Here is a 72,089-nt window from a genome sequence, read left to right on the forward strand (position 1 = left end):
GTAGAAGCAGTATTTACCTACCAAAGTGGAGGCAATATACATACATATTTTCAAAGTCTGGCTAAAGCGATAAGAGTATATGATTACGATACTCGACATCATATTCATATATACTGAAAGAATGCAAGAGAGCACAAGTTTTTTTTCTCTCAACGCATGCAAACCGTTACCAGCGACAATATTTGCTGCCTCTATCATTGGGCAATTCTAGCAAATATACCATCTGACCATAGCAATCTGGTTGCACTGGTGGTCGCAGAGAGAACAACAAAGCTGTTCTCTCACTTAAGCCACGTGGGAGAAAAAAGTAACGAAATTGTCTTTAAAATCTGCAAACATGACGGAATTTTTATCATATCCGATTTAAACCATTTAATTCGACTTCGAGCAACGATTTTTACGACCTTTTACGAGCGTTAGTTGGAATTACAATTAGCAGTAAAGTTTTTAATGACTTGAGTTATCATTTTTAATGCAATGTAATGATTGCTGGGTGTCCCGTATGAGTGAAAAACGAATTGTTTTCTTTAATTATTTTTTTTTTATTTCGACCCAATAAACAGAAAGAATTTCTATCAAAATATGTTTAAAAAATCATTGATTTAAATTAACAATATTGATTGATTATTAAAATGTTGAAATTGCACCCTTTTAAATCATGTTTACTAAAATATAAGAATATAGAAACGATTTAAAGTATGTTGACTTAAATACATGAATGTAGAAAAAAAATGAAGAATTTGCAAAAAATTAATGAATTTCAATTTAAAAAAAATAAAATAAAAAAATAGTTGTAATCGGCATCTCTAAAGTTCAATTAAAAAAAAATAGATTTCTAGCGCAACGATTGTTATTTTGGCAACACTAGTAAAAAAAAAACAAACAAAGTCAGTCAGTTCTTGTGGGTGATAGACGTGTCCGAATGAATCTCTGAGTTGACATTCAAAGGAATTGAACAATCACGAAAATGATTTGGTCTTCCGATGAACAAAAAAAAAAAAAAACAGATTCGTTAAGAAAGCAAAGATTTTAAGGCTACTCTTGCTGATTGTTTATTTTTAATTTGGCCTTCTGGTTGGGAAGGCTGTTACTAAAAAAAAAAAACTTTCGGATTATTCCGGCTCTAGTAAATAGAGACAGAGCGACAGAAAAGCACAGCTGGGGAAGGCTTTTCATAAGAATATTTCCGGATTGGACGAAGAATATGCAGAAAATAAATGAGATTTTAAGATTTGAAAAGCCTTTGCTGAGCATAGAAAGTAGTTAAAAAGTCAGATTCTATTGAGAACAGCGGTGAGAAGGAATGTAGAGATGAGGTGAAGGATATGAAAATTATAAATTATATTGAATAAAAAAAAATAGTTTTATTCGGCAACACTGAGGATAATTAAATAAAAAAGATTCCTAAAGCTCAGTTCACACTAGGAGACGGTTCGTCTCGAGACGGTCTCCTATTTTATTCGGGAGACACTGAGACCGTCTCCGGTTTCCAACAACAACAACAGACAACAAAGTTCGTCTCACAAAAAAAATCGCAGTTCAGGTTGCCTTGTGTGGACTAGGCTTAAGGCAACGTTAGTTTTTTTTTAAACACTAGGCAAAAAAAACAAACAAAATCGGTCATGAACTGGCTGACCTCACTTATTTTGACAGTTCGTAGTTCCTGTTTTGATTTCTTATTTTCTAATTCTACACGCTGAGAAAAAAAAAGCAAACATTTGGGTCCTCATTTAGTTTTCACTCACACATTTTTAGCAATAGTTTTCAGCTCAATTTTGGGATTTAATATTTATCGAAAAGAAAATATGTTGCTCAATAATAAGAGGTTTTAGTGTCAAATAATGATAAATCAATCATTTTGTTTGTTCATCCAGCTTGAAACAGAAATATTGGAATAAATGTTTTTAAACTTGAGAGTTTAACTGTCCTAAGTTCTTCGAAAATATCATTTCGTTAAAATTTTAAATATTTAAGCTTTTTCGTTCAGCACGTTTACCAGTGGTAAATTACCACAGAATTTTCCAATATTCGACTTCTATAGAAGCTTTTTTAATTGAACAATCGATGGGATTTGCACTGCCCAATAAGGCCGGAACAAATTTTAAATTTTTCTTTTGGCACTCGGAGTTGGAACATCACGAGGGGAGGGTAATAAAAAATAATGCGAAAAACAAATATATTGAAATAAATTGCACAAAAGCAACAAAATTGCATACTATATCATTGCACAGGACCTATAAATCAAGTTTATATCGAAAAATTCAATCAATTAAAGAATATAAAAGGTTTAATAACTCTATATTCCAATATTTGTTTTAAAGCATTGAAATCTTTCGGTTATTTGAATGTTTCTCGAAATTTAAATAAAATACTTTGGGTTTTTTGGAAATTTTGAAGGGGGGAGGGGGTAACAAAAGAAGAAATTGATGTTTGTTGCAGCCTAATATTCAATGCAAAGTGGGTTGGTCTAGAAGATATATGTTGACAAAAGTGTTTTAAAAACATTATGAAACATTTCAATAAACAAACCTTCTTTTCTAACTCTTAAAGAATTTTCCCGGAGAGATTTCCGTCAAGGAACCTTAAAATGCTCAAAATTTAGTTCACAAATTGGGACTTGGTTTTTGCTATCTTTAAACTGAGTTTTGAATTAAATTTCTTGACAGTACAGCTACATGAAAAATTTCGCCGCACCCCATTTCTCGTTCGTAAAATTTTGTAAGCAGGACCTGCGTTCTGTCGCAACAAAAGGGAATTACCTACGTTGTCGTGAACGGACCCATTGATCTATTCTTGAAAGTTATTGACGTGTCTGAGTGAATCCCTGAATTCATTTTGTGAAATTCATAAGAATTGTAAAATTGTGTACATTTAAAAATCATTTTCTTGACAGTCATTCAGAATTCACATGCATTTACAAATGAGCATATTTCAAGCCATCGTCACTTACATTTTAGGTGAAAAATATTTTCAGAGTTAAAATGGTGCAATTGAGAAAAAAATCAAAAAACATATAGAAAAGGTTTCTTACTATACTATACTATTTGACGAGTTTCTAGAAAATTGACGTTGAATTTACGTAACACGTTCGTGATATTGCATGACGAAATTTTTTTTGCTTATTGTTTCAAACTTACTTGAAGAACTAAATTTTTTACTATAGAATAAGAAATGTATGTATGTATGTATGTATGTTGGTAATCCACCATGGGTGCACGGATTCACCGCAGTTTCTGCCAAAGTATGGGTTCAGATACATTCCTTAGATTATTAGGTTCGACAAATCTCCAATGCAGCGCGCCACCATACCCGGACCCCATGGCTTCGTATGAACTGTTATGTGGTGAATGTATTGCGTGTGTTGATGTAGGTATATTTTGGAAGAACGAATCAATCAGGTGGGCTAGTTTACTTACAGGTATTCCGGCATCCATTTATATACCTGGCCAGCTGGCAACTGATTGAACATTCCAATTATATAGTCAGTTATATAATGAAACACATCTTACCTGTCGGCCCGCTTATGGGATTCGAACCCAAAAGTTTTTCTTGCCGATACCGGGAATCGAACCCAGTACGCCTGGCGTACCAATACCAGACTCGCACCAGCCTATCCACTAGACCACATCGGCGCTTAATTTTTTACTATAGAATAAGAAATGATACGAGAAAAAGTCCGCTTAAAGAGACCGTTTATTTTGAATTAAAGAGGATACAATTTATTTGTTCTTCTGTCTTGTTCAAAAACATTAAGTGTTTTGGGAGCTTGTTCATTTCAAAGAATGAAATTAAAATTTTGCAGATAGTTTATTAAGTTAACAAGTTTACAAGAAACTATTATCATTTTAGTAACAAAATGAGGCCGTCCAATTTACTAAGATCTAGATTTACTAAATTATGGTTCATATATTTCATCCATTCGAGAATAATGGCATTTGATATTTTACACAGGTTTCTAGAATTTGAGCTTGTGTTTTCAATGTTTCAGGGTGACAGCGATTAAAAACTTTAAAATAGAGTGAATTGAAAGCTTTTGCATTACATTGACAATTCTTTCTATTCTGTCTGATAACTTTACTTTGCATCATAAACTTGATTTTCTTGAGTTCATATAAAAGTTAATAGGTTTTTCTTCATAAAAAAAATGCGGGCTTTTGTAAAAAAGAGAAATTACCCATATTGCTCATTAGGTTCGTAAAGTTGAGATCCTACTCCCTTTTTCTTTCCGTTGTCCTTGATCAAATTTAAGATTTTTTTTGCATGCTCAATAACTTTTTATTTGCAGGTGTAAAATATATGTTAATTCAGTTAAACATTGCCGGGACAGATTCTTGGTTCACATTTCTGATTTTAAAGATTTGCACAGGTGCCCACTTTCGTAGCGTGCTCCTTCGCCTTTTCATCATTATAGGTCCACATCTCCAATATTGGTTTCGAATAATCCAGCGTTCGGCTGTCACGATAGATTAGGGCTTTCTCGTAGTGAATTGCAATTTCCTTGTTGCTTACCAAACATTCATGCAGATAACTTGGTCGCCAGATTTCATCCACATCCTTTGGTTCATCATTCAAACATTTCTGCAGTGCAGCCGTAAGAACGTCACCCTGTTGTCCGATAGCTTCGTAATCACGCGCCAATTCCTCAGGCTATTAAAGTTTAGATTGAAATTTAACTTAAAAAACTAAAGTATAATACTCGAGCATACCCTGACAATCCAATATTTGTTTTGATAGCGGAAAAGTGTGTAAATACAGTCAATCAAACGAGCAAAATCAAAATTGTTTTTGTGCTCATCATTCTCCTCACAAATATCAGCTACCGTAACATTAGGGTAATATCTGTGTGCACAATATTCGATAACCGATTGCCCTACTTGTTTTATTGCACCACCCTAAAAAGACGACATTTGTATGATAGACTCTTTTAAATTTGAAAGAAAAATTACCAGGTGCTGATAAACTGCTACACGATTTTCCTTTTTATCTTCGCCACCCCACAAAGTACCAATGATAGTATTTTTGCTTTTCTCATCTAGGGTCTTAAGTTTTTCTGTAACAGAAACGCAGTTGTCTTCTTGAGGTACACCCAGTTGTTGTAAGGCTGCATAAGCCTCATTAGCATCATTTTCCGTGACTCCCAAATTGTATTTCTTATACCGGTTGTATTGTTTTAAGATTCTGTTTTCCTGAAATCAAACATAATTTTCTTTAATTATATATTAAATTGGAAAAAAAACATGTTCAAATGAAGTACTATAATGAACATGTTCAAGAAAAATCTTAAATATTTAACTTACATTATGAGGGTTGCTACTCTTTGAGTAGATTCCAGTTCTATTGAGCACACACGCGATGTAGCAGCCTTGAGTGTGCTCATTCTTGGACAATTCAGAGTATTTAGTGGATCGTGCTTCTGTACTATCAAGATCTTTCAGCTCGTTCTCACGGCATCTTGATTTGATGAAAGCTGTAAACTCTATATTTTTTGGTCTCCAGCATGATATCTGAAAAGATTGAAAATGTTTTATGTAACATTAAAAAAAATAATTCATCTGATCTGAAATTATACTTCATGTATCATGGCACATCCAAGAATGATAAGCGTTCCCCAAAACATTGTAACGGTCAAATGTTTACTCCAGTAGGCAGTCACAAGATTTCAGACCGTTGTCACTTAACGCTCTGAATTAGTGAAGAGTACGAGCTTCTCGTGATTTAAATACCTATTTTTATTTGGATCTAGCTGAGCTGGCTAGCTCTCATTTGTCATCGGCAGCTCAACGTTCACCTTAATTGATTAGGTGCAAAGCTGCCCCCTAGTCAAACTGATTGCGTAGTATTGTGTTGATTCTTGGTGCACAGTAGATGTTTGATCAATTGATACAGCAGCTATTGCTTAACAGCAAATTCATTACACGTGCCATAATTTTACAACATCGTGTAATTGTTCAGCATAAACAAATCAGTTTTGCAATACGAATTTATGATGAACTCTGTTAAGTATTTTGAAAAAAACTGTGGATTATTTTGGAACATTGTATATTATAAAGTAGTAGAGATGTACCACCGTTCATATTTTTGGGTCCATTATTTTCAACCAGATGATGTATTACAAGATCTGTTTCAAGTAGGGTTCTCTCTGATTTAAAAATTTCACCAATAACTGAAAGGACATCAGATGACATCCCAAGTAACCAAAAGTTACATAAAACAGGCTCTAAAAAGCTTATTCAGCTTTGTTCAACGAATAAATAGCATTCTACTCAGCCTAAAATTCTCATCAATACTTCCAAAGTTCATAGTTGAAGCTGAGAAGGCTATTCAGCCTCCACATGAGACCTCGGAAAAAAGATTGATGTAAAATGAATCACAGTTTCTCTTGCTTTGGATTTTTATACTCATTTATTTTTACTTAATGTTGTTTTAACTGTGAATGAGTTTTATACTTTCTTCAAAAATTTGCATGCATGAAGATTTGAACCTGAACCAACGAGGTTAAAACTTAACATGCTACCTCTGTACCATGATCAATGCTTAGGTTGCTGTTATTTTAAACCTCTATATGAAATGAACTTAGAATTATCGTGTTTCCAAAGCGGGCTATATAATAAAATTTAAACAGTCACTTACCTATTCACCAGAGGATGTATCAACTTTTTCCAAAACAAACTACGAGGAATTGAAATTAAACGTGAGTGATTTTATGCTTAAAGTGGTTTTTTGTGGTTCATTTTTTTTTTACTATTTTTTCCAATTTTAGCTTCAAAAAAGCAGTGCGTTTCCAAGTGGATTCTACTATAGAAAAAGGGATCTGCAGGGAACTAAAAAATTTGTAACAAGTTCGTAACGAAGCACGATGGGTCAAATTGAATCCTGGATTTATTAAGGCACTTGAAACGCACAAAAATGTTCTATGCTACTTGTTTAGACATTTTGTGTTCGTTCAGAAGTCTAAATAAAGCACTTATTTTCATTTCACTCGAATACCTTTTATTCAGCCTAAATAATGTGAACTTTTAATGCACAACATTAAGTATCTATGCGACTTTCGATTACTTGGGATGTCGCTTCGAGGGCGTTTATCATCAAAATAATAGGTTCCTCTGAAATCTAAGAAAAAACATGTCGATTCAGGTACCAAAATATTTTAAATTTCGCATTTGATATCGAATTAGATGAAAGTCGAATTTGAGCAAGATACCTTAAAAATTGTTGTTAAAATGTACGAAGATTTCCAACAGTCTGTGCTTTAGCCCAAAGCACGCCATACCTTGGAAAATTCAGGGCAATATTTGAAGAAAAAAAAAGTGTAAAAAAGGACAAATCTGAACAAAACTAAGACCAAAAACATACAATAGGAAAGTGGAAGAGAATATCTTGAAATTCAATGTTTTCATTGAATCACAGTATTAAAATCGTATCTAAGGATTAATCAAACATTTAAGTACATTTAGGAATCGCTTTAAAATTGTTTTTGAACACATAATCTTGAAATTTTCGCAGCGAAATGAGAGTATTTTATTTGATTTAGCATATTATTTGAATAAAGCCGGGCAGAATCCGGGAATTTTCGAACAATATCTGAGCATTCCAGCCAGATTTGACTTATCACGAATTTGTTTTTGGATTTATGGGCAGGCCTGGATATTCCAAAAATATCTGGAATAAACGGTGATCAAAGTATAAAGCGATAACTGAACCATAAGTTTTTGATGATTGTGTGGCTTTTTCAATACAGCTTTTGGATATTTTAAAAATGATCCAAAATCATTTGAAAATTTTGTAAAGTCTGTAATCTTTAAAATAAAAAAACGTTCGGCCTATTCGTCCGAATACTTAGCTCAACTATTCGGTGAGCCGAATATTTAGCTTAATGGTTTTGGGGTAGTATTCGGCACCGAATATTCGGCGCCGAATATTCGGAAAACCAAATTTTCGGAACATCTTTATAAGGTAACATAGCTTCATGCATATTTTAACAAAGAAATCGAGAAACAATAAAATATTAATATGAAAACTTTAGAAAAGCTTTTTTTCTTAAATTATTCGTGAACACATTTTTCTAACACTCTCAGGTGCACCTTTAACTGTTTTTAATCAAATCTGATGCGTGTCTTTCAAGTCAACTATTGGTTCTGCTCAAAACTATGAGATTTTTCCCGCACCACTTAAAGTTTAAGTTTAAGTTTAAAAGTTGTTTGTTACTGTTTTGTCATTATGTTTAACTAATGATTCAAAAATTTATTTTAGAAAAGTCATGTGCTCAAACAACGAATGTTTTTATTAGCTATATGCTATAGTATCGCAAATTTTAACGTTGTTCTCAGTCAATTTATTGAATAAATGAATCACGAAGAAGCCTTGTTAAAAATGAGTACTAAATATGGAATTGAAAGAACTTTTATGACTTTAGGGGATATTCTTATTATTGAAAATATGATTAATTTTTAAGACTTCTAACATTTTTATGTTTTGAGATAGTTATTTAGTTAGAGTTAATTTTTCTGTAAATACAATAAAATCATATTGCAAAGCTTCATAACTCTGTTAATATTTAAAAAGAAATCATATAATTGCTTATCAAAAAACAATGTAACGTTATTAGCATTTCATATAAAATATTTCAAAATAAGTATCGAACTGAAACATGAAATTGTACTTATAAAGTTACTTATCAAACCAAGTATAAATCACTTATTTTGCGTGCTTTGTGGAGTGTTTGCAGCAAAACTGACTTCAAGTTTCAAGCAATATTCTAAGTATCATTAAAGAAATATTGCTTCTACAGCCTGGTCATGTTCAGAGTACCTTAACTTTTGGATCAAAGATCATTGTAAAGCATTGTCAATGCCAATAATAGAAGCTTTCAGTCCCTGTGTTTAGGAGCACAAAAAAGAGGGGGGAAAAAATATAAACATGTTTCATACAACTCTTATAACAGGAGTTAGGCGCTGGACTCTAAAATCCTTACAAATAGATCAAAATCATATGAGAAATTGGAAGTCGTGTTGTTGAAATAATTGTTAAATTATCTAATCGCTGCGATAAGTTGTTTGTTTTTACTATCGACTTTTTTTCGGCGAATAAATAAATATCGCCCCTAATTTTAATGTGGAACATTTCTGCACAAATTCTTGTAGCAAAACTTGTTAAAGAGAAAACGTAAAAAATGGACAACAGTGTAAGTGAGGAAAAAATCGAACAAGCCAAAAACTTTATAACAATACCGTATTACGTAGGTCTAGGGGAAAAACTAGCTCGATATTTTAAGCAATTTGACATCAACGTTGCCTTTAAGTTCTTAGACGAAGTTAAAAACACAATTTGAAAATGTGGATAATGAAAAATATCTTATATTGGCGAAACAAGTCAGTTTTTGCATAAAAGATAAGAGCAACACAAAAACGATGTTAAGAACAAAAAGCTCCGAAATTCTTGACATCAAGAAAAAATTGAAATTTGGTTTACCTTCTAGTAAATTATTTTCATGTCTGCTTTTCAAATTATTTTATGGATACAAATTTACTCTCTGCTGCTTTCAAATGATAAATAGATCTGAGATTCAGGTTTCAATTGGTTTTACTGATTTGAAATGCTTAAAGCATGTATGAATTTTCGAAAGTGATTGAAAGTATTAGAAAAACATAAGTTATCATATGAAAAAAAACATAAACCGTAAATATCATGAATTTTTGCTGTTGATTTTCCAGAAAAACCGAATATCAAAACCAATTTTTATTTATTTTATTTGCTGACTCAAAACCTAATATAAAAATTCATAATAATAACACATTTCGTTCTTGTTCGTTGCAATGTAATTGGTTTCGAAAAAATCATCTGCTGCCATATTTTCCGCGACATCAGCCACAAAATTGAATATCGATGTCTACTTGAAGGCGTTTTTCCTATAAGGATATAATGAAGTGTATTCAAAAAAACGAAGTTTTCGATAAATTTAATAATCACAAAGAGATTTTTGCCAAAGTACGGTTAGATTATAAAAATATGATGAACATGTTACTATTCAAACATGTTCATCATGCTTAACTAATGCGATCTGTACAGCTTTAATAAATTACTCATTTTAGAAAGCTTGTAGCTTTTTGCAGTATTCAATAAGCAAACAACTGTATCTTGCCAACTGCTGATCCGTACTTCAAAAACTTGGTTTTCCTCCAAAATCAAAGAATTTTAAACTTTATACCCAAATGTAGTGGTAACTCTATTTGGAAAACTTACCACAACCTCATCCATGTTTTTCAATTATTTAACTCATAGGTGAAAATGGGTAAAAATACAAAATATGCCATAAGTTTGCCGCAGACCGTGGCCTAGAGGATAGCGTTTCAGTCTTCTAAGCCAGAGGTCATGAGATCGAATCTCGGTCACGGCATACATAGAACTCTTTCTGTGGGCTGGTGGTGTTAGCATTAGTAAGATGCTAGCCATTATATCCTTGAAAGATGTACGCTTTAGTCTTAAGTAGAAAATAGATCTCTTCAGAGAAACATGAAGTTTTACTGAGATCCTATATGTGTGTGTTTGTTTTTTAAGTTTTCAACTTTTCGATTGTGTCATGAATTTTGGATTTTCAATAGAAGATACATAGATTAAAAAAAGTCATGCAAACAGAGTAAACTTGAATACAATAAATCTTATCTTTTTTTATGTTCTTAAACTTAATTTTTTTGCAGAATTAAAACATGATAAAACAAAACTTTAAAATGGCTATCTAGAAGAATATCAGAATAAGAGCTGAACCCAATTAAAAGAGCTGAATTACTTAAAATTTAAACAACCATATTTGAAAACATGAATCAGATTCTGCAGAAAACAAAAGATTGTTCTAAGCCTTAATATAGTACTAAGCCATGAACTTTATTTTCTCAAAGCTTGTTTATACATTTTTATTGGATTTTTTTTTTGAACGAAAATTTAGCATAAAAATGGAAATCGACAAAGAATCTTCAAAACCAAACAATTTCAATAATAAAACACTTAGAGAAGAGTCGGAAAATGTTCTATTTTGCAAAACTCATCGTTTGGAACTTCCGCTTCGCAAACTGTTGAAAATAATCGGCAAAGAAATGACACTTAGTGGAACAAATGAATATTAATATTTATGAAAATTTACGAGGTTTGGTGTGTACCTCACATGAAATCTACTATACCGACATCTATCGAAAATGAAAAACCTTTTTTTAATTATTTCATTTTTTTTTGCAGCAAGAAGCAGTCTATAGGGGAGAGTGATACTTGATCCCCTTTTTTTATTTTCACCATATCTTTTTGGAAAAATTTAGCAACTCGCCGTCTTTGACATTTTTTGACAGCTTGTAACTTCAAGTTTCTATGCTCCAAAAATTAGAACGATACTTAAACCCGTTGATGAACTAGAAGCATTTTTGTGGGAGTAAAAAAATTGCGATTTTTCTGAAGTTAGGGGAGACTTGATCTTTTATTCAGGAAGCCCTAATCCTTGTATACAAATCAAACAAAACCCAAAGATAGAATGTTAACTGACTATTTTGGTCATGTTTGTTCTCATTTCACAATTTATAGCAGACATAAAAAGAAAATTCCATAACTTTGTCTCAACGCTAATAACATTGCATACTTAAAGGCGCTATTTTTTAAAATTAAGAGAAAATTTATTATTTTTGCTCTTTTTTTCAGACAACTGTTTGATAAATATTAGTTTTTGGATAAATATTAGTAATTTCGTAATCAGCAAACATAACGATCAATTCAGAAGAAGAATATGCCGTTTGGAAGGGGGATCAATTGTACCCAACTCTAGGGGATCAATTCTACCCATAATCAACATTTTAGAAAACTTTTTCTGAAAAAAGTTGAGAGTTTTCCATTGCTTTGAAAATATGGCATTTTGAAGTTCATTTTACGCTCGAACGATTGATACATCGGAACAAATATTTTTTTTCATAATTTTCCCATGTAAGGAACATTTTAAAGTGATGGAAAAAGATCTTCAAGTTACATATTGTGAAATTTTTCAAACAAAGTTCAATAACTCAAACAATTATTTTGTTAAAATTTTTTAAACTACAAGTATTGTTATTTTGCTCATTTTGGCACATTTTTCTAGAACATTTGATCTTTGTAAGACATTCTAGTTTCGAGATATAGCTAAGGAATCAAGTATCCCCAGGGATCAAGTATCCTCATTCTCCCCTACTGTCTGTTGAAGTATTAATGCAATTTGTTTTCTAAATCATATTCCATTCTATTTCTTAGTACCTACACTGAATAATAATGATGCATTTGCATGATTTTGATCCTTTTTTGTTTAAACCATCTACTGTTAGAATTAAAACAGATGTTGAAAAAAAAGAAAAATGGTGAAAATAATTATTTTTCAATACTCATAACTTTTTAAACAATATTTAAATAGTAACATTTTTTTGAATATTTGTTTTTGTTTTTGACAGTTTGTCTTATTGACCTTTTTTGGGCATAAAAAATAGTTTAAAATACCATATGAGGTCCTCAGAGCCAAAGGGGTATAAGTGCCAAAATGGACGATTTTGAGTTAATGATGCCAAACGATTCTTCGTATTTCAAACTAAACTTGGTGATTTTTTCAGATTTTTAGAATTCTATTTACATTCAGGAGCAAAATACAAATTTTCGAAAAATATATGAAAAATGGCCTAACACAAAAACTTTAAAGCGTGTTCTCTCGAAATAACATTTCATGCACTTATATTCCTTTGGCTCCAAGGGCCTCATATGGATATTTTGTTTAAATTTTTTCCGGGATCACGGGATTTCTCAGAAAAACGATTTCCAGATATCCTGATTCCCGGAAACGTTTAAATGGCTGAAAAATGGACAGTCTTCTCAGAATAATATTCATCATTCGAAATTCATATAACACGTTCGTCGCCACGTCGCCGTCAAAAAGCGTGTGACGCTCTCTTACTTGAGTTTACCGCTCAGCTTCGCCACACGTTTCAAATATGGGAGTTCTCCCTCTTAGCTTTCTCTCTCTCTGAAAATTTCTTTGGACCGGCTAGTAAAACTACTAAAATGAGCGTGGCGATGAACGTGTTAAAATCAGATTCAAATTCAGGTTCGTTGAAAAATTAATAATTAAATAATGAATTCAGATTGAAAACCAGAACATCGAAATAAAAATACCAATTGTTGGTCCATATTGAAATATGGATCTGAAGCCTAGATTGAAAAGTCGTTTTTATTTATACATTTTAGAAATTGTATTTAAACTAGGAAATAGATCCAAATTATAGATTGTCATTATTAGAAATGATCATAATTTTGACTCATTTATGAGCTTTTTCTGAATAATGAGTGATGAATTTTGCCCGGTTGTTTTGAACTTTTTTAGAACGATTTCTATTTTTTTTTTGCACGTACACAACAATCGTTTAAAATAAGAATCCGGTGTATTTGATCTCTGATCCCAAATTCATACTACAATTTAAACTTCAATTAAAACCTTGAATTTGAACTATTTCCGAATTTAAAACGTATTCTAAAGACCAAATATTTTCTACAAATTTTGATTGTACGCTCAATTGAGACCGGCAAAACAAAGTGAGAATAATCAAACTCTCAGAATAGAAGTTTGGAATGATTCATAAAAACTGATTCAACCACTAGTTAAGCTTCCTATCATTTTGTGAAACTAAAAATCGAGCTACTAAATCAATTTTATTACTTTTTTTAAGTGAGGAACACTACAATGCTAAATAATTAAATCAAAACATTCTCAACTCAGTTCAAAACTGAGATCTGCCTGCAAGAGGAATAATCAGTGCGAATTGACCTTCATAACACTTTAAGAAAATTTTAAGCAGTGTTGCCATTGTTATTATAGAAATTTTTCTTTAATTCTTTAATCATTTTGCCTAAGTGTTTTTTAAAAAAACATTTAATAAAAATGTTTGACGTTAATTTTAACTTTAAATGGAATCAAAAACCATCTAACAATTTTTTCATTATCTTTAAGGCTATCTTTTTGGCTGGTAAACGGTGGATAATGTGCAACACGAGACCCCATAGTGGTCATATCACCTCTTATTCACAACTCCTATCTCTACCTCCCCGCGGTGCCGGCTGGGGTGCGAGTAACCTAAGCGGAGATCGGGTACCCAACCCCGGTGGATGCTTTGGTCGCATGCAGACTGAGAAGGTGGCCGCACGCGTCTGTTCCCCAGGTCAGGGGCGGCGTGCAACAACAACCGAGCGTCTGTTCTCCAGGTCAGGGGCGGCTCAAACAGCGTCTGTCTTGCAGCAAGCGGCTGAATTTATGAAATGCAGCTCCCGCCAGCTAAGTCCAAGATGGCAGCCCCATCGCGGGATAGGGACTTTAGGCTAACAACCTACTGCTCCTGATACCTTATATTGTTACAGAAACTGAGAGAAGAAATAACCGAATTGGAACTTTGGCAACGACTTTTAGCATGAAAACACGGACTAGAATTGGAACTTGGAATGTTTTGACCCTTGCCCAGCCAGGAAAGCTGGCTCAACTTGCTAGAGAAGCTAGCCGCCTCAAGCTAGAGATATTGGGACTGAGCGAAGTCCGTTGGCCTAACACTGGAGAACACAAGACACAGTCCGGGCAAGTACTGCTTTACTCTGGCATACGAGGAGAACATGCTACTCGGGAACGAGGAGTTGGTTTCCTGTTAAGCCCGCAGGCCCATGCGGCCCTCATAAGATGGGAACCGATAAACGAAAGAATAATCGTAGCCAGATTCAGAACACGGGTTAGAAACCTTACAATGGTCCAGTGTTATGCGCCAACTGACGTTGCCGATTTGCAGGAGAAAGAGCAGTTTTACAGTCAATTGAACAGCGTGGTTGAGAGAATTCCGAAGGGTGACATTCAAATCCACTTAGGCGACTTCAACGCAAAGATTGGCTCCGATAATCAGGACTTTGAGCGCATCATGGGGCGCCATGGTCTAGGACAGATGAGCGAAAACGGAGAGCTGTTTGTAGAATTTTGTGGCAACAACAACATGGTGATCGGTGGATCGCTCTTCCCCCATCGACCAGCACATAAGGTCACTTGGGTATCCCGAGATGGCCGAACAGAAAATCAAATTGACCACATCTGCATCAGTCGAAAATGGAGAAGGAGCCTTCTTGATGTCCGCAACAAACGAAGCGCAGACATTGCATCCGACCATCACCTCGTCCTTGGCGAGATACGACTGAGGGTTGCGCGTGTCCAACGGCGCGAGGAGAAAGTCGGGTGTCGATACGACGTCCGCCGGTTGGAGAATCCAGAGGTGAAAAGGGCATACGTTGAACAGCTAGAATCCCGAGCCTCGGAACTGCCGACAGACGGAACAGTCGAAGAACAGTGGTGTGGAATCAAGAATGCCTTTATCACGACGAGCCATGGTACTCTCGGTAAAGTTTGTGGAAGACGAAGTGAATGGATGTCGGATGAAACCTGGAGGATGATCGATGATCGGAGAAAGGCGAAAGTCGGAATTGAGCAGGCATGTACCGGGTCAGCCAAAGCAGCCGCCCGCTTACGATATGCGGAGCTGGAAAAGGCAGTTAAACGAGCTTGTAGACGAGACAAGAGAGCCTGGACAAACTCCCTAGCCGAAGAGGGAGAAAGAGCCGCCGCCATTGGAGATATCCGATTATTATATGATATTTCTCGCCGCCTTAGTGGTGCAAGGACTAATGCAAGAATGCCGCTGAAAAACCGAGCAGGTCAGCTGCTGACAGATCGAACAGATCAGCTCAAGCGTTGGACTGAGCATTTTGATCAACTTTTCCGAGTTACAAATAGCAATGGCCAACAGAACCCGCAGCTCGAGGCGCCCACAGTAAGTCGCATTAATGGCGTCAACTCGGAAGCGCCCACGCTGGCTGAAATAGAAGCGGCAATCAAGGACATGAAATCCAACAAAGCGCCTGGAATCGATTGCATTCCTGCTGAAATGCTCAAAGCCGACCCTGCCTTGTCAGCACAAATGTTGCACCGTCTTTTCGCTGACATTTGGGATACTGCAACATTCCCGGCCGACTGGATGCAGGGTATCCTCGTAAAGGTCCCAAAGAAAGGAGACCTAACAGAGTGCGGTAACTGGCGTGGCATAACTTTGATCTGTACAACCCTTAAAGTACTCTGCAAAGTGATCCTGAACAGGATCCAGGAGAAAATCGACGCTACACTCCGACGGCAACAAGCTGGATTCCGATCCGGACGATCATGTGTGGACCACATCACAACGCTACGAATAATACTGGAACAAATCAACGAATTCCAGGACTCTCTTCTGCTGGTGTTCGTTGATTTCGAAAAAGCATTTGACCGACTGAACCACGAAAACATCTGGGCTGCTCTTAGACGACGAGGGGTCCCAGAGAAACTAGTCCATCTCATCGAAGCACAGTACGAGGCATTTTCGTGCAAGGTCTTACACGACGGTGTCTTGTCCGAACCAATCCCGGTAACTGCTGGAGTGAGACAAGGATGTATTTTGTCACCGCTGCTTTTTCTCATCGTAATGGATGAGATCTTGACTGGATCGATTGACTGTAGACCAAACCGAGGATTGCCGTGGAATCCTTCAACCATGGAGCAACTGAACGACCTTGACCTGGCAGACGATATTGTTTTGCTCGCCCAAACACAACAAGACATGCAGAGCAAACTCGACGACCTCACCGAAAGCTCCAAGGCAGCAGGTCTCAAAATCAATGTCGGAAAGACCAAGTCGATGGAAATCAATACAGAAAATCGTTCCAATTTCGTGGTAGCTGGACAACAGGTTGAGACAGTGGAGTGCTTCCAGTATCTTGGTAGCCAGATTACGCCTGATGGTGGTACCAAGAAGGACATCGAAACCCGGATCAGAAAAGCCCGATTTGCGTTTGCGAGTCTCCGAAACATCTGGCGGTCACGCCAGATCTCTCTACGAACTAAGATCCGAATCTTCAACTCAAACGTCAAATCCGTATTGCTGTACGGGTGTGAGACTTGGTGCACATATGCGGTGACGACGCGAAAACTGCAAGTTTTTGTGAATCGGTGCCTGCGGAACATCATCCGCGCTTGGTGGCCTGGCAACTGGATCTCAAACGTTGAACTTCATCGCCGGTGTCATCAAAAGGCGCTAGAAATCGAAATTCGGGAACGTAAGTGGAGATGGATTGGGCACACGCTGCGAAGAGATGAAAACGAGATTTGCAGAGAGGCGCTTGACTGGAATCCAGATGGGCATCGAAGAAGAGGCAGGCCCAAAAGCTCGTGGCGGCGAAGTCTAGCCGCTGAAATCCGCACAGTTGACGAGAACCTTGGCTGGCAGCAAGTGAAGACGCTGGCTCCGGATCGCCAGCAGTGGAGATCTTTTATCTCAGCCCTATGCGCCGGTCAATCGGCGCTGGACCCTTAGGTAGGTAGGTATCTTTTTTTTAGTAATAATTAGGGTCTAGTACAACTATTTAACCCAAATGTTTTCCTAAGTATCCCAATTGTTATTACGAAGTGAATCAGCAAGAGCTCATTTTTTGACTCAAAATCTGGTGAGATAAAACTTCATACAAAAATTTACAAAATCATGAATATTTTTATGTCATTATATATTGAAGGCTTCAATTTCTTTCGCAATCTTTAAAATAACATACTGTGTTTGCAAAAATAAACTGCACAGAAGCGTTGAGCAACTTGCAAGCACAAAATAAACATTTCCTTTTTATTTGTGGTAGCATTTATAATATTTCCGTATTGATATTTTAATGAAATATTGATTGAGCTGTTCTGATCTATCGCAATATGCTATTGATTGCACGTTGTTTACATCACGTTTCCTTTGTAATGGTGACCAATTTGCAGTATAAATAGCTGACCGGACTCATAGCAATAATCAGCTTCAAAATGATCTTCACAAGTTTCAGTTATCTTGTGGGACTTTTCCTGATCTCAGGGGTAGTTTTGATTCGTTCTCAAATATATCTTTGATTCATATTCTTATATTTACTGTTTTCCCAGATTCAAGCCAAGAGTACCTTTAACCCGGAAGAAACTCGATTCGCCGTGACAAGATGCATGGAAGAAGCTTCCAAATTGTCATCGAATAAAAAAGATCAAGTTCAAAAGTGGATGACTGGGCAGCTGGAGAATGATGCAGCAACACAGGCCTATGTTCGGTGCAATGTAGTTTCGACGGGAGTTTTCGATACGGTTTCGAGAACATTCAATGTAATATTCGCTTTTTTCGAAAAATCTTGTTTTACTTTATTTCAACTAAATACTATATTTCAGGTGCAAAATATCCTAAATCAATGGAAACGTTATGAAAAATACGACAAGTTGGGTCTTACTCAAGCAGCAATAGACGAGCTAGTGGAAGCTGCTCAATCAGTGGGAACACTGGATGGCGATTCAGATTCTAATCCCGAGCCTGTGTTCACCAGTTACATGAACATACTAAGAAAACATAAAAGCACCCTGTTGAGCCTTTACCATGTGAATGAGGTTTATCAGTCTCAAATATATCAAGCTTTGGTAAGAAGGGTTTTTTTAAGAAAGATTTAGGAAGTAAACAAGATTTCATTACAGGGCAGGAAACTTAAGCAAAAGAATGAAACCGTATATGAACATTGCACCAATTTGTACTACCCTGAATCGAAAGCAGAACTCCGTAGACAAAAATGTACCACACGTGCAACCTTATTAAATGACGACGCCAATTTGGAAGAATACTCGTATTGTAACTTCTATGGATATCGATACATTAGCAAGGACTACGATATAAATGTAAGTTTTTAAATCAATGTTAGAAAAAAAAAAAGACAAACTGTTTTTCGAACTTTCAAACAGGTCGATGAATTCGCTAGAGATTTCGCTTTGGCTGGATTACCGGGAGAAAAAATACGCCAAGCAGTTAACACCTGTATTGAGAATGAACCGAAGAGCGTCGCTGATAATCAACGTTCGTGGTACATGTACAAATGTTTGATGGCTGATTCAGCAGTGGTAGAAGATTTTGTGAAATCCATTCAATACAGACAACTGCGCTCCAAAGACTACAAATATCTAATAATTGGGGGAACATATGATGAAGCTGCAATTAAACAAGCATCCGACGAAGTTAAGGCTAGATTGTGCGGCAATTAAGGCTGACCTCTATGAAATGTAAATGGACAATGTGTTAACCTTAGTATTTCCATTAAGATTATTATATAAGTTGATGAATAAAAAATTGCATGCTCATAACACCAAAATGATTGTTTTATTTAAGAAAACTAATATGAAAGTAAAAATAACAAAAATTCTGTTCTAGGTATATATTAATATAAAATTTTCCTTCTATCGAAATTTTGGTACTAAAAACAAGGAGGAAAGCCTGAGAAATCGTATTCTTCCGTACATTAGATCTCACAAAGGACCAGTAAAGTTTTCGCCAGATTTGGCAAGCTGCCACTACAACAAAAAGGTACTACAGTTATATCGGGACATCGGGGTGGATTTTATCGAAAAGGACAACAACCCACCGAACTACCCTCAATTCCGCACTATCGAAAAATTTTGGGCAATTGTCAAGCAGAAGATGAAGAAGAATGGTAGGACGAATCGGGATGCAACAGAGATGAAGAAATTGTGGAACAAAATGGCCGCTGGGTGGGAAAAGGGTGTCCAAACTATGATTAGATGTATTAGTTCAAAATTTCATCAAAAAAACATCTGAATATTTTTTCCATTATAATTTTTTTTTAAATTTAATAAAAACCTTCATTTAGAATATATAAATTTTTTATTTCGATTACAAAGCTCCGAGATAGTCCCGTTTGAATGCGTCCAGATTTAAGATGATCTATGCAACACATTAACAACCCAAGCAACCAAAAGTCACATATTCACTTGAACGAAGGCATTGAAAGTTACATATTGACCGACAAAGAGAATCTTCAGCCCAATTCCCTTTAGTGAACTTTATGTACTCATTAATGAACTGGAAAGTTGCAAAAATGATCAATATGTACGTTGTACTTGTTTTGCCCAATTCCCATGAGTGAACTATATGTATTCATTAACGAACTTGAAAGTTGCAAATGTGATCTATACGTACGTTATACGGGACTTAAGTCACATAAAGAGCACAAAAGAGCTCAAAACGAGATTTGGTAAGTCACAAATAGTGCATTGATATGCTTTCAAAAACAAATCACCACTTCGAGTTTTAGTTTTAGTTAGAACATCATCTAGGCATGGTCTATTGGTAGCGTGTTTGATTCTCACCACGAAGGTCGGGGTTCGATCCCCAACCCGGGCAAGTTTTTTTTCAACAAATAATGAATGTTGCAAAATAGAGCATTCAGATTCTTTCCGTAGCGTTTCATTATTAATGTTATAGATTATTTGGCGTTTTTTATCATTAAGTTTTCGATAGGAAAAACATGTTTTTATCAAATTCCTTGTGTTAACCATTTTTAAAAAAAAATGGTAAAGACTAAGCCATCAAGGTCACTGATCACACTGACGTGACACGTAGAACACAAATTAAACCATTTTCAGGCTATTTTTTTTTGTCAAAATTTGTAGGTTTGCAAAAGCGACGAAAAAATTAACCTGTTAAGCCCGTTTTATCGTAGAAATTGCCTTTTTTAAGTTGGATGGCATTTTCTAACTGGGATAGCATTACTCATATCGATCGATGCGCACTCTGGAATCAATTTTGCGTACTGTTGGAAAAAATATCCAACCAACGAAATCGAGTGTCCAGTCAGTATGGTCAGTGGAAGAACTATCATTTTCTTTGTTAACTTTACAATCTTTGAACCGCAATAACTTTTTTGTTTCAAGTTCAAACGTGTTACAGTCTAAGAGTTAAATGTTCGTATCAACTTAGCCTTTAATCAAATCAATCAGAAAAAACAATCAGCTGGTGAAGAAAAAAAAATATTGAAAAAAACAGTATTTTTTGCTTCTCCCGAGCATTATACCTTAAAATCCTATTCACGTGTGAGACTAAATCAACCCTCCTCATGGTCAGATCGTTCTGAAATTTGGCATGTGATCTTCTGGTATACTAAAAAATAATTTTGACTCGGAGCGAGTAAGATTTACCATGTTAATTTCTTGCTATACTATGATTAGTATTGGTATACTGCGGTTCGTGAAATTATTCAAAAATGAAAAAAATCCCTGTTATGGTAAAGTATTCGTAACTTCTTCAATTTTCAACCGATTCAACCGATTTTAAAAAAATAACCCCTTAAAATCTTTGTTTTGTATTCAAATTTAAGGCTAGTAGAAAATCAGATTTTTTAAATGTTACGATCGAGGCTAAATTTGACACTCAAAAAAAAATTTCTCTAAAAAATGCGATTCTTATAATTTTTTCTTTCATAAAGCCACTCATATCAACAATACTGTTGATGATGCGCAAAGATGATGTTCAGATGATTGATAGCAAATTTGTTCACCTTTGTTCTGCAAAACAGAAATTTTAAATCACTGTTATGTAGTCCGAGATATTTAAATTTAAGTACATGTAATTTTTTTTTATTTTTCCAAAATTTCATATTTGGAGCATAACTTAAAAACTGTTCTACAGATTTTTTTTTTAATTTCATTTTCGGATTCAGCGCCAGATATTACATTAAAAATATAGGTTGGTTAATAAAGTTCACGATTTTTTTTTTAAATTTTGTAAAGTAGTGAATTATTGTCTTTTTGAAAACCTTTTGATTCTTTGCTCTCCTTTGCCTAACATTTTAAAAGTCTTTTGAGCTTTAATGCTTAAAAAGCACAAAGTGATATCAGAGTGAATTTTTTCAGCATATTATTTAATAACTTACATATATATGTCATATATTTTAACAAGCGTTTTAACACCCATAATTTTTTTTTTAGTTTTTTTGTGGAGGCCGGCTGTTCGCCATCTCTCCTCGAATCTCACGCTCAGTACTCTCGGATAAAGGTGATCTAGCGTTTTGAGAAGTGATGTAACCACTTGAGACCTATGCTCTTATGCTCATAAGTGTTCTTTTAAAACTCCTTATCACTTCTAGAGAGGCCAACACAGAAACAGGTATGCTATTCAAATGAACATACACTCAAATAAAAAAAAAATTTTTTGTGTACTACACAATTTCTTTCAGCCTTATCTATAAAAATCTAAAAATATTCGTTTTAAATTAAATTCATCATAATGTAAAACAGAAAAGCAAGTACGAATGAAGTTGTTTAAATAAATATTCAACAAAAAAAATAATTATTATTCTCTTGTATCTCATTCTAATTTGAATTTTCCTTATTTGGAGGGAATTTTCTCAATTATCTTTATTTCGGCAATGCAACTTAATAAAAAAATTTCAACAACAACAAAAAAAAACAGCTGAAGCTAGAAAGTTAAAGAATTTTGAATAAATTATTAATAACCGGAATCTTACAAAAATATCAATTGCAATATGTTGCAAAGTGATTTTAATTTCATTTCATTTAGTTCATTTTTGAAACATATCAATTTAAGTATTCGGATACAGTACACATCTGAATCAGAATGGTTCTGGCGTATGATAAAATATTATTTTTGATTCAATTATAAGATGCAACTGCTTGTCAATTAGATCGATGGTGAAAAATCATCGTTTGGGAAAAAGAAACATGATCACACAATTTCCGATACTGATGCAACTGATGCAACTGATGATGAATAAAAAAAAATAAAAGGAGGTAGATTCATTCCCAGTTCGATTTTTCCTGTTTTTTTATCGTGCCTTTTGAAGTCATAAAGGGTGATACAGTCAAAATTTGGTAAAGGGAAAACGCGTGTTAATCAGTGAAGTTAGGCTTCCGCTTTTCCAAATCCGAATTGCCGGACCTTACGCTTAACTCCTGCCATCAGATTTTGTACAGCTACCTTGTCCACCTTCTTCACCGCAGAGAGCCAGTTTGCCTTGAACTGCTGCTCGTTCTTAGCAGTTTTTTGGTTTTCTTTAGGTTTCGCCTGACAATAGCCCAGTATTTCTCAATTGGGCGGAGCTCTGGCGTGTTGGGAGGGTTCTTGTCCTTGGGAACCACCTGCACGTTGTTGGCGGCGTACCACTCCATGGCCTTTTTACCGTTATGACAAGATGCCAAATCCGGCCAAAACAGTACGGAACAACCGTGTATCTTCAGGAAAGGCAGCAGACGTTTATTCAAACACTCTTTCACGTAAATTTCTTGGTTGACAGTCCTGGAAGCTATGAAAATGCTGCTTTTCAAGCCACAGGTTCAGATGACTTGCCAAACCAGATATTTCTTCGCGAACTTTAACAGATTCATGTGCTTGAAAATATCTGCCACCTTCCCCCTTCCTTTTGCCGTATAAAACTCCTGTACCGGAAGCTGCTTGTAGTCGGCTTTGACGTAGGTTTCGTCGTCCATTACCACGTCAAACTTCGTCGGCATTGTCGTGTACAGCCTCCGGGATCGCGCTTTGGCCTTCGTATTTTGTTCATCATCGCGATTTGGAGTCACTACCTTCTTGTAAGTCGATAGTCCGGCTCGTTTTTTGGCTCGATGCACGGTTGTAGACGATACACCCAGTTTATTTGCAGCATCTCGGAGAGAGAGGTTAGGGTTTCACTTGAAACTACCGGCAACTCTCTTAGTCGTCTCAGCGGCTTCCGGTTTTCGATTTCCCCCCGATTCAGACTTCTTGGTTGTCAACAAACGTTCCCCAAACACTTTAATACCAATTGTAACGGTTGATTTGGCAACTTTTAGCGATTTAGCCAGCTTTGCGTGAGAGAAGTTCGGATTTTCGCGATGGGCGAGCAAAATTTTGATACGCTGCTCTTCTTCCTTGGACGGCATTTTGACAACTGATGAGTGAATTCCAAAATCAAAATAGGAGCAACATTCTACACACATACACCTTCACAATAAAGGGTGTTCAGGTTTTTTAAATGCAAAATTGAAAGAAATTCGTCAAGTTGATATTGACCAAATTTTGACCGTATCACTCTTTATCAACCCTTCAAGTGAAAAAAATACAAAGAAATGTAAATTCAGATGATTGAATAATAATGAACAATTATTATCATTTTACTGAACAATTTTAATTAGAGTCAACTTCGGACCTGATCTTAAAATTATTTTAAATTCGGAATCACTTTTTTTTAATATGGAACTCGATTTCAAATTTTTTTTTTGTAGGTACACTGATTTTTTTGTACAAAGCTTTGATTTCTGATATTAATATGTTTTTATTTTCTGATGGAGAAAATATTGATTTTAAATTATTAAAGAAGACTGCTTAAAATCTATTTTCAAGATAATTTCTAGTTCAGAATAAAAATTGATTTTGAATAATTTATCAATGACTTACTTTTTTTGAATCTTAGTAGGGTAAGTGAGCCTTATTTCGCTATATTATGTCAGAGGTTTTTAGATATGATATTATTACGCCGAATCATTAATACTTAGATATACAATTTTTTGGTAACTAAGTTCCAAATTGTTTTCTGAACTCTGTTTTGGTTTGAAATAATCATTCCAAGCCTTAATTTACGAAAAATATCATGTTTTATAAAGTGTGTCGATGTTCCTAATTCGGCACTAATTGTTCCTAATGTTAACATATGGCTGTTCCTAATGTTAATATTTGAAGAAAAATGTATCAGCGTACCTTATATTAAACTATTTGTTCCTGATTTTGCATATGGGTCTGTTTTTTTAATACTTTAATCAGAAAAATCTCAAAACTCACATTTTTATAAGTTTTACAACGTTTTTGGAATACGAATAGAGAAATAAGGACTATTTAAATCCTACACAATATTCCTTTACGCTAGTTTTGAAGAAAGTAGTGGATGTTGAGTTTATTAATATTCAAACTTTTACTTTTCCTATTTCCCTTTATTATATTTCAAAAAGCAGAAAGTTCATCGTACTGGATACAAATAAGTACAGTCAAACAGAGCATCATGCAACAGCATGGTTCTATGCAACTCTTGTGTACCACAACACTTATTTAACTTTTATTTCAAAATAGTGTCATAAAATTATCATTTTATGATAACAAAATGATGATGCCATAGTTTCCCACATCGTTAGATAGTTTTTTTTTGTCTTTATTCAAGAGACTTTCAGCCTTTGGCTGGTTCGTCTCTGAGATAGTTTTTTGAAGCTTTTGATTTTCATAGAAAATTTGAAAAATCGAAATTTTTACATTTTTAATGCCGTAAAAACCTACACAATGTGACGGATTGGCTTAATGATATTACCTACAAACTTTATATTGATTTTATTATCCTATATGAACACTATTGGTGTATGAATATTTTTCGGACAATCAATTAATTAAAAAAAAAAAATTACAGTCTGGGCTAAAATGCATCGACATGCAAATCAATGATTCACAGTTTAAATCTTGTTTCCATATGCTAGAATATGATGTTAAATTGTAGTATTTTTATCCCTAAATGAATACAGCAAAAAATATAAACTTTAATTCCAAAAAAAATCAAAAATAACTGCAGATCGTGCTTTATGAGTAACGACATCACAAATATGTAAAAAACTATAGCTATTCAAACTTTTTTTTTTATTTTTCATTTAAAACAAAGGTTTTTGCAACTTACTCCTTTTTCTTAGTAGGGTGAAAATCGCATGTTTTGTAATAACTGGTGGAACCAATTATTCTCCTGACTACGTTAATTTGATGTCCCATTAACATTAAAAATTTTGTTGTACAAACGGTAGGATTATCTGTGCACATTAGGTTTTTAGAAGCCGTTGAAGATAAAAAGTGTTGCATGATGCTCCAGATGACGGTATACAACGTTTTTTTTTTATTGAGATTTTTTTTTAAATTCTTCCTTTCGATTCTGTTCTCGTTGAGAAGCTCTCTGTAACTTGATGGTTTCTTTCTTTGTCGCGAAGAGTGCGTTCTTTACAACCTGGCGAAAATAATTTTTCTACATTTTTAGCTTTGAGATACACTGAAGTAAAAAAAAAATCATATTTTATTAGCTCAAAAAAGTTTATTTTAACAGATCGTTGAAAATTTAGTTAAAACACAATTCTTTCTATCAAATTTATTTCAAATACATTCTATGACTTTGATGTAGTTTGGAAAACTTTGACTATGTCCATATTTAGGAACACATTGAAAATAGTGTTCCTAATTGTGGACATATGCTTTTTTCAGTTTTTACACGAAAAAAACATGGTTCTTACATACTTATTACTTAAATCATGATAAAAAACAATCCGACGAAAAATTTCAAAAAAATCGGTTGACAAATTCAGCTGTAATCTTCCATTTCTAAACAGGTGTTTTTAAAGAAATTTGCTAACAATTCTATTTAATTTGGACAGACTTTGAAACAATCCGGATTTTACGAAAAATCCTGTAAGTTAGAAAACTAATTTGTTTGTAAAATGAAAGTTCACATGATCCGTTACATTATAATTTTTTTTTATAATTGTTATAAGTGAAAAATAACGTCAAAAACAGTCAAAATTTAAAAGTATGTTAACATTAGGTACACATGCCAAATTAGGAACACCTACCCTAGTAATATTTATAGTTTTTTGAGTTTTTTTTATGGTCATGAGTAGAAAAATGGTTTTAGAAATTAGTTTTTTAATTGATTGTGTATTTTGATAGTGTTATTATCTCCAACTGAACTTGAATTTTGAAACTCCTCACCTCAGTCCCACCCAATGGACTTGTCCTTCGCATGGGCCTGCTGAGTACATTTGTTTGACTCTTACAAAAGATAATGGTTGTTATATTTTTAATGAAAAGGGTACAATGTATGTAGAATCAGTTGCTTGAAATCATTGAGTTATTATTTGCAAATGTGATAAACATTGCCATATTTATGTCGACATATTGCGATAATTTTATATCTCTATTGAGGAAATGGCGAGTGAGCTGTTAACTATTTCACCAGAAGCTCAGTCTGCAATGAATGATTGTTGTAGTCTGAATAGTACCTATAAAAAGTACATATTTATAGTTGTAAAAATCCTTGACAAATTACCGTGCTTCAACCAGCTTCAAAATGTTCTTAGCAAGTTTAGTTTGCTTTGTGGGACTTTTCCTGTTCTCAGAGGTAGTGTTTTTAATAAGTTTATTTTAAAATAAAATTATTCAACATTATTACTACAGATTCAAGCCAAGAGCACCTACAATCCGGAGGAAACACTATTTGCTGTTACAAGATGCATGGAGGAAGCCTCAAAAGCATCACCAAATAAGGTAGATCTAGTTCAGAAGTGGGCAAAAGCGCAGTTGGAAAAAAATCCTGAAACGCAAGCCTATGTTCGGTGCACTGTAGTATTGCAGGGTATTTTTGATCCGGTCTCAAAAACTTACCATGTAATTTTTTGATTTTTTTCAATATACAATGTGTTTTTGATTATTGATATTTTATTTATTCTAGATGGAAAATTTTCAAAACCAATGGAAGCGTTATGAAAAATATGACAAACTGGGTCTTACTCAGACAGCAATTGACGAGCTCGTAAAAGATGCCCAATCAGAGGGTACACTAGAGGGCGATTCAGATTTTAATCCTGAGCCTGTATTTTCAAGCTATATGAAGCTAATGGAAAAACACAAAACCACCCTATTGAATCTTTACCATGTGAATCGGACTTATGAGAATATGGTTTATGATGCCTTGGTAAGTTGAAATTAGTTTTGAAGGAGAGTTAGGAAATACCCGTTTTTCCAACCACAGGGCAGAAAGTTGAAGCAAAAGAATGAAACTCTATATGAACACTGTTTCAATTTATACTACCCTGAATCGAAAGCAGAGCTTCGTAAACAAGAATGTGTCAAGAACTCCTCCCTTGTCAAAGACGATGCCAACTTGGAAGAATACTCTTTTTGTAACTTCCATGGCTATCGATACATCAACAATAACTACGATATTAATGTAAGTACTTTCCCAAAAAATACAAAGAGAACAAAAAAATTAACAAATCTTGTTTCAAACCTTAAAACAGGTTGAAGAATTCGCTAGAGATTTCACTCTGGCCGGATTACCAGAGGACGAAATACGCCAAGCAGTTGGCACTTGCATTGCGAATGAACCGAAAAGCGTTGCCGATCATCAACGATCGAGGTACCTGTACAAATGTTTGATGGCCGATGCAGCAGTGGTTGAGGATTTTAAAAAATCCATCAAATACAGACAACTGCGCTCCGTTGATTATAAATATCTTCTAAATGGGGGTACGTATGACGAGGCTGTTGTTAAACAAGAATCTGACAAAGTGAAGGCTAGATTGTGCGGAGAATGAGCAGGTTATTCTTGAAATGCTGAAAACTTTAAGGCCTGAATGAATTTCTTATCAATAAGCTGAAATGAGAATGGACAATATGTTATCTTAAATCCGTTTCATTTATAGTATTAAATGAAGAGTTAAATTAAATTGATGCCAATAACACCAATCTCTTGGTTTCTTTCAAATTTATTAGCAAAAACTCCTCAGTCACTTTGTTCATTATGATGTACTGCAAACGATCCCGTATAATATCTTCAAAGTTTTTTTTTCTTATTTATTTTTATTCTCAGCTTGATAAACGCTTGGCTAATCAAAGCATATCGACTTTTCTTATTAATCATTTTTTATCTTTGAAATCTTTCATGACTATGATGACTAGGTTTTATGTTCATAATGATATTTTTAAACACCAAAAAAAAAATAATTATGATTGTTTTAATCTTAGTTTAGAGATGAGAAAAAGAATGTACATAATAACAAATAAAATTCTTGTTAGATGAGCAGAAGAAATATAATAATAAAAATATAAGGTTTTCAAATTTTACTAAACAAATACATATGTGGCAACACTGAAATAGGAAGTTTTCAAAAGGATTTCTGCATTGAAATCCGAAATTAACAATTCACTACACTTGGCTGAAGAATTTTACATGACAAATCGTTTCAAAGAAACGTCATAGGTTATTATTATTTATTTTATTTTATTTACATAGTATACCGTCTCAAGACATAACTTGACGAACATAATTCCTAAAATTCACTCGGTCCATGGCAACCGTTCTCCAATTTCTCGGGCACCTCACGTTCGCCAGATCACGCTCCACTAGGTCTAACCACCTCGCTCGTTGCGCCCCCGCTCTTCTTGTTCCTACCGGATTCATAGCGAACACCTGTTTTGCAGGACAGTCGTCCGGCATTCTCGCAACATGTCCCGCCCAGCGTATCCGGCCAGCCTTCACCACCTTCTGGATACTGGGTTCACCGTAGAGTCGCGCGAGCTCGTGGTTCATCCTTCGCCTTCACACTCCGTTCTCCTGTACGCCGCCAAAGATGGTTCTTAACACTCGTCGCTCGAATACCCCGAGTGTACGCAGGTCCTCCTCGAGCAGTATCCATGTCTCGTGCCCGTAGAGAACAACCGGTCTAATGAGCGTCATATACAGGTTACACTTCGTGCGAGGGCTAAGTCTTCACGATCGCAGTTGCTTGTGGAGTCCATAGTAGGCACGACTTCCGCTGATAATTCACCTCCGGATCTCACGACTGGTGTCATTGTCTGCGGTCACCAGTGAGCTGAGATAGACAAAGTCTTCGACTATCTCCAGCTTGTCGCCGTCGATCTTGACCTTGTTATTACTGGACAAGCGGGTTCGGTCGGTCTCGAATCCGCAGGCCAGCATGTACTTCGTCTTGGACGTATTAATCATCATCCCAATCCTTCCTGCTTCGCGTTTCAGTTTGCGGTAGATGTCTTCCACCGCCACAGATGATCTGCCGACTATATCAATGTCATCGGCGAAGCAGATAAGTTGACTGGATCTGTTGAAAATCGTGCCCCGCATTTCGCCCACCGCTCGTCGAATAACACCTTCTAGCGCCACGTTGAACATCATGCAGGATAGACCATCACCTTGTCGAAGCCCCCTGCGCGATTCGAATGAACTCGACAATTCACCCGAGATCCGCACACAGCACTGCGTTCCATCCATCGTCGCCTTGATCAGTCTGATCAGCTTCCCGGAAAAGCCGTTCTCGTCCATGATTTTCCATAGCTCGTTACGGTTGATCGTGTCGTATGCGGCTTTGAAGTCGATGAATAGATGGTGCGTAGGGACTTGGTGTTCCTGGCATTTTTGGAGGATTTGCCGTAATGTGAATATCTGATCCGTCGTTAACCGTCCCTCGTACGCGTCTGTTCTCCATGTCATAGGTTATTGATATGTTCTATATCCCATCACTGAGCATTTTCAAAATCTTTAATTTTTTTCATCTGTATACTTGAAAGATTAGTTTAGGCTTGAATTTTCATAAAACTGTTGGCAGGAAAACTATATGAAATTGATATTTCTTCATCGAATTTGAAAAAAAAAGTTTAAAATCATATACTTCTAACCTGGAACATTCGGTAGGGAAGAATAGAGATAATAAATCCTTTTTTTTTATTTTCATCATACCTTTTTGGAAAAAAATGCAGATCGCTGTCTTTGATATTTTTTTCATTTTGTAAAACTTTTTTTTTAAATTGAGAATCTACTATACCTTTGAAAAAAAAAATGGCATTTAGAAGTACATATTATATTCTTACTATAGAATGAAAATTTTGATAACAATTTTTTCGAGTTGGAAACATTTGGAAATGATAAAAAAGTTTTCAAGTCACATTTTGTAAGATTTTTCAAACAAAATGCAAAAACTCAAAAAAAATCATTTTTAAATATTTTCGAGGTAACTGGTTGGTTGATTAATTTTCTTTATTCTCCCCTATTCGCTTTTTTGTATCGGAAGGAAAGTTTTATTAATCCAAACTTAATTTTTACTCTTAATTGATAAATCTTGTGACTTAATTTTTTTAAGTTTAAGAAAATTTTCGTACCTACTATTTTAAACAAATAAAATATTAGAAAAAAATAGATGAAAGCTCCTAAATAAGATTTATTTTTTCTCTATAATTTGCACAACATCAAAACATGCTTTGTAAAAAAAATTTAAAAAAATCTAGTTTCAGTCGACACAATGGTTAAAATAATGTATTCAAACACTATGCGGAATTTTTTATTCTATTAATAAGCAGATTTTTCATTTCGGCTATAACGCTTCTCCAGTTCAAATTGATAATCATCACGGAAATCGTCACGGTGTATATTTAACTTTCTCATAAATACTATAGGTTTTAGAAAGATTTCAGGAAGCAAAGTGGTGAGTTTAACAACAAATTGAAAACCTCATGAAGACCTGCTAATCCCATGTAAAATGGCTTAGTTTGAAAAGACCTGAAAAAATTTAACTATTTTTTATCATTTCATAGTTAGGAAATTTCGTATTTAACAGTTACTGAAAATTAGAAGCTTTTCATTTATGCTTTCAGTAGGTTTTTATGTTCAGAAACCACCATTAAAAAAGTTCCAAAATGATCAGTAAACCCGGGAGAAATTTTTACGACCTAATCTTAATATAAATTTTTTCTTAAACCTGTATAATTTTTCACTGAATTTTTTTCACAAATTGTAGCAGGATAATTGTGATTTTTCAAGATTAAAAATAACCTTTAGACCAGCCCATGGCCGTAGGAACGGGGGGGGGTTTTGGGGGTTTAACCCCCCCCCCATGACGACCCAAAAAACTAAGCGAAGTATTCTCCTCTTTACTAAAAATTTTAAATTTAGGAAAATTATGATAATAGAGTAAGGTTAATCAAGAGGAACAATCTAGACTAAAAACCAACGCCAAAACCTCAAAAACCTATCCCAAGTCCAAAATTTTGCTACACTTTTTCAAAATTTTCTCACTAGTTCTTAGAAATTCAGGTCTGATGATTTTAAATTAAATTAAATCAACTTCGAAGGTTCTGATCTGATAGTTCGAATAATCATAAGAAATTAGAAATGAAAGGCTGCTTTGAAATCCTAGTTCAAATTTGGTTTTGCATTTGATATCAAATCTCAATCATGTTTTTTGAGATCACATGCATTTTCAATATTTTGATATTTTTCCAAATATGAAAAAGAGAAATTTTGATTTATATTCAAATTCGAAGTTCTTAAACTTGATTCTTGTACAAAATTCAAACATTTAAAGCTTTGAAATGGCATTCCGAAATTGAAAACTGAGATTCAGATCATATTAAGTTCATATTTTAATTCCGATTCACAATACAGGTTAAAAATAAACAATTTAAATAGTGAATTTAGATTGAACCTGAACTACAGAATTTAAATAAAAGGCTCATGAATGAGGGCTCTCAAACTTGGCTCATAATATAGTGATTTGGAATAAAATTCGGAAATTGTTTTTCTTTTTGTACATTTCAGAAATCGTATGGTAATTCGGATAAAGATTCAAAACGCAATTTCAAGTTCAGGTTCAGAATTCAGATTCAGAATGCAGATTTTAAATTCAGGAAACGATTTATCTTGTAAATAAATTTTACAATCAACATATATGTAATGGTTGAATAATTCAAGAGATAATGAACTTAAAATATTGCGGACCAAATAAGAGATGTCTTGTTTTTTTCGCTTGCCAACAGTGTGTTACACTTTGAAGTATAACTCGAATGGACTGAATTTAATTGTTAAACTTCATTCGACAAAATTGATTTCAATATTTGCCGTAACTTAAACATGCTACATTTGTAAAATTTAGTTTAGGGGTTTATTCAGTATAGAATGCCGAATTTCTGTGTTTCTTGCCATAGATTTCTTCGCGGTCCTTAATGTGTTAAGATTGCCTGTCAATTCAATTTCCAAATTTCAAATTTTTTAATCGAAATTAGTTTGTAAACAGAATTCAGCACAAATAAAAGGTAGAATTTGAGTTTTATGTCTGAAAACCCCAAATTTTATCAAAAAATCATCCGCAGGATTTTCATTATGGATCTTTATGAATAATATTTGCTATTAAAGAATCATCTTCACCTAAAAAATCTGCAAAAAATTCTATTTTTTCCCGGTGTATTGTTTAACATTATTTACAAATTAGAGACACCAAAATTTGGCAATTTTATAACATTTGAATTGGGAGGGTGAAAACGTATCGTAAATCTCTCGTTAATTATACAAAAAAAAACATTTTAATTATGGTTTCAAATGGAGCATACTAGTGGCAAGTGAAAAATCGAGATATCTCGTATTTGGTTCGCAATGTTTTAATATTTCAGTTCTATAGCCAAATTCAAACAAAAATAATTGATTTGGTTCAAGTTTGCATCAAGCAAATTTGACCCGAAAATCTGATGATTTTTATCACTAACTTTTTTATTTGAAAATATGATTTATTTTCATCAAAGGTTAAAATCTTTGAATTTGCAAAATAGTTTGGAAGATTGGGCTTGTTTGATTTGAGTAAGAATAAGTTTTTTTTTGAGAAATGGAAAGCTCTCCTAAAAAAAAGCTTTTCTTATGCTCAAATCAACTATGTTTGATTTATCAGACTATTAAAAAAAAATAATTAAAGATGTTAAACATCGATGAAAGCGAATTTAGCATACCTTTAAGGTTTCAAAGTAACGATTTAATACGAAAACTTTTCTTGTAAAAGTAGTTAAAAATGAACAATCATATAGTTACAAACATAATTTGTTTTATTTTTCTTTGTATTCATGCATTATTGGGCAAAAAATCATAGGAAAAAAACAGTCATCAAAACCCCCCCCATGAGTTGATTCTTCCTACGGCCCTGGACCAGCCTAAATAGATAAGATATCAATAAGCTTTAAAGTCAGAAGAACCAAAACTTTCAATTATAAAATATTCTAAAAAAAATATCATCTAACTTGTATATGAATTAGAAGAAGACTCATCAAAACATTAAAATGTAGCAAAAGTTTTTTAAATTCATTAAGTATTTGAATATTCAGACACAGTGTCTCTGATGGAATAATTTTATTTATGGAAAATAAGCATCGCTAATTTTTGCAGCATTCAAAAGCTGGGACTTTCCCTTTTCATTTGAGCCTAAATTTAAAATAATCTATCGTGGGGTCTAGAATAATTTATTTCTTTGAAGATTTTTTAACCTTTTTAAAGGTTTTTTCAAAGACGAAATCATACTATTCACTGTGAAAACACTCGTCTTACCATTAACGTTAATCCAACTTCATATGTCAATAACATGATTTTATAGGAAATTTTCATGGCTTCAACTTTGAAGAAGGCTTCAAAGTGATACAGATCAAGAGAAAAGAGTTGTAATGTGATAAACAGAGTGATTATTATTTAATTTGAAAAATCTTATAAAACTTCTCATCACTGATTGTACCAAGACCAATGATAGTATTGTTGATTGTAGAGTGTATTAATGTTCAGGTTGACTTATTTACATTTAAAAACCAATCTTTTCCATAGATTTGATCTGGATTATCTGAAGTTATGAGCATTTATTAGGTGTCATTATTCCGGAAGAATTATCAAATTTTTTTTTGTCATTCCAATTATTCCAAAAATCGCATTGTGGGAAATAAATTAAGTTTAAAGCATTTTAAACATAAGTTTGAGACATTCATCGAGAGTTCAAGCAGTTGAAAGAACGAAAACCAAACTGGAGAAGATGTAGAAGAAGATGTAGAAGATTATACCACCTATTGTTTACAAATTTTTTTCAAATGTTTGATCAAAAATTTCCCGATTTTTTATTTTGTGCAATGTAGATTGTATTCAAGTTTGTTTCAAGCCAACTTTTGTCCATTTATTTGAATTTATTGAAAATTTGAATTATTAAAGACACCCCTCTTTCACTCGTCTGCTAATGTTTCAACTCCCAGTGACAAAAGATGGATTTTATAATTTTTTCCGACCATATAAAAAGAAGTGGCACCTGCTTTACTTGAAAATTTTGTTACTCATTTCATATTTACTTTGAGCAATGTAACATTTGGAATATGTACATAATCTGGCATATAAATGTAGAAAAATTATTTGTGCAAAAATTGCGATGCTAATTTTCGATAAATAAAATGATTCCATCAGAGACACCGTGCAGCATAATGGCCACATAAACTGCTTTTGACTAGATCACATATGAAATTTAAAAAATTTTAGTTTACAATTGAAAAATTTTGGTGCTAAATACAGCCCAAAAACCTTTAATTCGAATGTTTGACTCACAGAATAGTTGAGGTAGCTATTCGGCCGAATTGAATCACAAAAAACCGCTTAGGTGAATCTGCGTATCTTTCTTAGGTTCAACCGTACAGATTTTCTTGGATAAATCCAGGCTTGCCCATGACTACAATAGAGAATTTAAAAAAAAAAGTCCAATCTGGCAAAAATTACATTATTCTAAATCATTTCTCATTGAAAATACAAATTTTTTGTTTCCAAAACGAGTTTTTGAGTTATTTAAGAATTATTCATTTTATCCTTTCATACGATTTGAAGGTTGCTGATGTGTTTCTGTGAAAAATTTAAATTTCCTAAATATCACATTCCTCAAGTATATATTTGTTTAAAAATGCAATAGTTTTGTTTAGATTTGCCCTATTTTTTCCATTTTTTTTTTCAAAAAAGCCTTTTAAATTGCCTGGCCAGACGTGTGGTAGAAAGAATGATATGCTTAACTTTTTTGAAGATTTATTGCACAAATTTGACCTTCACTAAATTCGATGTCAAATAATCAACTTCGAATTGCTTAGCACCTGTTTCGATATGTTTTGTCCCAAATTTCATTGAAATTCATTCTCTTTTGATAAACGCTTTTGAATCAACAAGTAATCTGGTGCCCTTTCAGAAAGTTGAAACATTTTGAAAATTATTCGGCACAGTGTGGTGATCCCATAGAGCCGATGGACAAAAGTCGTAAAAAGTTTTAATTCGATAAAATGTTCGTTTAAATGTTCAATTATTGAAATTACACCACAAAAACTGTGTTTTGAAGGTTTTGTCTCAATTTTGATTTTTTTTTTACCCTTAAAATCCATGTCTCAAAAACCCGTATTTTGAAGAATTTCCATCTTTCTTATGAAAGATCCGTCGTATCTGTCAAATATTTGCTTTCATGAACAAATATGTTTGTTACTGATTATGTAACATAAAGAAAATAACTGCATACAACAATTTTCTTTTCAAGGGAATATAATATTCACGGGAAATTGGCCAATGTATGCTTTATCTTAGATAAAAAGATTTCAAAATTCAAACTACAAAGCTTCATATAATTTTTCAATGAAATTTGAAAGTCACAACCATATAGAAAATCCATTTTTATTCAAAATCGTATTTAAAATATAATACTGATATGCAGGGCCGTAGGAAGAACCGACTCATGGGGGGGGGTTTTGGTGATTTTTTTTTACCTATGAATTTTTGCCCAACAACACACGAATAAAAAAAAAACAAATTATGTTTGTAACTAGATGATTATTCATTTTTAAGTACTCATTAATAGTTTTTGTATGAAATCGTACCTTTAGAGAAGACACGAATGCGGATGATAAAGAGTCATTTAAAAAAACCTTAAAAACGTAACTTTAAAGCAGTGGTCCTTAGCCTAAAGGGTGAGCTAAATTTTTATAATGAAGCCAAAATAAGTAAATTTGTAAGTTCATGTTCTCTTGAATTTCTCAACTAATTTATGTTGATTGAAAAACTCATTCAATTGAACTTTGAATCTTTTTTCAAATTTCTATACGATTTTTGAAATGTACAAAAAATATGATTTAGGAATCTTACTTCTAGATTAGAACTTTATTATCCAAGCCTTTGAGCCCTCATACATGAATCTATTATTTATATTCTGTAGAGCTGGTTTAATCTTCATTCATCATTTCAATGATTGATTTTTGATCTGTTTTGTGAATCTCTTTAAAAATGTGAATTCCAAATGATGAAACTGAATCTGAGTTTTCAATTTTGGATCGCCACCTAGAAGCTTTATATGTATAAATTGTGTGCTAAAATAAAGTTTAAGACTTTCGAATATGAATATAAAACAAAATTCTTCTTTTTTATAATTTGAAATCTACTGAAAATGCATGTGATTTTCGAGAAACATTATTCAAATTTTATATGAAATGCAAAACCGAATTTGAGCCAGGATTTCAAAGCAGCTTTCCATTCTTAATTTCTTATGATTACTCGAACTGAAAATCAAGAATCATAAACTTGATACAGAATAAGAAATACGAAAATATGTCGAAATATATTTTTTGTTATGGGAATATGGAACCAGAACCTTCAAAATGGGTTTGATTTAAAGTTTAATATTCAGAACTGAATTTCTATAATCAGATTGCCAAATTGCCTGGTTTTAACCGGATTGGCCCGAATATTTAATATAAAATTTGGGAAAAGTCCGGTCCGCCCGTTTCCCGGATTTCATTGGAAAAGCCCGGATTTTGCCCGGGTTTGTTTTCATACTCATTCTTAAATCAAACTAAAAAAAACAAATTGTGTAGTAATATTTTTAATTATGCGTCTAAAATTTTTGCAGCAAATTTCAAAAAAATAATCATGAAAAGTTTTTTTAAGTTTTTTTTTATAGATTTTTGATGAGCAATTCCTAGGTTTTGATCAAAATTGCCCGGTATTGCCTGGATTTTGGTCGACAATTTTGAAATCAAATACCCTGCTTTTGCCAGGTTTTAATATAAAACAGCATGGATTTGTCCGGTCCGGATACGTGCTGAAAAAAAAATCTGACAACCTTATTCTATGAAGCAGTGGGAAAAACTGTAGCAGATTTAAAGCTTGGGATGGATTTTTGAGGTTTTTGCATTAGTTTTTAGCCCAGATAGTTACTCTTGAATATCTTTGCTCTATTATCATAATTTGATTATGAATTTTAAATTTTGAGTCTAGAGTAGAATACCTCGCTTGCTTTTTTGAACCCTCATGGGGGGGGTTTAACCCCCAAAACCCCCCCCCGTTCCTACGGCCATGCTGATATGTTTAGGAGGAAAAACTTTTTTGATTCCGGTTATGGTTTAACCACAGCGATTCTTTTTCAACAAAATTTCATTCCTGTAGTATAAAAATGACCCTCCGTAAATTGCTGATATATTTGTTAGCGCAAAAAACGCAATTCAGCATGCATAGTGGGTGTTCAGGATGAAATTCCTTAGCATTTGAATATAAAACGGTAGTGACGTCTTGTGACACAAATTTGTTCTGACTAGCTGAAGTTAAGCAATTTTTGTTGATGAAACTTACTAAAATAAAGGTAAATACAGAGGTAGCTGTAATACGACACGCGCATTGAGTTTAAATCTTTAACTTGTAGAACGAAGAATTTGAATTTGCTGCGAAACTTGTCAACGCTAAATAAAAGTTTCAAAAAATGTTAATGTTTTCGGTAAAAAAATTTTTTCTTGCCTTCTAAACGCATCGACTTTGAAAGAATGTAGGAAGAAAATTATGTCAAAAGCATGTTCGTTCATGAAACTCCAACCTCTTTCCAATCGATTGGTAAAATTGGATTTAAGTTTTGATAAACTAATATTTTTGACTTTTTTCCACAGGTCACCGCACTGTGCGGTGTACAGACTAGTTTTTGCATTATTTCAAGAACTCATGATCCTAAATTAAGAGCATCCTTAAAACAGGTTAAATAATATAATTGATCTATAAAAAGACGAACTGATGCGCAAAATTGAAAAAAAATACTGATAATTAAGCTTAACACATTGCGGTACCAATACGAGAATTTTCGTTTTTTCGCTTGCCGCAATGTTCTACTCCTAGAAGCTTAACTCAAATGTTTGAAATTGAATGATTAAACTTCATTCTACAAATTTGAACACACCTTTATTGAAAACTCAAAAGAAACAATGCTTCCGATATTTGGTTCAGCGATTTTCGAAATATAGAATACCTTATTTCGGTATTTCTCGGCTTTTATTTTTTTATACATCGAACGAAAATTTTAGCTTTTTGAATAATGTTTGAAAAACGAAAAAAAGAAATAATTGAAACACGTTTTCCCTAAAACAGCTTTAATGCACGTGTAACTCTTTGGCTCTTAGGGCCTCATATGTACACAGAAAAAAATAATGACTATTACGTGTCGTTGAAAATGGTTGCCTTTAAAATAATACATCCTGTAATTCTAAAAACACGTAATGTTAAATAATTTAGTCTGAAAGTTAATTGAAAGTCATTTGAAATTACAGCAAACGTCCTGTAACAAAAAGGAGCAGGACATTTACCGTAATTTTACAGGTCATGACAAAATTACGTGTCATGAATAAACTACATGTCCAATAATTTTCATATGCACATGGGAAAATTCAAACCGCCTGGCATCCCAGTTCAGTATTAACAAAGAGAAACGTCAAAGCGCTCGTGAATGTGTTTTGTTTTTCATGGTCCGTTTTGGTGTTTCGCTTTCGCTTTTTTAGCTGTTTTGTTGTGCGGTCTAAAAGTAAGCAAAGGAGATGAATTGGAGACCTAAATCGGAATGATTAGGTACATATATCGGACACCAATGCCACAAGGAAAAGTACCCCACCTACAAGAGAAATAAACAACAGCCGATGGCGCTATTCCTTGCTATCACAAGCTTGCCCAGCTACTGAAAAGTATCTAGCCATTTCCGCACTTGATTCAAGATTTTACGCAGGATACATTATTCCGGAATGCTGGTGAAGCCGCCAACAAAAAAGCCAGCGGAGATAGGAAAAATACCTTCCTGTACGCAATCCACGCAAGTGGCATTCTGCAATATACAAGTAAGGAATCAAGATTAATCATTTTGTTTTAACGTTTCTTTCTAGTTTTAACTTAAGATGTATCTTTATAATTTAAAAAATAGTTAATCCTGTTGTAATCTTGTAGTTAATTCCTAAAATTGATTGATTATACAACATTTCGTTTGTCTCGTTAGTAGCTGTGTACCTAACTCGTCGGAGAAAATTCCTCGGCCCAACCAGTGTGAACCAGCTGTATCGTTATCGACCCAAACTATGTTTGGCTGGCGCATACGATTCAACAGAGTTCATAGAAACAGGTGAGTTATGTCAATAAAATACTTATTTTTATATGCAACTAATTTTAGTTTTCTTTTAGCTGCCTGACACAGTTCAGGAGGAGTGCAGTGCTGGAGGATGCTACATTCCGTTTTTCTTCACTAAGAACTAGAATTCTAGCATCTAGGGTCAAGTGATGACTATAAATCCCTTGTTAATTGCCGGATACCGAAGCTGCCTAGGAAGCTCCGCCCACAAGAGATGAGAAGGATTCGTATCGTTATTGACCAAAAACGGTTACTCTACGATATACCCGTCGCCACCAGAAATTGTCGAGGTGCTATAAGTTCCGTAAGTTGTCTGTTGTTCTACTACAGTTCAATAGTTGTTCGGTCAGTAGAACTAGCAATTAAGGGGGGGGTAGGGTCTAACACTTTCAAAAAATCGATTTTTTTATTTTTTTTATTTTCTTATTGTAAATCATTTCAAGAATGTTGTGTCAAATTTTCAAGTCAATTGAAGCAAAACTGTAGAAATTATAGGCCTTTATCTCCTCCTATCTTATACTGCAAGAAAGCAAGAGCAGAAACTTCAAACGCGTTTTTCTCGAAGCACATTTTTAAAGTCCGTGGACATCGTCATTTGAAAACTACTTATCCGATTCTTTTAAAATTTGGAACATATTTTCTACATATAAAATACCAGACCCCAACGTTTTTGTTTTTTTGTTTTTTTACTTTGGGGAGATTTTACAGATAAAAAATGGCGGATTTTTTCGTGAAAAATCGTAGTTTTTACTTCAAACAGCCACAAAAATTTCATAAAATTTTTTTTAAGTTAAATAAAAACGTTGGGGTCCAGAAAAACATCTATTTAAAATATTTTGCTAGGATTTTTTTATTTCAGATGATTCTGTGCTGAGATACAGTGTCCACCGCAAATCCTGTTTTCTAAAAGGCATCCTCGAAAAAGCTCCGTCACTGGCTCATTTTTTAATATTTTTCTACGGAAAAATTACTAAATGTTCTTTTAACAATGCTTTGTATAATGCAAAAAATTTGAATACATTTGTTTGAACGATAGCTCTAGAAAAAAATCGTGAAAATGGTGTTTTTTTTTACCCGTTAGACCCTACCCCCCCCTTAAGGCGCTTAGGATCAGAGGGGTCTAAGTTCGAGGTCTAGATTCGAGAAAACGCACTTGAAAGTTGGCAAGATGTTCGATTTAAATTATTTTCAAATTTGGACAGTAAATCAATTGAAAAAGTTTAGCATTACTGGCAACGGAATGGTGTTATTTAACTAGAAGTCCATTTTGGCATGTTTGTTGTTTTGTTGGATTGTGTAATATATTGTCATCATTGAAGGCCTGAAATTATACTTGAGGTGCTTAGGATCAGAGTGTGCTCAAATGATAGTTTCGAGTCACCGCGTTACAAAGTTGTTAAGTTGTTACTCCATTGTCCGTGTATATTTACGATTCAAGCTGTTTTAATTCAATGAAAAAAATGCTTTGAGAATTGGAGAATTGGCAGTTGAGGTATTCAGAATCACCTCACTTGAAAATCGACACATAATTGACCCGTACTACATTTACGCCATTGTTGCCTTGAAAAATTGATCTCTAGAATAAAATTATTTTTCCTATTCCAAATCGTTCTGTCGTCTGAATAAAATGTGTTTGAAATGTTGCCAAAAATGAAACATTAGTTTGTTGAATAGATTAAAGAACGTTCAGGGACTGTTGACATGTGTACTGCCGTTGGAAGCATAATTGTCACATGTTACAAAAAGGCAAAGCGAGAAAAACGCAATCAAAGTTTCACAAAAACACTTTGCTTTTATCGCACAGTTTCGCAACTTTTGTTGACTTCAATACCGTAGATCTCTAAAGTATACTCCTATCATATGAGCCTCGATCAATTTTTTTGAAAATGATCTGTTTTTTCAATGAAATTCCTTGTGTGACATTTATGCCGCGAAATCCAATGAATAGTCGAAAAATGGACGCATATTTGTCACACCACGAACATTTTCTCAGTAGTTGTTTGGTTTGGAGTTTCGTGTTTAGATCTTGTGTTTTGTTCGTGAATGGAACCTTAAATTGAAAAAATCAGGTCTGAATAGGGTTATTTAAAGCGTACATTATTTGGTGACAAACATGAAGTGTTTAACGGACTCGATCAATAAAACGGCACGGGGAGCAATTTGCGGCAGCTCACTCACTGTTACAGGAAGCAACATTTCTTCAACTAACTGTCAGTAGCCGTGCTGAAAATGTCGCAACCGTGAGAGAAGCGATACCAGAAGAGGACAATCAATCCGTTTGAAGTGAATACGGTCCTGGGACAAGTTCCGGATGAAGTAACTCTGGCGGAACAGTTCGTAAACATTAAAAAACAGACATCTCCGGTATTTTGCGAGGTGCGTCAAAATAAAAAACTCAAAGCAAAGCCAAAGAAGGAATGGTCTGCTAAAACCACCGACAATCACATATGGACAATTGGACAATTGTGGATTACAGTTCCATGGCGCCGGAAGAGTAATATTTGACTAATGTTGTGAAGCGGGTTTCGTTTGCATGCACTCTTCCAAGCGCCAGCAACGAACCCGAAGCAGTTTGCAGTGTTTTTCTTGCACATGCTGGGATGTCGCGAAAACAGTGACCCTTTCCCCTCTTTATTTTTCTGTGATCCCCTCCCGACTATCAAGGACACGTATGCCAAGTTTGGTGAAAATCTATTTAGACGTTCCGAAGTTATACCCAAGTAACACACAAAAAAAGAAAAGGTTTTATAACTTTTATAAGGTGTTTTATAAGTGATGTATAATACCGTAAATGTATTTATTGGAAACCTATTCACAACTTCTCTCCAGGACAGCTACAAGCGTCCTATAAAGCCAAGTTTTGAAACAGCAATAAACTTTTATGATTGCTTTTTTATTTGGCACTTGGTGCATGCTATAAACCATTTTTATATCTGAAATCATAAAACATTTGAAAAAGTCATGAAATACCTAGTTACAAACTTGTTTTGATTTATAAAAGCCTTTTTAAATTATTTCGTAGAATTCGTGTCCTTATACGGTCTTTACAAGTGCTTTGGTTTTATAAATGTTACTTAATAACTGATGGAGGCCTCTTTAAACCGGTTATATGAAACAAATCCCGCTATAGGCCAAATAAAGCTTATAATAGGCATTCGGCCAACTAAGGGGATTATAAAAGAAAATTTTACAGAAACAACCAAAATGTAAACAATAATATGTATTTCGGTGGCAAAAGAAGAAATAAATGTTTTTTCCATATGAAAGGAGCAGCAACGGATGAAATTGACTTCGTCAAGCATCAGAAAAATTAATTGGCTTGCTGCACAGTTTTCATTATTTGCTGGAAGTATACATCTTAGTGGAATTTCCTGATTGTCAATAATGAACATTTCAACATTTGTCTTGGTCCGTAATAATTGAAGTTTACCGATAATAAAACAGTGAATCCATGAATATATTTAATAGTCTCTTAAGAATATAAGAACAGTGTGTTAAAGTGATAAGGAAATAAAAAAATCTGCATAATTCGAAAAATTGTGTTCAATTATTTTTATTATCTGCCGCCAACATCCTTTGAATAATAAAGGTTTCATAAGGTGCTTGTACTGTTCTTATCAATATATTTTCAAGGGGGCCTCTAGAGTTTTCGTATTTATAAGATTCTTTTAAATGACTCATCAAGCCTGAAGCGGTTTTGTAGAAAAAACTTATAGATTGCTACATAGCACAGTGGTCCAAAATGCGAAAAACGTGATCGTTGCTTATAACTTTTTCAGGTCACATTTTAGCATATCGGTGTCTTCGGAGAAGTTTGTCAGTAAAATCAGCTCTAGAATAAAAAACTATTATTTTTCTGATTAATCCCCCTACAAGTGAGATAAAATTTCTAACTTCTCTGTTAGAGGTTTTAGCTCTTTGATGTCTTCGACAAACTTGTTAAAAATCAAATTTTCTACAGCTTTGTCTCAGATGCCATGTTTCTAAAATAATTATTATCCGAGATATCGGCCAAATAAGAAAATTAACCTCTAAAAATCAGTTTTTTAATAATAACTTTTTTCATTAAATTTTAAGTTTAATAAAATATTCCACAAAGTTGTTTGTCTTACTAAAATACACCACTTTGTTGAACATTTTAAGTTTGTAAAATGTGATACTGCAGAGCTATGTTAAAAAGATTACCGAAAATAGGGCTTTTTCACGCCTTATTTTACAAACACCGGGCAACATCGGGCAGCCCGCTTTAGATGCAAAATAAAGTCGAAGGTTTTGTCTACAAGATGCAGGCAAAACCGTCAGTATCCACTTGTATCCAAGCGAGATACATCAATTTTACTTTTCCATGTTTGCATTAAAAACAACGATTTCTATGAAAGCACATACAGCGCATTCTACTAGGTACGTGTGTTTTCTTCTAGCTTTTCCCTGCGCGATGTCAGAAGCAAAGGTTTGGAAGCGCATTTGTATTATTAGCATCTCCAGCTTGTAGAGGATATCTTTTTCAATTGAACACACAATAACCTGTACTAATAATACAAATGCGCTTCCAAAGTTTTGCTTCTGACATCGCGCAGGGAAAAGCTAGAAGAAAACACACGTACCGTAAACTGGGGGAACTTTGATCACTTTTTTCATTCATTTTTGAATATTTTTGAAGGGGTTGCTTTTTCGTAATACCTAAAAGCTTTAAAACCCTTACTGAGGTGAGGAGTATCAAACATGATCATTGATTGCAGTAAATTAAAACGACATTTGTGGTCATAATTAAATGTTTGTTACAAAACCAGATTTCGAGTTTCGGGGTAACTTTGATCACTTTGGTTTAAACGTATCTCAAAATCTTCAAATTTATTGTTTTGATGCCATTTAGCACAGAAGGCTTAAAATATCGATAACAGTATTTTTTGTTTGGACTCGATTGAATTTTTCAACGTTTTCTTTCAAAAACAAATATACTCAAAAGATGGACAATGTTGCTGCATACATTTAGGGGCAAAAATTATAAACATTTCTTTATATTTTTAGGCCTCAAAAACAAATGAAATTTTATCTTCATGCAATTTTCTGAGTCCTCGCACTGTTCCTATGTTCTTTTTTTCTTCAAACTTAATCATTTGATAGGGTTTTTAGCCATTTTTTCTATACGAGCTTTTTCATGGAAAATGACCGATTTTTTTCAATATCCAAAAAATTTCATCAAATGACCATAAAAATAAAACTTAAACTAAACCCAAACCAAGAAAAAAGTGGAACTTTCACATTTGACAACCCATTTGCTTCTAAATGCTTAATTTTGATCAGGAGAGATGTTTGTTTGGGAGCCTTCAAAAACCAAGATATTTTAAGGTTTTAAAATTACATTTGAAGTAATATAAAAAATCTTTTAATAAAAACCAAATATAGCTTATTTGTAACTTAATTTATAGGCTTTCAAACGTAGTAAATAGTTTTCAGATATTTCAACTTTAAACTTAGTTAATGATGATTATCTGCAAAAAAATCATGTTGATCAAAGTTACCCCGCTGATCAAAGTTCCCCCAGTTTACGGTACCTAGTAGAATGCGCTGTATGTGCTTTCATAGAAATCGTTGTTTTTAATGCAAACATGGAAAAGTAAAATTGATGTATCTCGCTTGGATACAAGTGGATACTGACGGTTGTACCTGCATCTTGTAGACAAAATCTTCGACTTTATTTTGCATCTAAAGCGGCCTGCCCGATGTTGCCCGGTGTTTGTGAAATAAGGCGTGAAAAAGCCTTATTTTCGGTAATCTTTTTAACATAGCTCTGCAGTATCACATTTTACAAACTTAAGATGTTCAACAAAGTGGTGTATTTTAGTAAGACAAACAACTTTGTGGAATATTTTATTAAACTTAAAATTTAATGAAAAAAGTTATTATTAAAAAACTGATTTTTAGAGGTTAAGTTTCTTATTTGGCCGATATCTCGGATAATAATTATTTTAGAAACATGGCATCTGAGACAAAGTTGTAGAAAATTTGATTTTTAACAAGTTTGTGGAAGACATCAAAGAGCTAAAACCTATAACAGAGAAGTTAGAAATTTTATCTCACTTGTAGGGGGATGAATCAGAAAAATAATAGTTTTTTATTCTAGAGCTGATTTTACTGACAAACTTCTCCGAAGACACCGATATGCTAAAATGTGACCTGAAAAAGTTATAAGCAACGATCACGTTTTTCGCATTTTGGACCACTGTGATAGCTTTGTTGGTTTAAAGATTTCCGTTCAAGCTACCTTTTTCAACTCAATACACTTTTATAAGGCAAAAAAGTTTTGTAAAAGTGAATAAGTTTGATTGGCAATTTATAGATAACAAAATCGTTTTTTAGGTGTCCAATAACAACTATTATAAAAAATTATAATATCGCCATTTTCATGGCCAATAATGATGAATTTATTAACGAGTGTTTGTTATTATAAAATGTATTCCTCATCTTTTTCATGCTTTATGAGAGTTCCATCATCCTTATGGAAGAAAGGGTATTAAAAAATTCTTGAACGAGCACAAATACTTCAAGCTAAAAAAAAATCATAATTTTGATGTCTATTTTATTGCATTTTAATTGCTTTAAGAAGCAATTTACAGCAGGCCCATTATTTTTTTTAGAATTTTCTCATAAATATTTGTGGCAAACTTGAAAGCGCATGTTGATTAATGGTAGGAATCGGAAATTCTGATTGATAAAATCATGATGAATTCCCTAACAGAATGATGACAAACAAGTTTCAGGTTTGTGCTTTCGATTTTATATTTTATTTGAAAGAGATTCATTTGGTTTAAAAATTATTATTAAGAACCAAATGCCGGAGCAAAATTTTTTGTAGGCGAAAATTATATAATAAATAGGATTTATAAGCAAAATTCATACAGAACTTTTAAAGTTGATTTGGCTTGTCAAGGTTTTATAATTTGCTCTACAGAACCTACTGCAGTAGGGCCTTTTTGTGCTACTAACCGTTGTATTGGAGTTTTATAGATTCTTACATATCTGAACGCGGTTTTATAGTTTTAATTTATAGTTGGCATGCATGCAGTTCATTATAAAACCTAAATTGTTACTTGGGATAACACGTTCATTTATTGAGTGTGACAAATATGCGTCCAATCGTCTCAGTGTGACAGTTATGCGTCCATTTGTCCCAGTGTGACAAATTGACTTTGAATTTTTCTCAAAATTTTTAGAATAAACTTTATGTTTCGACAAAGAATTTCAAAAATACTTATCAAATTATGACGATTGGCATCAAAAAGGCAAAAACGTCGAAATGACACATGTGACAATTATGCGTCCAACGGCAGTGTAATGCATGATTACAAACCATTTTTTTTCGTTTTGTTTGTGATCATAACTTATCCAATTTATGTATTTCTGTTATTTAAACAAAGAATCAAATTTTCATGAATGTTTTGTTGTAGCCAGACTAAAAAATTGTATACGTTAAGCAAAATTTATGATAAGGATTTTTTTTTATTTCATTACTCAATAAAATTATTATCTTTATTATTACAGAAAAAAAGTATTTTGAGTTATTTTTGAAAACAAGCATTCACGAGTCGAATCTAATAAATTACACGAGATAAAATTTTAAAGTGCTGTTATTTTACAAATGCCTGTAAAATAATTGACCCCTTGAATTTTATATGTCATGTGATTTTATTTTGACCTGTAAAATTACGGTAAAAGTCCTGCTCCTTTTTGTTACAGGACATTTGCTGTAATTTTACAGCAAATAATTTTTGCTGTGTATGTACGTAGAAGGAATGATAAATTTTCATCCTTGAATTTTATGTTGTCCCTGTTTAATCAAATTGGAAAACGAGGAAAATTCAAAATCAACTATCAAAAATGAACATTCAATTCAATTTGGAAGAGAAGTTTCCAACTTCAAGACCAACTCCAATTGAACGCTGCAAGTTAGTTCATCTCTTTGAACTGCATCGTTAGTGGGTTTTTATTATGGTTCGACTGTAAGCGCTTGCAAACGGCAGAAGGTAACAATGTTCATGTTAATTGAAAATTGGATTTTCCCCCTTCTTCCAGTTTTTTAACTCCGCCAAAACGGAAGCCCCGTTAAAATCATTTCCTCCCATCCCCCGTTCATTCAACCCTCGTTTAGCAATTTTCAATGTGTATCGACGTCGGGATTATCAGACCCTCTTTCTCCAACATCCCTACACTAAGGAAGTGAGGCCCATTCCGAAAAAAATCTACAATTTTAATTTTTTGTTACCCCAACACATTCAGTGCAAGCACCACTAGCCGGGAAAAAAGAAAGCATCTTGTGCTCACTGACGCATAAAAGTTCTAGCCATTTTGCTACTTTTCATTCTTGAGCACATCAAGAACATCAAGGGGAAAATGCAGAACGCCTTGGAACTTGTAGAATGAGTGCGATTCCCGGCTTCTTTCCCATCCGGAGATTTTCTACTTCGACCATATTGAGAAACCGTGCGGGAGAGTAATCCCATTGTAAGCACTAGCAAAAGCAGCTGGTTTTTTGCGTTTTGCTTTTTAAAATTCCTTTTCAGTGGAGAACTCCCGTGTTTGGAATCTTCCTGCTAGCTCCATCCCTACAAATATAAGTGGACGGGGTAAGTCACCGCGTCTCAGTCAGACTCGCCTCATCAGCTGAGCTGAGTTTTCATTTGCCACTTGCCGCTTTTTCCCATTCTTTCCTTTAAAAATTCCAAGCAAAAATCCCCCTCCGACAGCATCAGGCAGCACGCCACCCAACTTTTGCATACGCTTATAACGCTGCTCTAAAATGCTTTTCCCGGTGGGTGGCTCAGGCATGGAAAATGGATTTAATAGTTGAATGAATTCCATTATTCCACGCGAGAAATTTGAATGGATGCGTTTCATCCCTTCAGGAAGTTAGAGTGTTTATGTGTATATTCCGCTTAAAAGCAAAATGGAAATGGCGAGAAAGGGACGGGAAATGGTTGGGAAATAAAAATAAAATAATAAGAACCGTTTGTATGACTGTATTGAAGGAGTCGCAAGCCGTTTTGATAGGAAAGTGCTGACATGGAATAAACTCGAATCATAAATAGTGCAGTTCACGAGATTGGTGATATTTAGGAATAGGATTTATGACTGAATAAGATTTCATTTTCGACTGTTAACAGCAAACATCATCTTTTTTTTTTTTTTTTTTGTTTCGATTATAGTCGTTTTACCATCTTTATGGCATTCGCGACTTTGCAAACATCATCTGTTTACGTTGTTTAGAAAGAGTTTTGATTACTGCTTTCATACTTCAATAAAACATAAATCAAGAAATTTGCTCCAAGCTTTATTTTGCGTGTTTAATTAAGGCATTTTCTGCTTTATTTTAAAACCGTAATAAAATCAGGTGACAATTCTCAATCTAGATGTCAAAACAGGACACGTTATGAAATAGGGGGAGGCGGGCTATATGCGCATATTAAGGAAAGCACTCATTTTCTCCCATATTACAATAGATAGGAGTCTGAAAACTATATGCACATGAGCGGACATCTGTTTTCTATACGTAAGAGCAATTTTTCTGTTAAAATCTCTTACAGTTTTTGTGAAAATAATTTTATAATAAAAGAAGTCAAAATTGCCGATTTCCGAAATCGGCGGGCTAAATGCGCATATTTATGTTTCAAGCTGTATTTCATTTACACTTGCAATATTTTGAAATTATTTAATTGAAAATTGTAGAAACGGATGTTAAGGATACGTCAAGGCTGAAATTTTGGTGAAATTTTTTACATCACTAGTTCTTTTGCATGAAACATAGTTATGTACGTCATAAGGCCATATTTCATGGTAATATTTTGTTCATATTGTATTTTTATCGGATCAGTAAGAAGTTCTTCTTTTTTCTCTGTAAGATCGTGATTTGAGCGTAGATTTAATGTTTAATTGATAGAAAGTAAAAAATTTATAAGAATAAGCATTTAACCTGCCTTGATATGGGCATTCAGAACCTGTCTCTTATTCCAATATCCTATCATTTACAACTTTGTCAAAAGCTTCAATTTGTTGAATTTCCGATTTCCAGATGAATAAGAAAGAAAAACCATTAAAAATTTTGTTCACAGAATCTGTACGCACAATAATTAAAGTTCAATATATTATAACCAAACTGACAAAAATCTTGTTTGAATTTTTAAATTTTTTCGACTTTATATAACAATTTAATTTGTTCATGCCATGTGTTAGAAGCGTATTACCTTCTAACTGCACTGATTAGATATGATGAATCTCTAGCCATATCGTCAATCGGCTGTATGCGCATATTACTCAACATGCGCATTTAGGAACACTTCCCCCTACTTCAAATCACCGGAAGTGGTTTGAATATCTCCACAATATGAGTTTTGTGTGAATGGGCTGAACTAGTAAGAGAAGAAATGTGTTGCGTGACGCCATCAATAATCCAAGATGGCGGCTTCCACCTTTCTTTGCAAAGCTGTAAATCACTGAAAATCTCATGAAATATTTACAATATGGGTATTCAATGAAAGGGCTGAACGAGTAGAAGTACCGTAAACTGGGGGAACTTTGATCACTTTTTTCATTCATTTTTGAATATTTTGGAAGGGGTTGCTTTTTCGTAATACCTAAAAGTTTTAAAATACTTACTGAGGTGAGAAGTATAAAACCGCAGACACCAGATACCCAGACTGACCACTGAAGGCTGATTTTGGCGCTTGTTCCGCAGCGCTATCTACGGGTTATCGTGAAACTAACAGCCACATACACAAATGGAAAAATCTTACACAAACATAACATATTTTGTGTGCATATTGAAACGCCCTTGATATATCACACACACATTTGCATTGTGCTATTTGTTTTTTTTACATCTAGCGATGAACACGGTCGTTTTTGGTTACCTACTTTTGATAGAAAAAATAACACGATATATTTCGAAAACCACTAAAGAACCATTTTTGAATTAGAGTGCATTACCAAATGTGGTTAGAATTCAAACATGAAGCTTTAAAAAAATACATCGGCTTCAACAGAATCGTTTGCGATATTAACAAAACGTTTGAATTTCTTTCGTAATGTATGATGAGTTGGTGGTTTGGCATTAGGAAACTCACTTGAAACGATGTGTGAAGAAATTCATCACTCAATTTTGATCAATCAAAATAAATTCAATTAACACTTGCAATATTGCACGACGCTTTGTTTGATGTTTGAGCTCATCAGTAAACTTTTATGAGTTGCCACCATTTACGACTAAAGCTATGATTTTTCAACGATTTCAGTTGGATGAGTATTGATAATTGTCCGCTACACTTCCTTATTGCGTTGTGGTTGAAAAATAATCATTTTCTGAAATCTCACATTCTTCTCAATCCACAATAAGAAATGCGGAAATAAATAGCTGCCTAACAATTGCTTCATTTGTGAAGATCACTTTCATCTGCAAGATTTCGTTAACCCCCGGAACCTCCGTCAAGGGTAAATTCAAGTATCCCGAAAAATATTGTGACGACACAGCTATAAAACAATCTAGGAATTGTTGAGGAAATGACAAATGAAATCGTAAAAACATTCCACTGATTGTATAAATGTAATAAATTAAATAAAAGTAAATGTGATATTTACAAAATTTGAAAAGCAATGTGTAGTTTACAGAAGAAACTAATGAAAAACGCAACTACGAAATATTCAATCAAGTCACCATCTACAATAATAAATCGGTGTCAGAATTTTATTCACTTTTTTCACGAATAAATCCTGAATCTTTCCTTTCGATGAAAAACTTAGTCACATTCGAGAAATGTCTGCATTTCGAAATATCGAACTAATTTTGGATATTAAACGAGCCCTTTTACCGCCCACTGGACGAGGCAGTTCTCGAAACAATATTTTGGACTCCGAGATGACGCATCTTGTAAACGTTTTCCCGCAAATTTAGTAAAATTTTTAACAAAGTGCGTTTATTGAAATATGATGAATATTGACAAACAATCTCAACCATCCGAGTCTGTTTAATGAGAATAGCTTAGCTTTTCCTGATCTGTTGTTCAGTTATTTTTTCATTATTTTTCTTTTTAGTTAAATTTTGAACCATTTTATGAATATCGCATGTGTAATTGATTTTATCATGGGTATAAAAAAACGAACGTGTATCCGTCCAATCGAAATCAAAACATTAAATGAATTCACGCACACAGACATGCGATATTTGACATTCCATTCAACGACAAGAAAATAAAAATGGCCATCGTTTGCATCAAGATAATAATGTTCTTTTACCATTTATATATTCAAAATTAGTTTTGGGGGTGTGGAAAAGCATTGAGCTCGATATATAAGTTTAGTTACAGCGAAATTATTGCTTATTTATAAGACAGCAATTAAGGAACATTGAAATGAACATTATTCAAAATTATATTTTTTTGAAGAATGGATTAGTTTAGTAAGCTAATTACTTTCAGACTATGGTTTAAACAAAACTTTAAATCAAAGAATTTTGTTTTTAGAAGCAAAGAGAAATGGATTTAAATAGACTATTTGAAATATTCAAAATTCAGTGCATATTTGCCTTGTTTTTCAACCATTTTTTTTTTAATAAACTATTTCTTAGTTGACATTTATCACGCACACTTGCTCTCGTGTACGGATTAAGACAGGAAAAACAGTCTTAAAAAATGGTCGCTTTTAAGTTTAATTTTCCCCAAATCTAGAATTATGCTGAGAAGGCCATTACAGTTTTTTTTGACATTTCTCACACACACACTTGTTGGGCGTGTACCAATGAGAAAGGAAAAATAACCGGGCGACAAACACGGTCGTTTCTGAAGTTATTTTTCCAAAAATTTATAAGCAACAGCATTATATCACGAACACTTCCAGCGCCAAATAGGATTAAAGAACTTATCAATACATTCTTCACGTTTATTATTCTGTTTTTTTTAATTGCCTAAAAAAGTTCTAATCAATCCAACGAGAATGTCAATAACTTATTTCACTCCTCAAAACTATCTATAGGTATAGATAAATTGGAATTCAAGTTTTTCAAGGAGTTCTATGTAGTTTTTTTTGTCGAAGTAAACAATAAATCAACCATTCGGATAAGGACGAACAATTCCGAATTATTTATAATTTACAGACATTAAAATTTTCAACAGTCACTCAGCCTGATAAATTTCGAAATCAAAACTGAGTCCCAAAATTATGATACAAGAAATTAAAGTTAACAATTTAACATTGAAGACATTAAAAATTTTAAAGATATCATTTCAAATACTAATAGGTGATTCAATCAAGACAGTTTTAATTTGGCTTGTTAATTATCAAGTGTATTTTTTTTTCTTGATGAAGCACAATGGTTTCACGATGCCCCGTCAGATGGCGTATGATTCTGAGCGATTTGTAGTTGTATGGGCTCAACCGCCACTGATCAGTCTGGGTATCTGGTGTCTGCGATAAAACATGATCATTGATGGCAGTAAATTCAAACGACATTGGTGGTTATAATTAAATGTTTGTAACAAATCCAGATTTCGAGTTTCGGGGTAACTTTGATCACTATGGTTTTTACGTATCTCAACATCTTCAAATGTATTGTTTTAATGCCATTTAGCACAGAAGGTTCAAAACATCGATAACAGTATTTTTCAACGTTTTCTTTCAAAAACAAATATACTCTAAAGATGGGCAATGTTGCTGTATACATTTAGGGGCAAAATTTCTAAACATTGCTAAATATTTTTCGGCCTCAAAAACAAATAAAGTTTTACCTTCATGCAATTCCTCAAGTCCTCACACTGTTCCCATGTTCTTTTTTTCTACGAACGTATCCATTTGATAGGGCTTTTAGCCATTTTTACTAAACGGTTTTTTCATGGAAAATGACCTTTTTTTTAACACTAAACGTACCGGAGGCGGTCAAATGACGGTTTTCAAACTTTGAAGGATGATTACGCCTTATATAATTTTTTTTCGCCAATTTAACGACAGGACTATTTTTATTTTTCAAATCCAAGTATTTTTGCGTTTTTAAATTTTTTCTAAGTGTTGTGGTTTTCGAAAAACGCATGTGGTATACCTATTCATACCGCGAGCGGTCAAATGACGGTTTACACTGTTTTCGCTATAACTTTCTCGTTTCTCAATCGATTTCTTTAAAATTTATTTTTTGGAAAGCTTATAATGTGACTCAAATATGTTTCTCAGACAGTTTTCAGCTACAATCAATTATTTCAAAGTTATTTTAAATCCAAGAAATTTTTTATGAAAAAACATGCTTCAGGAAAACGGCTATAAATCAGTTATTTAGTGCTCGAAAAAATTTCACTTAGAGCCTGAGAAAGCTGAAGTTAGAGGCTATATGTTGCACATATGTAAATTTTTATCAAATTTTTTTTAAGATCATGCCCACAAAAAATGCAAAAAAGTTGTGTAAAACCTGTACTTTTCAATCAATCAACCGCCAAAGCTGTTCCTGCTACAGTAGAGAAAATTTAAAAAGTGAATTGGAAAGGGGACGTAATTTGTCACATTTTGGCATCTTTAGATTTTGTGAAAAACGAAATACATTATTTATGACGACTTTACAAAAGTAGCTGTTTTTCGAACTTTTTATCAATTTGGATTTTCTGAGACAATTCCTAAACCTAAGCTCAGCTTTGCACTGGATTTTTAGTATGTTTTCGTAAGGTTTAGGCGATAAAACTATATGCCAAAGAAAGCTAATTTTAAACCGGTTCTAGTGGTGTAACTGCATTGGCGGTGCAATGCTTAACAAAAATATGATAAATAAAACAGTGAAGTAGTTTCTTAATTTTGAGAAGTCAGCACAAATTCCTGCTTGGCAGACGGGCGCAGTGGGTGGTAAGCTATTTTGCACACGAAGACGGGTGAAAAGAAACGAAAAAACAAACGAGCATTCGCTCAAATTTTCTGGTTTTACTTTCAGAAATATATTTATTATATTTTTGTCAAGCATCGCACCGCCAATGAAGTTACGTCACTAGAACCGGTATGAAATTAGCTTTCTTTTGCATATAATTTTTTAGCCTAAACCTTACGATAACATACTCAAAATCCAGTGCAAAGCTGAATTTAGGTGTAGGAATTGTATAAAAAATCCGAATTGATGAAATGTTCGAAAAACAGCTGCCTTTGAAAATTCGTCATAAATTATGTATTTCGTATTTCACAAAATCTAAAGATGCCAAAATGTGACAAATTACGTCCCCTTTCCAATTCACTTTTTAAATTTTCTCTACTGTTACAGGAACAGCTTTGGCGGTTGATTGATGGAAAAGTACGGGTTTTACACAACTTTTTTACATTTTTTGTGGGCATGATCTTAAAAAAAAATTGATAAAAATTTCCGTATGTGCAACATATAGCCTCTAACTTCAGCTTTCTCAGGCACTAAGTGAAATCTTTTTCGAACACTAAATAACTGATGTATAGCCGTTTTCCTGAAGCATGTTTTTCCATAAAAAATTTCTTGGATTTAAAATAACTTTGAAATAATTGATTGTAGCTGAAAACTGTCTGAGAAACATATTTGAGTCACGTTATAAGCTTTTCAAAACTATAAATTTTAAAGAAATCGGTTGAGAAACAAGAAAGTAATAGCGAAAACAGTGTAAACCGTCATTTGACCGCTCGTGGTATGAATAGGTATATACAAAGTGTCGGTATGTTTAGTGTTAATATCCAAAAATTAACATCAAATAACCATAAAAATAACTCTTCTACTTTACCTAAACCAAGAAAAAAGTTAAATTTACACAATAACCAACCCATTTGCTCCTAAATGCTTAAATTTGAACAAGAGAGAAGTTTGTTTGTGAGCCTTAAAAAAATCAGATATTTTCAGATTTAAAAATTATATGTCAAGTAATATAAATAATTCTGCTAATAAAAGCCAAATTTAGCTTATTTGTAACTCAATCTACAGGCTTTCAAACGTACCCCGCTGATCAAAGTTTCTCGCAGTTTACGGTACGATTTTGCTGTCCATCTTGAAATACAAGATAGCGGCATCCGCTTAATCGCATGAAACCCCCCAAATACAGGCATTAGTTGAAAAGGCTCAACAAGTAGAAGTCGAGTATCGCCATCTGCGGAAACTTGATTGAGACTCCTGATTTACTTTCCAAATGCTACTGGAAATTGCATGAAAACTCCACATTTTAGATATTGGGTGAAAGATGTAAATGCAAAGTCGTTAAACCTTTCCTCTAGAAGCAACTGGTACAGACGCTTAATTTGGCTGACTTTCAATTTTGATGTAGTTTCAACAAGTATCGTTAGAATGATTCCCTAGAAAGATTTCCTAAAAACCAGGTCATATGTGAGGGATGATGTGCTCTTTTTCAAAGAGAAAACTTACAACAATGATAAGGGAGGATGTGTTCGCCATATGTTTTTCAACCGCTACAAAGTGCAATATGACTAGCGAAATCGATTGATAAGATATTTCGTTCATTCTTTTGGTGTGCCAAAAGAAACACCCTTTCCTAATCTTTTCTTTACTGATGCTTCATTCAGGATATCTACTTGGGTGGAATTATTTAAGGTTTATATTTTCGATGATCGGATACTGTCGTAGAAAGTTGGGTATAGTGGGCCATGAGGAAACGTGAGCCACTCTTAATATCTCGGATGTGTGTTGAGATAAAAATTTCAATCCAACTTTCATTGTTATCGCATTGCTTAAGCATATATTTATAAATTCTGTCAACTTGAGTTCGCTTCATATGCTTCTTTTATTTAACAAGCTAAAAAAATTACTTACATAATTGAACAAGCACCCGCAAAATGCATCGGTAGGAAAGCTGAAAAACATAACAAAAATATGCTCAAAGCATATAACACAGACAGACTCTGTACTTATAACTTTAGTTTTGACTTGCTCTTTCACATAGACAAGAAAATTTTCAATAATTACCATAATTTCACTCGAATACAATTAGTTTGCAAATCATAGCATGTGAGGAATCATGGGCCACATAATGTGGGGTATCTTGGGCCACCTGTGTTTTTGGTATTTTTATACACATCCCAATCAGAAGATTAAACCTAAATTATATCAAGTTTATATATTCCGATATTCATTTTTTACCCATCTGAATGAGTTATAATTTAGTACTCATAAGATGTAGAAATATTACAAATTATATCAAAAAGTCTATGCAGCCATAACTAATTAAAATCAACCGTTCTTATAATTTAAACAAAATTATAACTCCGTCAGATAGGATATATCAACTTAAATCTTATTTTAATTGTATGCAAAAAATGTCGATAATAGATGAGATTCGCGAACTTATCACTTTTCCTATCCCATCCCTCTTACCTGCTAGATTAGGAAATTGATGTTTATTTTCCTACTTATTCTTTATAGGCCGATGCAGACTGCATGTTAAGGGACGTTTTTAAAGCGCGCAAAGACAGGCAACCATTTGGGTACGATGAAAATGGCCAATGGGATTTCATATAAGTTAACATGATGCATTGGAATCTTGGTGGATCGGAATTGGACTTTTGGAACAAACCATGGGAACGAGCGCACTAGAATCAGGCTGCTGTTTGTGTGAATTGAAATTGAACAAAGACAATTTTTATAGGGATGCGTGCGGACTGGCAGGCTATCGACTTCGGGTGTCATTCAGATGAATTGTAAAACATAAAGGTTCACCTGATGCATTGTAACTAGATGCATTGATGCATTGTAACTAGATAACTAGAATGAATTGGAATAGAATTATCGGGATTTGAGAAGGAATACTATAAATAAAGGCTACCAAAATCCAATAAAGCAGGTAGATCCAAACAGAGAAAAACAACAGAACTCCCAAGCCTTTTTCTTTCGACTCATGCTTCTGTCAAATAAATTATACAAGTTGAAAATTTAAATGAAATCATTAAAAAAAAAAAAAACCTTATTATCATTCATATAAGTTTATCAATAAATTTCTTCTCAAAGCTTTCAAAAGTGCGTTTGATAAAAAAAAAAATTATCAGAAGTAGAAATCATTCTGTTTCCAAAAAAACCTAAAAACAAATATCATATCATAACTTTAACTGAATCAGATATAAATATGTATCTCACAGGTTTGAGTAACGTTTTTGGTTTGATCGTCTGATCGGGATTCTTAACTTAAAATACTAGAATCGGTATGAAATTGATTTTCTGGTGAATATTAATTCATCGCAAAAATCTTTAGCCAATATACTCAAAATCCAGTGCAAAGTTGAATTTAAAATCTTAGAAATTGCAAATTGGAGAAAAAGTTCGAAAAATAGCTACCTTTGAAAATTCGTCAAAAAAAATCTGTGTTTCGTATTTTGACAATCTCAGAATACAGAAATGTGCCAAATTACGTCAACTTTCTATTACTCTTTTCAAATTTTATCTAGTGTAACTAAAACAATATTGACGGATCATTAATTGAAAAGTACGGTTTTTACAGCACTTTTTTTTACATTTTTTGTGGTCATGATCTTCTTTATTCAAAAAATATATATCCTTATTTGCAACGTTTAGCTTTTAACTTTTGCTATTTTGAACAGAAATTGATTTTTTTAGCATTCCATAGTTGCACAGTTTTTTTTCGAAGCATGTTTTTTAAGAACTTTTTTAGACGTTTAATTACGGAAACCTAAAGTATTTGAGCTAAATATTGTCTGCAAAACATATTTGAGGAACATCACTGGTTTCCAAAACTATAAATTTTGTAAAAATCGGTTGAGAAACAAGAGAGATATGACATTGGTTTTAAAGGTTGTTCGGATCAAAAAGTGGTCAACTTAAATTCGCCGTTTTCATATAAAAAACTTCAACACCCCTAATTTGGCAGGTGTGTGTATGTGTGTGTGTGTGTAGAAGGATGCTTCTATTTGTTTTTCGACGTTAGGTCTTTAGTTTTCAAAATGGCGTCCAACCCTGAGAATAGCGACAAGGCTGAGCTAGTCGGTCGTTACACTTGACGCCCAACATGGGGCTCGAACCCACGACCCTGAGATTAAGAGTCTCATGCTCTACCGACTGAGCTAGCCGGGCCGGAGTTGCGGTGAAACCATTGATCGTGGAGGACCTGGCAGAAATTATGACTATCTATTTTCTTGAAAGGAAATAATATAATCCACTTTGTATGAAAGTCCAGTACGGACATGATAAACTGATTCTGTTTCTTACTACGGGGTATTGGGCCTATGAAATCTACAGCAATAATTTGCCATGGATGACTAGTTATTTTGCGCTCACCCATCATGGGAGCAAGGGTGATGTTGGGGGCCTTAGATTGCTTGCACGTCGTGCACCGAGAAACATATTCTCGAACTTCAGATGTCATTCGGGACCAGAGTTATGCATAGAGTTATCGTGATTATCCTGAATATTTGGGCGTTCTGGAGGACTGGGTACAATTTTCCAATAGAAACGCGAATCTGGTAAATCATTTCTACCGCCTACATTAGACTGCTCCAAATTTGTATGAAAATATTTCAAGCTTGAGAAATGTTATGCGCTGCAGGCTCATATTGATCCTATACCTAGTACAAGGTCTCATGCAAATTTGGGCAAGATCGGATCACGGGAAGGGGTCGCTCAACGAGCCTAAAATTTTTATGGGATTTTGGAACATTCTGTTCGGAAGGAAAATAAAAAAACCAGTTTTTCATGAATAATTTTGGTCGTCGCGAAAATCAACAAAGTCGTCTGGATTTTCAACTACCTTTCTAGTATTTCATCAAATTTATCCTGATTACCGTGACTATTGATCATTGCAACGCTTCGAGAAAGCGTGTCTGGGACTGTATTTTTCTTACCTTTTCTATGTTTGATCATCATACTAAACTGCTGCAATTGGAGACACCATCTGATGCACCTGGATTTCAGTTTTCCCTTTGCAGTAAGCCAACCGTGCATGAAGCTTAAAAACAATTCGGAGTATCGACTTATAAGAAGGTAGTAACTGCTAATTGCAATGAAAAGCAATATTTTACGGCAAAAACATTACGACATTGTTGACAAAGTTGGGTTGCGTGGTAATGGAAGACAAAACCCTCCTCAAGACAGATACCAAACAGCTTTCTGGACAAGAGCTTTATACAGCAACCGGAAGAGGAAAGGTAGCAGACATTTTAAGCATATTAAACTAACAAAATTTTCCGAGAAATATCTCGTTTGAGAAGTGATCTGAACCTAAGACTTGTAAAGCGACATTTTCGTTGCAGCCAGGACCATCAACCAGGATATTTACGTAAAATAGCAAGGAATTGCAGTGCAGAGATAATTCTTTGCATTTGGAATGGTAATGATCAGAATTCCACAACTGCTTTAAAATTGTAACAATTTGCAACAATTAGCACATTTTCTCTCTCTCTGAGCACCAGTTTCTCTCATTTTAACTGAAACCTTCAAATTCTCTCTAATAAATTGCAACAAATTATAAGAAATTCAGTCGTTGGCTGCAAAATTTGTTTGATCATTGACGATGATTCTCCATTTATTTCAGTCCCCTGTAAAAGAGTGTCTTGAAAAGTGTATGGAGTGGTATGGCGCTAACAACATTCAGGTTGTGTCCAAGAATAAGAACTCTCCCAACACACACCAGAACATATCCTATCGAAAAATATTGGACGATGATTTTTTAAATCAACAAATCTCGCATGAGCTTTCATTACGTCGCATGAAACATCTTAAGAGTTCACAGAAAACTGCTGCAAAAGTTATGAAAACAACTTTGAAATTTGTGTTTCGTATCTAGAATATGTTGTTCAGGCTACAAATCTTCTAAATGAAAAGAATTTGCGACTAGTTTATGGCAGTATTTGTATTTTTTTTCTTTATAAAACTGTTTGTTTACATTTTTTTTTTCATACGAAGCACAAAGGGGTAAAATATGAAAAAGGCGATCAAAACTATTTTTCGCCGAAACAATGCGTTTAAGACATATAGTGTCTTCGAAACAAATGACCAACATTACAAGGGCTAAAAAATTAGTTTTTTGAAAAATTAATTAATCCATCTAGTAGTGAGTTAGAAAAACTAATTTTTTTAATATCCATTTTAGAGCTATATTGTTTTTGAAAAGTTTTTAGCTTGTACCAATTCTTGCAACTTTGCTAAAGAAGTCATAGCTGTAACATTAATCGGTTCAAAGTTATGACTAGTTTTAGAAAAATAACCTCAATTTTCAGTCTTTTCAACATAACTTTTTGCGCGTGATTCTATGATATGTTCTAGAGAGTTTTGAAGACAGAAAAGTTGGACACTTTTGATGAATATACTGTATAAAAATTTTGAATTTTAAACGAGATATTGTAGGATGCCGCTTAAATGAAAGACGCTTCAGTTTGGTTTTGCTTCTTTATTATTGAACGTCTCGGGTTAATATGACATAATTAGAATAGTAGAAAACCGTAGCCTCCTGACTTATCTTAACTAGCTGGGCTCCTACAATATCTTAAAAATACTTAACAAAAATAGTCGTTTTAAACTGGTTATATCTCCTGAGTTCGGACAAGTTCGGTTACACATTTAACCGTTTTGCAATTAGAAAAGTATCGCCTTTCAAACAATGTACAATTCAAAGTGGCCAATTGTGACCATCATAGTGTAAATGTCAATAGAAGTGAGCCGAAAGTGAAGTTTTTATACTAATTTGAGCATAACTATTACTATTAGGCTGTAGGATTCCTAACAGTAGGCCTACTTGAACCACTTGGACATGAGATGGTAGATGGGCTCAAATTAGTATAAAAACTTCATTTTTATCTCACTTCTATTGACATTTACACTATGAAGATCAACGCACAGTTTCGGCGGAAAATAGTTTTGATCGCCTTTTTCATATTTTACCCTTGTGTGCGACGTTATGAAGCTCACACGAGAAATAATCGATTTACATGCAATTTAGTTTGACCACATTTTGATCCGAACAACCTTTAGCCAGGAGTGGCAAATTGACACTCCATGGACTGTAACGGGTAAATATTTCAGGGGCGGATGAGGGTTAGAAATGAACCGAGATTTATTCTTCCAATGAACCACCACATTTAGTAAAAGTAGTCTTATCGTATTTCCCGAGATTGTTTCATTTTTGCGGAACGGAAACAGTAAAGTCAATAGAAATTTCACCATCGGGTCCCTCACAGAAGCCGCTTTCTCAAACCCAAAACACATCAAAATGTAAGAATCATATTAATAACGATCCTATCACAAGTGACAATCATTATGCAGCACAAAGCTTTATATCAGCATCAGCATCAGCCGCCATCAAATACCACTAGGGAGTAGCTCTGTGTCGAAGAACCGCAACAGCAGAGCAGAAGAGAGAGAGCCCTATTTGGGAGGAATAGAACTTCTGGACAGATGAAAAACACTTTTTGGAAAATCCGAAGGTGGAGTGGGAGTCTGGGAAAGCAACTCACAGCCCCGAAACAACGATGTTTCCAATTGAAATTTGCTCCCGGGCGTCGGAGGACTGTTTTCGGTTGACAGTTTTTATGATGCGACTTGTTCCAAAGTTTCAAAGTTCGTCCCCCGCGCGTCAACCGACAAAAACGAGGGTGCAGAATACATGAATCGTACATTTATCAAACAAAAACCCTCCGGGGCTGCTATTGGTGTTCCAGTGCGGCTCCATCAATGGCACTGGCAAAAGTAATTCAGGGGTAATTCATCGGAAAAAGGCAAAATTCTTCAATGGGAAGCGAGAGGTGGTGAAAGAAAGGGAGCGGCAAAATTGTGTACAGTCATCTTTTAATGAGAATGGATTTATTATGTATGTAGGATCGCAAACATTCACCATAAACTGCCTCATAGTGCTAGTTAGAACTCGCTGCACCGAAAATTTGCTTCCCTTCTGGTGACCCCAAAAAGATGCTTCCTGAAATGGCGACGACAACGCGCTAAAAACGATGACGAAGAAATGGGTGGTGGAACAAGAAGTTTGATGACTGGATGTTTAGGACAAGGACATGGCATCATTTATGATGGATGGCGGGTGATGACTTTGAGCCAAGCTAGCGTATCGTCCTCGTCGTCGTCGTCGTCGTTGGCGCCGTGACGTAGCCTTTATGTCAATCGGTTGTCGTCGTTGAGCCATCATGCATAAGGGGGGAAATTGCCTTTACTTTGGACGTACCTTGTGGAAGGATACGCTTTGGCTGCTAATAGCTGCATGTCAATTCGTTCCAAACAGTTGTTTTGATATTTTATTTGTTGTTGCAATGTTTGGTCCACGCAGCCTTAGTTGTTTATTTTTGTGTTTGATTTCCGGAAACGGCATTCTATCATGCAAAAATCGTTATTTTGTGCAGCACTGAGTTGAAAATTTAAAAATGTTATTTTCAGTTTGTTTTCGTTTTCATATCCCCAGATTGTTTGAACTCTGCCACCAATAAGAAAAAAAACCTGTTGTTAATTGGAAAAAGCATCTCAAAAGTAAACGCCGCATATTAAAAATAAAACTTTTCTCAGCTCGTTGATCTCACATCTCGGGGTCCCATCCCAAGTTCATAATTTTATAACAGTTTTTCAGAAAATTTCTCACTTGTTGATAGTAATTTAGACCCGAATATTTAAATCCAAAAGTGAGAGTCCAAAAAGCTGCTAGATTGCCTAAATTTTCAGTAGGTTTTGTATCGTATTTCAGTCTCTCTAAACATCGTTTAGGTTTCTTTTAATAAATCTAGCCATTAAATTTCATTTTTGGGTGACAAAGTTTTAAATTATAATGATGCACTTTAATTGGGTTTTCAATTAAATGTAAATGTATCCTTTATCCCCATTTTTTTAATTAAATATCCGTAGAGGTTCGGGGTAAATCGAGCTTTATTTTGCTTATTTTATTTGAACTGACAATATGTTTTTTTTAAAAAGCCTTCAATTTAAAAAGAAAATCCTAAAAATAAATCCGATTTTCAAAGGTAAGAGTGAAAGATTAACATTATACAGTACAAATCGGATTTATGAAAACTCGATCCTAGTTGAAGATTTTAGTTTGGAATTTGATTCTTAAAAATACTGCAATTTAAATAATGTTGAACGATACGACAGATCATATGGAATTCCCTGCAATTTCTGCAAGAGAAGAAACATTTTCCTTCGTCATCAATCAATATTCATTGAAACTCCATTCCTGTGGATGGATTATTTGCAAAATAAACTATACTTCTAATTTTTTTTTTGTTATTGTTGGCTGAATTGTGCAAACGAACTTTGGTCGACTTTGGTTGAATTTGAAAATAGAACTACCAATCAGGCTTATGATCCTGCGATCCATTTAAGAGCTGAATCTGCATCTGAATTTTGAACCTGAATTAAAAATTTGAATTTTCAATCTGTTTTAGAATTTCAAAAAGTTTTCTGAAATGTTCATTACATCGGTTTCTGAATTTTGAAATATGATCCAAGAATTGAAATCAGTTTCGCAGCCCTCAATCATGAATCCATAATATCTTATAATTTTAGAATGTTTTGGGATTTGTTACCGTCTCTCTATTTAGTATGCCCGTTGAAGCCAGAAAACGTAAGGGTTCCGATTCTGGATTAATTCACAACGCTCAAGACGAATTGACTAAATCTTGATATCGATCTTTGACAACTATTTTGAACGCCTCAAGCGGCATTTAAAGAATGTTTTGGATTCTCTAGGAACGATTCTAAGGTTCGATGTGTGCTGACCATAAATCAATGAATCTCAATTGTATCAATGGTGTCGTGTCGACCAATGTGTCGACAGAGCTACTCGTTTATTGAGTGAGACAAGTGTTTTCAATATAAATCATTCAGAGTCGCATAATTATTTATGTATTATGGAATGAATGAACAAGCATAATCAAATTCATTATCATGTGCAAATCTATTATTCTATAATCAAAACTGCTAAATTGTATATACTTTGAGCCTAAAACTAGTTTACCTTAGCCTACTGCAGTTCGTCGACAGATTTGTACCCGGATGCGATACAACACTGCTTCTCCAAACTATCAGCTCACTCATGCAGCATGCCTATCAGCTGATTCATATTGCCCACTAAGGGCGATGACCTCTGATTCGATCCTTCTTGACTGCGATGAAGAAGGACTAATCAAAACAAAACACCAAAACGGGATCACAATGTTGTCTTAGTGCACGAGCTGGGACTTAAATTTCACTACACGAACACCACTAAGCTGTGTACAAAATTCCACCACACGGCGAGAGAACGGCTTGCTCAGCTCTCCTTCGAAAGAGGTTACCAACTATTATAGCTTCACATGCACACACTGGCGGATCACATGCAAGATCCTTTCTTCGGTCTGTTTCCCCCGATGGTGAATTAATTCACTTAATCCTTTCTGCCTCGATAGACACGACCAGACGGCGGTGGAACTAGCTGTTTTCGGACGCGATAATGAATTTCGCTCACGGCACCACACTGCAAATCGGCATTCACGTCCGCAACGATGGTGTAATTCGCGCAACTACTCCTGCTCTCGATTCAAACTGAGCTACAATTCGCTCCGGGTAGATTATTGGACACACACTTCTTCAATTCACAGATGAATGTACCAGCTTGGATGCGGAGAATGGTTGAGTTGTGGCGCACCAATATCTTGCACCTGATGAGTTTTTCAACCTACACCAAAAGCCCTGAAGGCAGCAAAATTAGTGTGAGGTATAGAGTAGCAGATTGAAGTGTTTACCTCTGATGAGGGCTTGGCTGTTTCCTTCCTCCTACTGGATTTCTTGTTCCAAATTCTTATTGGAATTTATTGTTGCTTTCATGCCTGCGAGAGATTCCAATATTAAGGATCTGATCGTTTCTTGAGTCATCAAAGTTTACCTTATTCTCTAGTCCGTTCTGTTGTAAGGGCAACCTCGGAAAACCTTCTTCGCTCTGTGTTTCTCGAAGACTTTTAGGAGCATTAGAACCTGAATCCTCTTGTGCCTGGGAGAACTTCAAATATTTAGAGTTCGTTCGCTTATAAATCATTAAAGCTTACCTTTAATTGATTTGTATTATCATTGCAGTTTTATATTACTGCAGATATCAATGACAACCTTGTCGTGTAATCCTCTCGGGACTATAAAAATTATCCATGTATTATTTCCGTTTACTTTTAAATAATTAGCGCCTACCTTTGATCGACTTTCCAATTAGCTTCGACCCATGTGTTATGTGCACATTTGAGAAACATTAGAACGATTGGGGTTTACCAAACTTTCATCCTGATCCTCCAGATCATGCCCCTCCGTTCATGCTCTACGTGGATCGCCTTTCGGAGTGTTCCGTCACTCGACGTGTGATTCGCTTGTAAAGATGTGCGATTGATGTTTCGTTCTCTGAGGGAACATTTATGTAAACTTTATGGGTTGATATTAAGACGTGAATATAAATTACCGTTTAATCAAGTTCAAACAGTCGCACTGGAACTTCCGATTCGATCGCAGAGCATTAAATATACGAGTGGTTTTATATTGTAACCGTTTTCTGATGGCACAGGACTATTCGTCTATACACATGGACCACGATGTTGGAAATGATCCAGCGGAAGTCTCATTCTGACAGTAGGCTAGTGTGTCATGGTCTGTCAAGCGATTCCATTGACAGAAGAACAGGTATCACTTGATTTTCTTGATTTTAAATCTGATGGCCAATTTAAATAGACTGCTTCACAAAGTTGCGTGATTTTATTTCTTACCATACGGTAATAGATTCAATGATAGTTCTTGAGATTCGATTCTGAACAGGCCCGGGGGGGGGCTTTCAAAATTCAAACTTTTCTAGAAATAATAACAATACCAAAAATGCACTGAAAATACAAAAACATATTTAATATATAAAACTATTCAAAATAAATAAGAATCAAAGTTTCAAATTAGTTTTTTCCGGTAAGTTATTGAAAAGTAATAAAAAATGATAATCCTTATTCTGAACAAGAAATTTTAAGTCAATATTTTTGAAATACCGAATGCAAATGCATTTAGAATAAAACCAAAATTTAACGCTTCGGACATCAAAATCATAAAATATATATATATATATATATATATATATATATATATATATATATATATATATATATATATATATATATATATATATATATATATATATATATATATATATATATATATATATATATATATATATATATATATATATATATATATATATATATATATATATATATATATATATATATATATATATATATATATATATATATATATAACATTACACCAGTTTTAAAAACAAATTACATCTCAATTCTAAAATAAATTTCAGCACAGATCAGAAACAAACCACGATTCAAATAATATTTAATAAAGATTTGAAATGTGAGTTTTCTATAAGGAAAAAATCTTTTTGAACTTAAGAGAATTTGTTGAAAATACATAGATAATAATTAAATTTAATCTGATAAGAATGAAAATATCAGCCAGTGATCAAAGAAAGAGATGAAGTACAGTTTTCTATTCTAACATTTATCGAAATAAATGACTAAAGAAGTTCATGTTTTATTGAAGTTTACAATAATTACTTTCTAAATTTATAATACAACATATTCAATTCATCATCTCTGACAAATTACAGGCTTAGAAATGGGAAGAATTTCATGAATTATCAAATACGAAACTGATAAGAATAAAAAATAATGAATTCTAAGAGGTGTTGTAAATATTGAGAGCACAAAGCATTAATAAAAATAGTTTTGCTTATTGAAATTAACTCTTGAAGTTACTATTTAAAATTGTTTTTCGAACTTTTCATAAATGATGGTCAATTCTAAAAAAGATGATTCAAAAGAATAAAAATGAACAAAAAGCATGTTAAACTGATGAACTAACAAATCAACATAAAAAAAACTGATTCTGAATTAATTTATAACACTGTTTTATGAGGAAATATTATTTTCATGATGATGTTGACGATGAATGATCTAAAAGGTTAAATTCTTCACATTTTTAGTTAAAAAAAAGGTTTTATTTCATTTCATGAATTTGTTGAAGTCTGCTAAACGATAAAATTTTTGCTTATAAGAATATCTTAAATTCAATTTAGTTAATACTTACTGAAAAACTTTTTAAAATCCTTTTATTTTTCCTATTGGAAAAATTAACTAAAAAGACAACATCTCTAGTTTTTTCGCAGAAGTTGATATACCTTGATATAATTAATTGATATAATTTTTTTTGCTACTCTTGAATGTTTTTTTAGAGAAATGCTGAATTTCTTCAAATAATTTTTACCTCTTTACAAAAGTTTCAGGGCTTCAAAATAAATTAAAAAAAAGGGTCTAAATTCTTTGTACCTCAGAAAAAGGTGAATTTTGTGAAATTTCTCAAACCCCTTTTGAATGTGGAGTTGAGTTGGATTTAGAAGAACAAGAAAAACCAAATAGAACTGAGGTAAAATGTGGTTTCCTGAATATTTCACATCAGCATTAAATATGTAATGAAATAAACAATTTTTACCTAAGAGATAAGGTAAGATAATCTTCATAATAAATACCAATTTTAAAAACGAGGGTGGTTTTTGTGTGTTAAGATTTAAGTTTCAGTGCAGAAGGCTCATAAAATTGCCGATCGAAATTGACAATTAAACATAATTTTCAGTTCTTGAACGACATGTAGTGTCGTAGAATAAAATGTGTATGTTTTAGAGCGATATAGGATTGAATACCGCCGGAGGCGAGCCAGTTTTCAAACAAGTAATTTTACATTTCTACTGTAAATTCATTTCTGTTTTGTTTGTTTTGTTGTTTTATTTGGGATTTTAAGAATCTTGGGTTTATTCATTCCTTAAATTCATTTTTTTAACAGAAAATTTTACTTAAGAAAAATCTCCATGGGGGGGGGGGTTAACCCCTAACCCCGCCTCCCCCCATTCGCACGGTCTTCATTCTGAATATGACAAAAGAAATTTAATTTTTTTTTTCATATTTGGAAAAATATTAACTAAATGTAAAAATGAGTATGAGTTTCGAAAATCATTTATTCAAATTTATAAGGAAATGTTAAACCAAATTTAAACGACGATTTCAAACACAGCTTTTCATTTCAATTTTTAATGATAATTTGAAACGAGAATCAATAAACCTAAACTGGATGCATAATTCGAAATTTGAAAACACAAATATAATTTCGATAATGATAACAAGAAACCAGAATTAAATTTAGAATTAGGAATGGAATAACTATCCATAAGTGAGATAATTTTGAAAATATGTAGCTGAGTTTTGAAACTGGGATTAGCTTTCGAGATTTTGACTTCCGTTTTGAGTCTAGACTGTTTGTATCGAGCAACCTTCCCTGGATACCTTCCCTCGACGAACCATCGGCCGTGGAAGCCCTTGAAGTAATTCGAAAGGCCAAGCCACACATACAAATGCTTGATCTTGTTACCGGTGGGGGAACTTAACATACATACATAAACAAGAACAATTTTCTGGAAACTTAGAATTAATCGTAGAGATACCATACGTTCTCTTTTAAGAGTAAATTAAAAAAAAATGAAATGAAATGAGCGTACTCTGTTTCTTTAAAGTTTTACGAAATGTAGATACTCTTTTTTGATGAGTATGTTTGTTTCAGTTTAAGAAGTTTGTTTACCACATCTTATTTAAGGTAGGTAAACGAATGCAATTTAAAAAACTTAAAATACCTTACCTTAATATCCCGTATTCCTCGAACAGTTATCAAAGAGCACAAAACCAATATACTTAAATGCTTCGTACAAATTTAACATATTGTTCGTTCGAAGAAAATATACGCACCTTAAGAAAATCCAAATAAGAATATTTAGCCCCTAGCTTTTCCCTATTCATTATTTGAATAATATTTCAAGAGAAAATTTATAGTTATCATGTACGTCATAACTTCGTTATTCGGGACGTCTGAATCTGAGCATTTTTATCCAAAAAACCTGGCACAATTCAGGCATCGGATTTTAAAATTTTCGGTTCAAAAACCAGGCAATATCCAGGCAAATCTGACCAAAATCCAGACCTTGGTTATAAATATATAAGAGAAAAGTGAAAAATAAACACATGTATTTTTTTATTCAGTCACATCAGCGGTATTCAATTCAAACTGTACATTTCGAAAAAATGTTTGACATTATTTGAAAGACTTTAAATTACATTTTTTTCATCAAGTTTTTCTTACTCTTTTGGAAAAGTTTACTCTTTTGAGCATTGCGGGATAAGGTAACCCTATATTAACCCTCCCCCCCCTCCCCTCAAAAGCAAGCGAAGTATATTCTCTATACTCAAAATTTTAAATTCAAAATCAATATATAACTATGGAAAATGGAGAAATAATTTTCAAGATCAATAAAATAGACTAAAAATAACATCAAAACCTCACCTATAGTTTTTCAAAACTCTTTTTTTTCTTAGAAGTCCAGTTATGAATGTTTAATTATTTAAATAAATTAAACCCATTTCGAGAGGCTCTTGTTTCATATTCCCATAACCAAAATTGAATATTTTTTTTCGTATTTTGGATTCTGTATCCAGTGTAGGGTACACATTGAATAAAGTAATTAAATTTTAATATTCAAATTATAAGTTCCTTAACTTAATTCTTACATAAATTTCAAACATCTAAAGCTTTTAAATGGTGATCCAAAATTTAAAACTCAGGTTCAGATTCTTCACATGAAATTCATTTTTTGATTCGCAATGCAGATAAAAATTAAATAATTCAAATATTCAATTTTGATCAAACCAGAAATATAAAATTAAAATAATAAATTCATAAATCAGGTTTCTTAAACATTGATCATAAAGTTCCGATCGGAAATTGAGATTCGGCAATCATATTTTTTGTACATTCCAGAAATTGTTTAGAAATCCGGAAACAGATTCAATGTAGCTTGTAAATGAGTATTGACATCAACATAAAATTTTTGAGGAATTCAAGAGATCCTGAGCATAAAAATTAGCTTGTCAATTCAATATTCAGATATCATAGTTTTTATCGAAATTAAAGGGTGATACGGTCAAAATTTGGTCAAAGGAAAACGCGTGTAAATCGGTGAAATCGTTTTTTTTTAAATCAAATTAAATTTCTTTTTCAAGTTTAAGTAGTATAAAATTTAAGAAAAAATATTCAGTTAGGCTTCCTCTTTTCCAAATCCGAATTTCCGGGTCTTACGCTTAACCCCATCAGATTTTGTACAGTCACCTTGTCCACCTTCTTCGTCGCAGAAAGCCAGTTTGCCTTGAACTGCTGCTCGTCCTTAGCAGTTTTTTTTTGGCCTTCTTTAGGTTCCGCTTGACAATAGCCCAGTATTTCTCAACTGGGCGGAGCTCTGGCGTTTTGGGAGGGTTCTTAGGCTTGGGAACCACCTGCACGTTGTTGGCGGCGTACCACTCCATGGCCTTTTCACCGTAATGGCAAGATGCTAAATCCGGCCAAAATAGTACGGAACAACCGTTTTTCTTTAGGAAAGGCAGCAGACGTTTATTCAAACACTCTTTCACGTAAATTTTTTGGTTGACAGTCCCGGAAGCTATGAAAATGCTGCTTTTCAAGCCACAGGTACAGATGGCTTGTCAAACCAGATATTTCTTCGTGACCTTTGACAGTTTCATGTGCTTGAAAATATCTGCTACCTTTCGCCTTCCTTTTGCCGTATAAAACTCCTGTCCCGGAAGCTGCTTGTAGTCGGCTTTGACGTAAGTTTTGTCGTCCATTACTACGCAGTCAACTTCGTCAGTATCGTCGTCCGGGATCGCGCTTTGGCCGTCGTATTTTGTTTATTATCGCGATTTGGAGTGACTACCTTCTTGTAAGTCGATAGTCCGGCTCATTTTTTGGCTCGATGCACGGTTGTAGACGATACACCCAGCTTATTTGCGGCATCTCGGAGAGAGAGCTTAGGGTTTCGCTTGATACTATCGGCAACTCTCTTTGTCGTCTCAGCGGCATCCGGTTTTCTATTTCTCCCCGATCCAGACTTCCTGGCTGTCGACAAACGTTCCCCAAACACTTTAATTACATTTGTAACTGTTGATTTGGCAATTTTTAAAGATTTTGCCAACTTTGCGTGCGAGTAGCTCGGATTTTCGCGATGCGCGAGCAACATTTTGAAACGCTGGTCTTCTTCCTTGGACGGCATTTTGACAACTGAAGAGTGAATTCCAAAAACCAAAATAGGAGCAACATTCTACA

General features: G+C 33.9%; 3 protein-coding genes and 1 non-coding gene across 4 annotated transcripts; 2 read left to right on the forward strand and 2 right to left on the reverse strand.

The window, feature by feature from the left end:
* Nucleotides 1-4,246: 4,246 nt before the first annotated feature.
* On the reverse strand, nucleotides 4,247-5,698 carry LOC129748965 (37 kDa salivary gland allergen Aed a 2-like). The gene is made up of 5 exons (XM_055743780.1): nucleotides 5,570-5,698; nucleotides 5,298-5,504; nucleotides 4,947-5,186; nucleotides 4,707-4,892; nucleotides 4,247-4,647 (listed from the first exon to the last, which is right to left on the reverse strand). The coding sequence occupies exons 1-5, from the start codon at nucleotides 5,615-5,617 to the stop codon at nucleotides 4,351-4,353; spliced, it is 978 nt and encodes a 325-aa protein (XP_055599755.1). The 5' UTR covers nucleotides 5,618-5,698; the 3' UTR covers nucleotides 4,247-4,350.
* A 12,191-nt stretch (nucleotides 5,699-17,889) lies between these two features.
* LOC129748008 (37 kDa salivary gland allergen Aed a 2-like) lies at nucleotides 17,890-19,242 on the forward strand. Its single transcript, XM_055742457.1, has 5 exons — nucleotides 17,890-17,944; nucleotides 18,008-18,217; nucleotides 18,281-18,523; nucleotides 18,578-18,775; nucleotides 18,839-19,242. The coding sequence occupies exons 1-5, from the start codon at nucleotides 17,894-17,896 to the stop codon at nucleotides 19,133-19,135; spliced, it is 999 nt and encodes a 332-aa protein (XP_055598432.1). The 5' UTR covers nucleotides 17,890-17,893; the 3' UTR covers nucleotides 19,136-19,242.
* Nucleotides 19,243-26,912: 7,670 nt separating this feature from the next.
* LOC129749655 (37 kDa salivary gland allergen Aed a 2-like) lies at nucleotides 26,913-28,622 on the forward strand. The gene is made up of 5 exons (XM_055744685.1): nucleotides 26,913-27,075; nucleotides 27,132-27,341; nucleotides 27,406-27,648; nucleotides 27,706-27,903; nucleotides 27,974-28,622. The coding sequence occupies exons 1-5, from the start codon at nucleotides 27,025-27,027 to the stop codon at nucleotides 28,268-28,270; spliced, it is 999 nt and encodes a 332-aa protein (XP_055600660.1). The 5' UTR covers nucleotides 26,913-27,024; the 3' UTR covers nucleotides 28,271-28,622.
* A 30,278-nt stretch (nucleotides 28,623-58,900) lies between these two features.
* Trnak-cuu (transfer RNA lysine (anticodon CUU)) lies at nucleotides 58,901-58,973 on the reverse strand. Its single transcript has one exon. It is a non-coding gene; the product is annotated as a tRNA-Lys (tRNA).
* Nucleotides 58,974-72,089: the final 13,116 nt, after the last annotated feature.

This window comes from Uranotaenia lowii, chromosome 2 (genome assembly GCF_029784155.1).
Source record: "Uranotaenia lowii strain MFRU-FL chromosome 2, ASM2978415v1, whole genome shotgun sequence".
NCBI classification, from domain to species: domain Eukaryota; kingdom Metazoa; phylum Arthropoda; class Insecta; order Diptera; family Culicidae; genus Uranotaenia; species Uranotaenia lowii.

Bases quoted from the DNA above. Each gene is read 5' to 3' on its own strand.
- LOC129748965 (XM_055743780.1), bottom strand. From the start codon at position 5,617: ATGTTTTGGGGAACGCTTATCATTCTTGGATGTGCCATGATACATGAA. The intron at 5,187-5,297 runs GTAAGTTAAATA...GTTTGATTTCAG, and splicing joins AGAGTAGCAACCCTCATAAT to GAAAACAGAATCTTAAAACA. The intron at 4,648-4,706 runs GTATGCTCGAGT...AAACTTTAATAG, and splicing joins ACAAATATTGGATTGTCAGG to CCTGAGGAATTGGCGCGTGA.
- LOC129748008 (XM_055742457.1), top strand. From the start codon at position 17,894: ATGATCTTCACAAGTTTCAGTTATCTTGTGGGACTTTTCCTGATCTCA. The intron at 17,945-18,007 runs GTAGTTTTGATT...CTGTTTTCCCAG, and splicing joins GACTTTTCCTGATCTCAGGG to ATTCAAGCCAAGAGTACCTT. The intron at 18,524-18,577 runs GTAAGAAGGGTT...ATTTCATTACAG, and splicing joins CTCAAATATATCAAGCTTTG to GGCAGGAAACTTAAGCAAAA.
- LOC129749655 (XM_055744685.1), top strand. From the start codon at position 27,025: ATGTTCTTAGCAAGTTTAGTTTGCTTTGTGGGACTTTTCCTGTTCTCA. The intron at 27,342-27,405 runs GTAATTTTTTGA...TATTTATTCTAG, and splicing joins CGGTCTCAAAAACTTACCAT to ATGGAAAATTTTCAAAACCA. The intron at 27,904-27,973 runs GTAAGTACTTTC...ACCTTAAAACAG, and splicing joins ACAATAACTACGATATTAAT to GTTGAAGAATTCGCTAGAGA.